This window comes from Theobroma cacao, chromosome 10, assembly GCF_053813885.1.
Source record: "Theobroma cacao isolate CCN51 chromosome 10, ASM5381388v1, whole genome shotgun sequence".
Taxonomy (NCBI): Eukaryota; Viridiplantae; Streptophyta; class Magnoliopsida; order Malvales; family Malvaceae; genus Theobroma; species Theobroma cacao.
In genome coordinates, this window is record NC_142648.1 from 2,864,574 (window position 1) to 2,936,044 (window position 71,471).

At 34.6% G+C, this 71,471-nt stretch overlaps 5 protein-coding genes and 1 pseudogene across 6 annotated transcripts; all 6 read left to right on the top strand.

Moving 5' to 3' along the window:
- Nucleotides 1–8,843: 8,843 nt before the first annotated feature.
- On the top strand, nt 8,844–16,874 carry LOC148760268 (uncharacterized). The gene is made up of 6 exons (XM_088802512.1): nt 8,844–8,989; nt 9,202–9,845; nt 9,933–10,813; nt 14,132–14,441; nt 15,079–15,675; nt 15,803–16,874. The coding sequence occupies exons 2-6, from the start codon at nt 9,249–9,251 to the stop codon at nt 16,685–16,687; spliced, it is 3,270 nt and encodes a 1,089-aa protein (XP_088658638.1). The 5' UTR covers nt 8,844–8,989; nt 9,202–9,248; the 3' UTR covers nt 16,688–16,874.
- A 9,079-nt stretch (nt 16,875–25,953) lies between these two features.
- On the top strand, nt 25,954–31,287 carry LOC18586202 (uncharacterized). Its single transcript, XM_088802513.1, has 7 exons — nt 25,954–26,099; nt 26,313–26,956; nt 27,044–27,093; nt 28,533–28,583; nt 28,687–28,996; nt 29,514–30,110; nt 30,237–31,287. Exons 2-7 carry the CDS (start codon nt 26,360–26,362, stop codon nt 31,119–31,121), a joined length of 2,490 nt encoding a protein of 829 aa, XP_088658639.1. The 5' UTR covers nt 25,954–26,099; nt 26,313–26,359; the 3' UTR covers nt 31,122–31,287.
- Nucleotides 31,288–32,125: 838 nt separating this feature from the next.
- Nucleotides 32,126–49,914, top strand: LOC18586206 (ankyrin repeat-containing protein BDA1-like). Its single transcript, XM_088802514.1, has 5 exons — nt 32,126–32,425; nt 45,895–46,215; nt 46,303–47,076; nt 48,579–48,672; nt 49,613–49,914. The coding sequence occupies exons 1-5, from the start codon at nt 32,126–32,128 to the stop codon at nt 49,912–49,914; spliced, it is 1,791 nt and encodes a 596-aa protein (XP_088658640.1).
- Nucleotides 35,692–37,166, top strand: LOC18586204 (uncharacterized). Its single transcript, XM_007009442.3, has 2 exons — nt 35,692–36,534; nt 36,660–37,166. The coding sequence occupies exons 1-2, from the start codon at nt 35,896–35,898 to the stop codon at nt 37,092–37,094; spliced, it is 1,074 nt and encodes a 357-aa protein (XP_007009504.3). The 5' UTR covers nt 35,692–35,895; the 3' UTR covers nt 37,095–37,166.
- A 2,917-nt stretch (nt 49,915–52,831) lies between the features above and the next one.
- On the top strand, nt 52,832–54,548 carry LOC18586207 (ankyrin repeat-containing protein BDA1-like; annotated as a pseudogene). Its single transcript, XR_016023139.1, has 2 exons — nt 52,832–53,437; nt 53,557–54,548. The product of XR_016023139.1 is annotated as an ankyrin repeat-containing protein BDA1-like (transcript).
- Nucleotides 54,549–58,612: 4,064 nt separating this feature from the next.
- On the top strand, nt 58,613–60,529 carry LOC18586208 (ankyrin repeat-containing protein BDA1-like). The gene is made up of 2 exons (XM_018128774.2): nt 58,613–59,203; nt 59,822–60,529. The coding sequence occupies exons 1-2, from the start codon at nt 58,613–58,615 to the stop codon at nt 60,527–60,529; spliced, it is 1,299 nt and encodes a 432-aa protein (XP_017984263.2).
- Nucleotides 60,530–71,471: the final 10,942 nt, after the last annotated feature.

Genomic DNA, 71,471 nt, shown 5'->3' on the forward strand with positions numbered 1-71,471 from the left:
TAAGCTTTCTGTCAAGCATAATGGCTTACAACCACTGCTCTGCATTTACAAAGAAAGACTAACAGCAGAGCGTGAATAAAAGGATAAATCTGGGTTCCCCACACAAAAATATTTATTTGACCGTATTGAAAAGGACTTTTAGATTGCAACTTGGAATAAACATTTATCTATACAGAAATAAAATATTAATTTATTCTTATAGTAGGAACAAGTAGATTGACTCACAAACATCGACAATGACAGTTTAAAAATATAATCAATAAAGAATTTTGGTTAAAACCCAGTATACTGACCATGTCTGCGCGCGGAAAGTTTCTTTGACAAAGACAACTCCACCAATCAGGCAAGCAATATGGTCCGCACAACCAGCTTTGGTCTCACAAAAGCAGATAGCACTTGCGCTTTTGACCAAATTAGGCAATTTCTTACTTGGAAAATTTCCTTGGAACCTCAAAGAGCACCTCATGTGTAGTTTGTTTACTAATTAAGTGTATCAAACCCTTGAAACACATTGTCTGCCTCATCATTCTCCCAATTTCCTTTTGTTTATAGCTCTTGTTATCCTTGTCAGAATTCTCAAGATGGATGAGCGTTATGAGAGGCTGCGAGGGGCTGCTCAAGCAGGAAATATCGATGCATTATATGCATTAATTCGAGAAGATGCATATCTTTTGGATGGCATTGATCAGATACCATTCTTTGATACCCCACTGCACATAGCTGCAGCTGCCAGGCACACTGATTTTAGCATGGAGATAATGAACTTGAAGCCATCACTAGCTTTAAAGCTGAACAATGATGGCTTTAGCCCTATTCACCTTGCCTTGCAAAATGGGCAAAAAGAGACGGTCCTTGATCTCCTGGGAATGGATAAAGATCTCGCTCTAAATTAAAAAAAAAAAAATATTAAAAGGACTAAAATAAAAACATTTTTCTAAATTTCAATGGAAGTTAAATGTGGACATTCAATAAAATTGAGAGAGTATCTTATATTAATACATCTGTTATGAATATTTTTATAAATATCCATTTATGTTATCTATATCTAAATCTAATGTAAATTAGATTGGATTAAGATTTAATCCATCTAATCCTTAAGTATTATCTTCATATTATAAATTCAATCTAGATAAGTAGTTATTAGCTTATAAATAGACTCTTTCACTTTATTTGTAAATATAGATTTGAAAAAGATCTTTTTACTCCCTCTGACTACTTTCTTTCCTTCTGAATACTTTCTTTTATATTTATCTTTTAGTTGTTCTTTTAGATTTATTTAATAATACATTATCAGTACAATTCTTTGATCTCTCAAGTTTTAGAATTATTATGTTTTCATTATCTTCAAGTTTCAAAAGGATTTCAATGATTGGGTTTTGATTTCTAATTTCAGAAAATCAAATAAGTGATTTGATATCTTTTTAGTATTTTCATTCTCTTAAAATCAACCTTAATATGAACTTTATTATCATGTTGTATATATTATATTATGTCTCTTGATTGGAAAGGGAATTTGCTATTATATAACTATTAATGAAAAATTATAATATCCATTTCTTGAAGTGAATGTGAGAAATGAGCTGTCAAGAAAAAAATTATAAATTTGTCAATTTCCTGAAGTGAATGCGACATCATTTAATATTATGATCATGGTCATGAATCTATCTATTTCCTAAAGTGAATGTCACATCATTTAATAATTATGATTATGGATATGGAAGAGGTCGTTATAATAATTTACACTATCACTATTTTAATTCTAATTATAATTTTGCCACCAGTAGTGGATAATAATTTTACCATCAGAATCTAAGAATAATTTTACCACCAGAAGTGGATGGATAATTTTACTATCAGAATCTAAAGATAATTTTGCTACCAGAAGTGGATGGATAATTTACCACAAGTAGTGGATGAATGTCATCATCTACTAAAAAATGGATAATCCATCATAAGTGGATAACCTATCATATGTTGATCACCCACCAAAAGTGGATGTATACTTGTAACCTACCACAAATAGATGAAAACTTTCAATGCACCAAAAGTAAATAGATACCTTAAACCACTAACCCACTAGAAGTGGATAACTAATCAAAAAGTGGATGAATACCTGTAACCCACTAAAAGTGGATAAATAATGAAAAGAATAAAAGAAATATAGAAAACGTATTCTTATTGATGTGGCATGAAAGATCATTGGTCATATACTTGTTGTACGTCTTAAATTTTATCAAGCATCACTGAAAATTAAAACATCTTGTGATAATTTTAATCATGGCCAAGTTGTACAGTACATCAAGATATTTGTCCATTTTGAAGGAGGAATTGATTACATGATTGGTAACAAAAATATGTATTATTGATTTTCTTGTCCTGACAAAGGAATTGATCATTCGATTGGTAATAAAAATATCTGAGAATGAACTTAATAGTAATTGGTACATTTAGTATAACTATATTATGAAGATGCTTTAATATGTTTAAATGATATGTTCTTATTATGTGTTTTAATTCTATATTTAATATTCTTTTATGTTAATTTGTAAGTTTCTTATTGTATATATTTATGGATATTCATATTGTTAGATCTAAGATCTATAATGTATATATATATGTCTAGCAGGCATTGCTATAACACACATTATATTTAAAGATAAAAAATATTTTTTCTACTTGACAATGAAAAAAAAAGTCAATGTCAATTCAATATCTGGTAGTCTAAGATTAATTGAAGGCTTCAGAAGAGCTAATATTTTACTAGCTTGAGGAATAGAGTAATAGAGGATGTGTTATTTTCTATTAAGTCTCAAAGAAGTTTATTAAGTTTTAAAAATATTTGTTTAAATAGATATCATATTGAGACACCAAATGAAAGAGACACTTCATACCTCCATGTTACATCCATTATCTCAAGTAGAAAGTATGTGTTAAAAAAAATTACTCGCTCTGTTCTTAGAATTAAACTATCAAATATTAGAATAATTGAACCCATAGTAAAATTTGATATCAAATAGATATAAAATATTAGAAGTGTTGCTGGAAAATTTGAGTCAAGACCATATCAATTCCAAAAATTTAGAGGGATTGACGGCTCTAGATATCGTATTAGAACGCCAAAGGAATGAAAGGCAAGTGGATAATAGAGAGATTATGGATATGTTAATGAAAGCTAGAGGTTTGCGTGGTTCCTTGCTTCCCAAAAATCCCAACTCTTCAATCAGCATCAATTCATTCAGATCAAAGATATCATATTTTCAAAAATTTACAACAATGGTAGCTTGTGGAAAGAAGGGTATATCAAATGAGATGCGTAACACATTTCTAGCAGTGATTGTGCTAATTATAACAGCCACTTACGATGCGTCATTAAATCCTCCTAAGAAGGGTGACAATCTTTTATCCCAGAATTACCAAATCTCTAGTTTTTCCAGATTTTCGCAAGAAGCCAATCTTCCTATGGGTGGCCATAATCCTTCGCAAGACCTCACAGATTTAACAGATGTATCTTCTGCTAGAATTCGACCTCATGCTCAAACATGAAAATAATAAATAATTAAAATAGTAATGCAGTAAAAAAAATAAAATAATATTTAATCAGCGAAACAGTTGAATCCTACAATATCAATATTTGTGTTTTTTCATGTAACTTTTAAATGAATAATGAACACTCATAAGTTTAAGAGTTACATACCTTACTCTGGATATTGTAATCAAGAGCCAATTAAATCCAAATCTTTGCTTCTTCACGTTTAGGATTTGTCAAATCTTTAGCCACCCAAGTGTTTGGTCTCTAACAATAATCCAGACAGTGACTGAATAAGACCTTCTCAAAGGTAGGATTTTTACTTGTGCTAACAAATATTGTTTCTAAAACAAAAAGATCAAAAATTCTTGCTAACTCTTATTTTTGTCAGGCAAAGAAAACTATTTTCTTTCCTTATTTTATGAAACAGCTGAGAAGTGGTTTTTGAGGCTTCAGGTTTTTAGTTTGCTAATATAACATATTTATATAGCCAAACTAATACGTAATCCTAAATACAACAGTTGTATTTTAATTTAATTAAGTCTCTGAAAACTTAATTAATTTTTCACTTTATTTTGGTTTCTTTTAATTAAGTCTAACTTAATTAATTATTTTTATTTAATCTCAATCATGTCACTTAATGTGTGCGATCCATTAGGCTTCTAACATGTTGGCAATAAATATAAGTCATAATCAAATATCAATTTGATAATTAATTTATATTTATAGATCATGAGCGGCATCTAGCAATACATCATGACTACCAAAATGTTAGAGAGTCAATTAAAGAATTTGACAAAGCCCTTTAGTGATAAGCCTCTCAGTGCAATACGGTCTTTTCATCAAATATCTCGGATATGTCATTAAGCATGACTCAGTGTCTACTTCTAACATTCCATATTAGTTCTCATAATTCATGACTAACCTTATGAATTTAGAAAACTAACTTTTCTCAAATTCATCATGCTTTGGCTAAAGACTTTATACAAGTTAATCAAGAATTGAGAACAAGTGAGATACATCCCCTCATATCATTTAGGGTGATGAATTATCTCTTGACCACTCATTCACCTTCGCATGTTTCATGGCATACCCAAAAACACCATGTTTAGGCATCTAGTTGCTTCCAAACCCGTATGAGTAAAATCAAAGTATGTCCTTCTCCATACAAGATGACTTGGTGTCTCAAGTCCAAGGACTAGTTGCACAACTATCACATGAGAATATTTTTCATAGACACTTGAGTGAAATACCAAATGAAGTTCTCATAGCAGGTCATATTCAGTGAACTTATTCTTTAACAAGCACCTACATGTTATCCTCAAGTATCCCATATACTTCAATCTATGAAATCGATTACTTACTTCCCAAGTAAGGAGGCTTAACATGTACCAGTCTTTGAGCATTGTCAATGCCTTGTCTTGACAACACAATGACCAGGAACAATTTTAGGAATATGGCTTTGATGCATAGTGATCTCATAATTGTAACAAGTTTACAATTCCCTTACAAGGCCTTTATATTCCATAGGTTTCATCCAATTAGTTCTTAATAACTCCTTATTATTGCACTAACATGAAGGAAAACCTCTATCACATATAATTATGCAATTAAATATGCATTAAATTGACAATATATATTTCTTGACCAATCCAATTGGCTCAAGGGCATATACCAACATCTTCCATGTTTTGGTTATACAACACTTTATCCTTTTTGGTGGCACTGGGGTTAACAGCATATCTCTTCCCAAGTCACACAATTTGTTTGTTTCTTCTCATAACACTTTCCGTTTTTGGCTCCTATTACATGTTTTTAGTAGCTACAGTCTCATGGAAACTGCAATATCTTATTTCTCTTAAATCTTTACACTTATCGTATCATGCTCTCTCCATCATTAACTACAGCTTGTCAACATTAATAGTTATCCTGGTGGCTTACAGGATTTTCGGTTATGTTTTCTGTAGATTCGTACCTAGAAGAAAGATTTTTTGCCTCGCAGAACTTCTTTCCTTTCTATCTATTGCTTCTTGTATCATTACTCCAACTGTGCTAAATGTCAAATCCATAGTAAAGTTTAATTTCTATTAGTGTAAGCCCTGCAAGCCAATCAATTTTGTACTTGTAAAACATTTCATTAATTAGTTATATTTCATATTAAATACATTATGGATATTTTATATAATATATGAGGTATTTCTTTATCCATGAGTTTATTTATAATGAGTTATGAGAGACTTATGTAGATAAAGTCCTTCTAACATAATGGCCTTGCAAGAAATTACTTATGCATCAAAGCCTTGTTCCTAAATATGTTTCTAGGCATTTTATTGTCAAGCATAAGGACATTGACAATGCTCAACACATGTTAAGCTTTCTTACTTTGGAAGTAAGCAATTAATCTCATAGGTTGAAGCATGTGAGATACTTGGAGATAGTATGTGAGTGCTTGTTAAGAAACAAGTTCACTGAACATGACCCGCTATGAGAGTTCCATTTGGTGTTTCACTCAAGTGTCTATAAAAATACTCTCATGTGTCAGTAGTGCAAATAATCTTTAGACTTGTGATACTAGGTCATCTTGTATGTGAATTGTCATGCTTTGATTTTACCTCTATGGGTTTGGAGGTGACCAAATGTTTAAACAAGGTGCTTTTGGGTACGACATGAAGCATGCGAAGATGAATGAGTAATCCATAGAGGATTCATCACCCCAAGTGAATTGAAGGGGATATATCTCATTTGCTCCTGACTTATATTGATTAAAAATCCTTGACCTGGACAATATTAATAAGTCAATATAGAAGTTGCAAGGCTAATATGGATAAGTTAGAAAGTAGACACCGAACCAGGCTTTTTATCTATCTGCTATATATGATGAAAAGATTGAATTACACTGAGATATTATACACTGAAAGGTTAGTCAAATCATATTGACTCTCTTGACATTTGAGTGGTCATTATGTATTACTAGATGCCACTCATGATCTATAAATATAAATATAAATTCTTAATTGAATTAATTTATTTTTATTGACAAAATGTTGGGAACCTAATGGATCACACACATAAAGTGAATTGTTGAAATTAATTTGAGTTCAATTGGATGTGATCTAATTGATTTTACAGAGGCTTAATCCAATTAAGTATTGGGTTAAATCAAATATGATTTGATGAAATATCAAATAAAGGCCCAATTAGCCCAAGACATTTTATAATCCTTATTAGATATAAAGTAGGTCAATTCACTCTAGAAAAAAATCCCTTAGCCGCCTCTTGAATACAAAAAAAGAGTTCTGTTTTATTTTCTAATGTGTTGAGACAAGATCACAGCCAAAAGAAGAGAAATACAAGGGAGCTCAAAGTTGAGAGTTTGCTAGCACAAACTTCGACTTGGGGATTTACACACTCTTAGTGAAGAGATTTCGGTAAATTACTGTGTGGATCACCATTAGAGGCAGGATAATTGTGCTGCTATGATTTGATAAGTCCTAGTTGGTGTACAAAAGTTAAAAATAAAAAAAAAAGCCAAAAGGGACTCCACCAAAAAAAGTAGACTTTCAGATATGTCAAATCTCTCTTGTGGTTTTTCTAGATTAGTTTCAATTAAAGTGATCAATGGCTTAGGGGATTAAAATTTTAATAATATTCCGTTGCGTATGAGTCTTCTTAGCATGATTTAAATCCCCAACAATTTCTTCTTGTGATTATCATCTAATAGTTATGTGGTTCAGCTGTTTGGTTCCTTCGTCTCCTTCGGGCCACTTGAGGGGGAGTCTTTCTTTTGTATCTAGCTTAGCAATGATTTCTTGTTTTGGTTAGCTCAATTTACGTTTGTGAAGTTCTATTGCTTGGCTCTGAAAGAATTATTTGGATTGAAGCTGGTTCTCTTGATGGAGTTTGGATGAGGTTTTATGCTCACTCCATGTGTTGATAGTCAACTGATGGTTCACCCATGTATTTTCTGGGTGGAGGCATTATTTGTCTCAACTATGTTATTTTTTCTTATTGTAGGTGGGTCCTTATATTCATGTATTTGGCTTGTGAGCCTTTCTCTGTCTCTTATCAGATGGTCATATCTTAATCTACGTGCATTTGCCATCAGCTATGAATGGTCGACGCCATCTTGAATCTCTTCACATTGTTGAAAACCATGCCAACTCAAGCCCCAACCTTACACAGCTCCCAAAACCTTTTGAAGCCACAAATTCATGGGTTACTCCTTCCCAAGCTGGCAAGAAAGAAAAAAGCACCCCAAAACTCACAAAGAGAACCAGGATAACAAGCCAAAAAAATAAATATAAAATGACTGTTTAAAAGTATAATCAATAAAGAACTTTAGTCCAAAAAAATTTATAATGGGTGGTAAATTTAATTAAAAAAATGAAATAAATATGTTATCTTCATGAGTTAATTTTTACATATTATTAATCTTTTTATTAAATGCTATTTGGGTTTTAATTTTCATTTAATCATTTCTCTCGTAAAAAACTTCACCTGCTTGAGTTAAACAATCCAACATAAGTCTTGATCCAGTTGAAACAGAGAGAGTGTTGGCTGAAATGGCTAAAACCGCGTATCATTACCGTTTTTGCTAGACAGTTTCTTTGAGAAAGACAACTCCATCAATCAGGCAAGCGATATGTTACGTACGAGCAGAGTTGATTAGGGACCAGAGTTGAGTGACAAAAGTTGTGATTGCCATTGAATTTGAGGAGGAGGTTAGCTGTCATTGAATTTGGCAAGAGTAGATTGATGAGTCTTGCGTGTTTGACCAAATTAGGCAATTTTTCTTACTTGGTAATTTCCTATTAAGAAGCCTGACCACTCCCTGTTTATTACTTCTCCTACATTTTCATTATTATTAGATTATTTATTATCTCTTCCTATTCAAACAATAATTGAGAGCTTGAGTATTTATTTTATTGATCAGTACATGATTTCTTATCGAAAAAATAAAATTTAAATATCTTTTTCTTGCTCCAATTAAAAAAAAAGTAATTAATTGACTAATCAATCTCGTGTGCACCCTCTCTTTACTCTTTTAATCAATTGCTGTAAGTGACCTTACAATTACATATTAATTTATCATTATTCTAATCCTTCACATCTCACTATGTCTACTTGACGGAGCCAACTTTTTTTTTTTTTTGAGGTGAAACCATTCCGGATTTCCACCATCCTCTCTTAACTACTCCTTTAGTTGCTGATTCGAAATAGTGAATTGGAATCCATATTCTTTAAATTAAAAGAAAATTATTTGATAAAAGAAATAAAAAATAAATTATGACGTGATAATACGTAATCTTTTATAAGACTCTAGAAAGTAAATGATAGTGGAAATTTTGATTTTCCAAGTACTCATCAACTTCCTATTACTCCGTTTTTTCTAATTGAGTACACTAAGGAGTTCACACATCTCGCTCGGTGCTTTACTTCATCATTGCAGGCAACGCCTCTAAGGTACATCAACTTTAGTTCTTCTTACCCACACAAGTGCTCTTTAGCCATGAAAGGCATTTTTTTTATGATTAGTTGCTTGACTTAATTCTTCCAGAATTATGAGTAGATTGCTCTTGTTGGCTAATTATATGTCGATTCTGTTTCCTGTCTACATGATCCTCTTTTTCTTTATTCTTTTAACTGCTCTAATATTTTCTTGCAAATTTCATCAGTTTTCAGTAGCCTGGATATTGCTGCATAATTTATTATCCCCAGCATAATGGATTGGAGGATGAGTGAGGCTGCTCAAACAGGAAACATCAACGTATTGTATGAATTAATCCAGGAAGATCCATATGTTTTGGAGCGTATTGATCAGGTGCCTTTTCTTGATACACCTTTACATATAGCAGCCTGTGCTGGGCATGTTGATTTTGTGATGGAAATGATGAACTTAAAGCCATCATTTGCAAGAAAGCTAAACCAAGCTGGGTTTAGTCCCATGCACTTAGCTTTGCAAGATGAAAAAATCCAAGCAGTGCTTCGACTCCTAAAGTTTGATAAAGGCCTTGTTCGTGTCAAAGGGAGGGAGGGCATGACTCCTCTGCATCATGTAGTTGGAACTGGAAACCTTGATCTATCGATCAGGTTTCTTGAGGTTTGCCCCGAGGCTATTGAAGATGTGACTGTTCGAGATGAGACTGCTTTCCATCTCACAGTCAAAAACGACATGTTCGAAGCTTTTGAAGTCTTGATAGGATGGCTCCGAAGGAGCCGCCATGAAGCTGCCCAACGATGGGAAAACAAGCTACTGAGTTGGGCGGACATTCAAGGCAATACTATTCTGCACATTGCAGCCATCAGAGATAGTCCTCAGGTATGCTACCTATCTCAATGACTCCATTTATATGATGCCAGAGATCTAGTTTTATGAATATTAATTTGTTACTTTACCAATTATCAGGTTGTAGAAGTGTTGCTGGAAAATTTGAGTCAAGACCATATCAATTCCAAAAATTTGGAGGGATTGACGGCTCTAGATATCCTATTAGAACACCAAAGGAATGAAAGGCAAGTGGAGAATAGAGAGATAATGGATATTTTAAGCAAAGCCGGAGGTTTGCGTGGTTCCTCGCTTCCCAATAATCCCGACTCTTCAATCAACGTCAATTCATTCAGATCAAAGATGTCATATTTTCAAAAATTTGCAACAATCGCAGCTCGTGGAAAGAAGGGTATCTCATATGAGATGCGTAACGCATTTCTAGTAGTGACTGTGCTAATTATAACAGCCACTTACGAGGCCTCATTAAATCCTCCTAAGAAGGGTGACGACGTTTCATTTAAGAATTACCAAGTCTCTAGTTCTTACTCATTTTATCAGGGAGCAAATCCTCCTACGGGTGGCGGTAATTTTGTGCTGGACTTAACAGATTTAGTAGATGCATCTTCCATGTTTTGGTTATACAACACTTTAACTTTTTGGGTGGCACTGGGGTTAACAGCTTATCTCCTCCCAAGTCGTACAGTCTGTTTGTTTCTTCTCATAACCCTTTCCCTTTTCGGCTCCTGTTACATGCTTTTAGTAGCTGTTGTCTCATGGAAACTACAATTTCTTATTCCTGTTACACCTTCACCCTTCTCGTATCATGCTCTCTCCGTTGTGAACTACTGCTTGTCAACGTTAATAGCTGTCCTGGTGGCGTTTCGGATCGCCCGTTATGTTTTCTACAGATTTGTACCCAGAAGAAAGATTTTCTGCCTCGTACAATTTGTTTCCTTTCTGCTTATAGTTATATGTATTCTTACTCCAGCTGTGTTAAATGTCGAAACCATATTCTTTCTGTGAAGTTAAGGGGGATTGTGGTTTTCTGTAAGGCAAATTCTTTCCTGGAACGTCCCCGTAAGCCGTGTACTAATTATTGGACTTTTATTGCAGCTTGGATTCTTGATGTATCTTCTTATTTTTTTCTAATGAAAGTTTGCATTGTCTGAGAAAATAAAAATATAGTTGACAAAAACTTCACCAACACAAAGTCTTGGTCCAGTTGATAGCGAGAAAGTGTATTTTCGCATCCTGTCTTCTTCCTTCGAAACGTTATGACGAAAATACCTCCATGTCCTAATTCAGCATGACAGCTGAGGCGGAAAACCAAAACAAAAGCATCTTTTTTTCTCTTCACCCCGACCTCCACTCATCCAAAACACTCCGGCTGATATGGTATCTGGGCCAAGCACCTCCACTCACTTCCCACTCTCTCCCTTGTAGTTACAAACTAAGCACCCTTTCACCATTGACCATACACACTCCAGCCACTCAGCCCATCCACCATTCTTTCAAAGACCTCGCCCCAACTTTCAAAGTGGAGTACCACAAGCTAAAAGCGTGTTTGACCAAATTATTTTCATTTTCATCAAGAAGTTCAACACCAATACCAAAAATTTTGCTTTTGTTTTTAAGTTGATTCTCGATCCGAAATCAATTGAAATCATATTAACACTTTTTTTTGTACAGTTGTAGAAGTTTTATGTCAAATTTGCATAAAATAACTGTATCATATTATAGATTAGATATCACCAAACCATTATGTCCATCTCCAATGCCCCTATAGCACCCATTAGTGGTAACAGTTTTTTGTAACGCTTAGGCATTCACAACAATATTAAATAACATTATAGATAAAGGGCATCTTTGTCATAGTCTTCTTCTTATTATATGCTTTTTTTAAGTCCAGTATAAAAAGATACCCCTCATACTATCCTTCCTCATAAGATTAATAATCTCATTAATGAAAGCAAATTGATTGCATCCAATCACCTCCACCGCTGCAAGTCTCAGACGGTTTGCTAAGATTCTAGCAAGAATTTTATACAAACTTTCCACTTGATTAATTGGTTTATAAGTGCTTGACCCCATAAGACACTCATGCTTTGGAAAGAGAATTAGAAAAGATGAGTTTATGTAACTATTAAAAGAACACAAATTATAGAACACAGATTGTTCTATTGATTTTAGAAGAAGTGCAGATTAAAATCATCTTATCATGATACCTTTTTTTTTGTTTGCTTAGTCAACAAAGTTTTTTTATTAATACCAACATGTTTTACAAGCTTTGATATCCCAATTAAGAGGGAATATCGTTACAAGAACCGTCCCAAACATTCATTGATAGTTTGACCAAAATCATCGGTAAGCAACAACATAAAAAATACCCCATTCATCACCAAGTATAAAACAACTCAGTTCTTGGCTAACGAATCTGCCAAGAAATTTGCTTCCTCAATTTCCAAACCCAGACTCATGGCTAAGCTCTATAAATCTGAAACATTAATGATAATTGTAACTCGGACCAGACTCAATATATCAAGTGACACACAATGCATTCCTGGTACTAGTAGGTTTGGAAATAACAGTAATCTACCGAGCCATTTGTAATACGCCAGATGGTGTTCGACAAGCTGAAGCAGGTTCTAGTGAGGTTCCAAGTGGAGTAGGCAGCAATCATGGGTCCAGATAGTTTTCTTTTATTTTATATTCCAAACACTGCAACATTTCTCACCACGCTTTTCCTTACGGTTCTGTTTTAATAATTAATTTTTTTGACGAAGTGGTTCTCTTACCGTTGTTGCCATTAGTCATTTACTATGTCATGTCCACGCTAGTCATAACCCCAACTGCAAAGTTTACTTGTTTCATTTGGCTTACTTTGGTGCTTGCTATTGCTTTGGGGTGTTGGTTATTGGGAGCTTATTTATATCGGTTGCTGAAAATAAAGAAGGTTAATAGGAGCTCAAGAGAACTCAAAGTCTCAGTGTTATTTTGAAAGGGATGGAAACATACACATCCTTTAGCATTAGCCTTTGCATAGATAGACGTTTTCAACATAAAATGTCGAGATGAATTTGAAAATTTTGATTGATTTTTTGTGATTTTTGTCGCCATCCATGGCATCCTTCTGCTAATTATTTTCATTTTCATCAAGAAATAAAAACGTTAACTTCAAATGCTTATTCACAATTAAATTCACGTCTTACTTAGGATTGAACTAATAAGTTGATTCAAGTTTTTTTTTATTTAATTTTTCGTTGAATGGTTTGATCTAATCTAACTCAATAAGTTCAGAAAGTTTTATAAGATATTTTTTAAACACAAACATAAGATCATCTATTAATTACATCAATTGATATTAAAAACACATCACTTACTATTATTAATGTATAATTATTTAATAATAACTTTATAAGTATGTAAAATTTATCAAATATTAATATAAAGTTTATATCTAAATAATAGATTTTTTCATGATTTTTCCTTATAATTAGAATATTTAATATTATAGAAAAATTCTCATTAACGACCCACTAAGTCTAAGCCTACTCAAATGCATAAAGACAAGCATGTTTGTGATAAAAATTTTCACTTTTCTACTCTGTCCTTTGTTCAATTGATCCTTGAAGATGAGAGACACTGAGAGGGAAGAATGTAAGAAGAAGAAAATCTATCTTAATCCTTATCAATTGATTTTTCACCATACTTTTATTGTTAGGTAAATTTGGATGAGTTGAGTTCGGATGCTTAAATATGATATAGCCACAAGTGGTATCCAGCTTTCAATAAATATTTTAAAACCAGAATAAAATATTTCAAGAGATATTTTAAATATGATATGCTTAAATATTGTATGGGTTCCCCATACAAAAATATTTATTTGACCGTATTGAAAAGGACTTTTAGATTGCAACTTGAAATAAACATTTATCTATACAGAAATAAAATATTAATTTATTCTTATGGTAGGAACAAGAAGATTGACTCACAAACATCGACAATGACAGTTTAAAAATATAATCAATAAAGAATTTTGGTTAAAACCCAGTATACTGACCATGTCTGCGCGCGGAAAGTTTCTTTGACAAAGACAACTCCACCAATCAGGCAAGCAATATGGTACGCACAAGCAGATTTGGTCCACAAAAGCAGATAGCACTTGCGCTTTTGACCAAATTAGGCAATTTCTTACTTGAAAAATTTACTTGGAACCTCCAAGAGCACCTCATGTGTAGTTTGTTTACTAATTAAGTGTATCAAACCCTTGAAACACATTGTCTGCCTCATCATTCTCCCAATTTCCTTTTGTTTATAGCTCTTGTTATCCTTGTCAGAATTCTCAAGATGGATGAGCTTTATGAGAGGCTGCGAAGGGCTTCCCAAGCAGGAAATATCGATGCATTATATGCATTAATTCGAGAAGATGCATATCTTTTGGAAGGCATTGATCAGATACCATTCTTTGATACCCCACTGCACATAGCTGCAGCTGCCGGGCACACTGATTTTACCATGGAGATAATGAACTTGAAGTTATCATTAGCTCTAAAGCTGAACAATGATGGCTTTAGCCCTATTCACCTTGTCTTGCAAAATGGGCAAGAAGAGACAGTCCTTGATCTCCTGGGAATGGATAAAGATCTCGTTCTAAATTTAAAAAAAATATTAAAAGGACTAAAATAAAAACATTTTTCTAAATTTCAACGGAAGTTAAATGTGGACATTCAATAAAATTTCAAGCCTTTAAGCTTTCTGTCAAGCATAATGGCTTAAAACCACTGCCCTGCATTTACAAAGAAACTCTATCTCAATCCTTATCAATTGATTTTTCTACCATACTTTTATTGTTAAGTAAATTTGGATGAGTTGAGTTCCGATGCTTGAATATGATATAGCCACAAGTGCTATCCAGCTTTCAATAGATATTTTAAAACCAGAATAAAGTAGGAGAAAGCAAGAGTTATCGCTTCAGTGAATACTACTTTATATCCACGACTACTTTTTCTGTTTGGTAACCATTCTTGATTGGCCTTAATTGACTGACACAACAGTGTCCTGCGAACCCTCTCTTTACTCTTTTAATCAATTGCTGTCAGTGGCCTTACGATTTACCGACCAATTTATCATTATTCTAAGCCTTATCACCTTACTATGTTTACTGGACGGAGGGGAACTGCTGAACTTTTTATTTTTATGAAGTGAAACCAATCCGAATGTCTCCAATGCTCTCTTAGTTATATGTGTCTTAATATCCTCTTCTATTTTCAGCACGTCTTTGTAATTTGGCTCTCCTCATATGGATGAAAGTTTGAAGAGAGCTGCACGAGAAGGAAATATTGTTGAATTATATGCATCAATCCAAAGAGATGGAAATGTTTTGAGGCAGATTGATGAGATGGAGTTCGTTGACACTCCATTACACATGGCCGCAGCTGAAGGGTGCTTTGATTTTGCTATGGAGGTAATGATCTTAAAACCGTCGTTCGCTAGGAAGCTAAACCAAGAAGGCTTAAGCCCCATTCACCTTGCAGTGGAAAAGGGGCATAAAGAGCTGGCGCTACATCTCATGCAAAATGATAAAAATCTTGTCCGTGTCAAAGGAAGGCTGGGTGAGACTCCTTTGCACTACGCAGTAACTGGAGCAGAAAACCTCGATCTCTTGGCCAGATTTCTAGAGGCTTGCCCTGAATGCATCCGAGATATGGCAACTACAAACCAGACTGCTTTGCACATTGCAACGAGAAACGATAACTTAGAAGCTCTTGAACTCCTATGTCGGATGCTTAGGAAGAGTGACTATTGTGAGGATGTGGTGAACCAGAAAGACAGGAATGGCGACACTGCCTTGCACATAGCTGCGCGCAATAATCAACCCAAGGTCCGATCTTTTCCCCTCTTAATTATTTTTACTTTTACCAAAAAAAGAATGGATTCTTTAATTTGGGATTGTATTTCACGGTCAATTGATTGTGGCTTTTGTTTGTCTCAAACTCTCTATCAAACAGATGCTCAAACTGCTATTAAAATGCAAGGCTGATAAGCTTGCGACCAATCAGGCTGGTAGGACGGCACTGGCAATTGCCTGCGAACTTAATAACAGAGAGAGCATTAAGATTCTGCGTGGTTGGCGAAGTGCAAAAGTTTTAAGCTATCAATATAAGATTCGGAAACAAATGTTTAAGACTGTGACAAAGGCATCAGAAGTAATTTTTCAAGGTATGGATAGTATATCAAGCGAGGATCGCAATGCCTTACTAGTAGTTTTAGGTTTGCTTCTAACAGCTACCTACCAAGCTAGTATTAGCCCGCCGGGTAGTGTTAGGCAAGGTGATGGCTCCTCAAACTCCGATTCCACTGTGGGCGAATCAGTCATGGATGAAGTTAATTTTCTTCTTTTCTATATTCCAGCCTGTACTGTCTTCCTAGTAGCGTTTTTCCTAACATTGGGCCTCCTTAGACCTTACCCCCATCGTTTCAAGACTGCTCTTCAAGTACTACTTGCATTTCTTGCTATATCTTTCAACGAAGCAATAACTTTCATAGCACCAACTGATTTCGCGACGGATGTTATCAATTTGTTTTCAGTGTTGGTTTTTGTTTTAATGATGGTCATGTGTGTTGCTTATCGGGTATCAAAAGTTAGCGTTTTATTTCTAGGATGCTGGTTAGTGCCTGATCTGTATGGCCCATTGCAGATAGGAGCCTATTTAATTATAGGGTGTTGGTTATTTTTTAGTCTATATGATCCATTTTGGATAGGATCCATTGGAATTGTAGTATGCATTTTAGTACTATATGAGTTTATTCACAGCTGGATTGTAATTGGCATAGTTTCAGTACCCATGGTATTGCTTGCTTTGTTTCTATTGTGGTTAGAAGTAGTGCAATGAGAACGTTGGCTGACATGGCACCCCTCAAGGCATACGGACACCTAATGCTGAATGAGGATCTAAACGATGGCTGCTCCGGCATCTAGATATTTTTTATTTCCGGTTTTGTATCTTTTTTGTTGTATCATAATGTACCACCCATAAATTCAATTCCTCCTGTATAAAATCATCTCCACTTTTTAGTGTATCTTTTTACTGTACTTTATTTCGCTTATAATATGTGCTGATATGTTATTAATACTGTTTTTGTTTTAAATTAAACTTTAGGCTTTCACTCATCATAAAAATTTCAAAAAAAATATGATGATATTAGCATTTATTGTAAATTATTTTATGTATAGTATTTTCGTTATAAAATTATGATTTCATTGAGAATGGGATAACTCTCCCAAGCAAAAACAAAAATGGGGGGTTTCAAGCCTTTAAGCTTTCTGTCAAGCATAATGGCTTACAACCACTGCTCTGCATTTACAAAGAAAGACTAACAGCAGAGCGTGAATAAAAGGATAAATCTGGGTTCCCCACACAAAAATATTTATTTGACCGTATTGAAAAGGACTTTTAGATTGCAACTTGGAATAAACATTTATCTATACAGAAATAAAATATTAATTTATTCTTATAGTAGGAACAAGTAGATTGACTCACAAACATCGACAATGACAGTTTAAAAATATAATCAATAAAGAATTTTGGTTAAAACCCAGTATACTGACCATGTCTGCGCGCGGAAAGTTTCTTTGACAAAGACAACTCCACCAATCAGGCAAGCAATATGGTCCGCACAACCAGCTTTGGTCTCACAAAAGCAGATAGCACTTGCGCTTTTGACCAAATTAGGCAATTTCTTACTTGGAAAATTTCCTTGGAACCTCAAAGAGCACCTCATGTGTAGTTTGTTTACTAATTAAGTGTATCAAACCCTTGAAACACATTGTCTGCCTCATCATTCTCCCAATTTCCTTTTGTTTATAGCTCTTGTTATCCTTGTCAGAATTCTCAAGATGGATGAGCGTTATGAGAGGCTGCGAGGGGCTGCTCAAGCAGGAAATATCGATGCATTATATGCATTAATTCGAGAAGATGCATATCTTTTGGATGGCATTGATCAGATACCATTCTTTGATACCCCACTGCACATAGCTGCAGCTGCCAGGCACACTGATTTTAGCATGGAGATAATGAACTTGAAGCCATCACTAGCTTTAAAGCTGAACAATGATGGCTTTAGCCCTATTCACCTTGCCTTGCAAAATGGGCAAAAAGAGACGGTCCTTGATCTCCTGGGAATGGATAAAGATCTCGCTCTAAATTAAAAAAAAAAAAATATTAAAAGGAATAAAATAAAAACATTTTTCTAAATTTCAATGGAAGTTAAATGTGGACATTCAATAAAATTGAGAGAGTATCTTATATTAATACATCTGTTATGAATATTTTTATAAATATCCATTTATGTTATCTATATCTAAATCTAATGTAAATTAGATTGGATTAAGATTTAATCCATCTAATCCTTAAGTATTATCTTCATATTATAAATTCAATCTAGATAAGTAGTTATTAGCTTATAAATAGACTCTTTCACTTTATTTGTAAATATAGATTTGAAAAAGATCTTTTTACTCCCTCTGACTACTTTCTTTCCTTCTGAATACTTTCTTTTATATTTATCTTTTAGTTGTTCTTTTAGATTTATTTAATAATACATTATCAGTACAATTCTTTGATCTCTCAAGTTTTAGAATTATTATGTTTTCATTATCTTCAAGTTTCAAAAGGATTTCAATGATTGGGTTTTGATTTCTAATTTCAGAAAATCAAATAAGTGATTTGATATCTTTTTAGTATTTTCATTCTCTTAAAATCAACCTTAATATGAACTTTATTATCATGTTGTATATATTATATTATGTCTCTTGATTGGAAAGGGAATTTGCTATTATATAACTATTAATGAAAAATTATAATATCCATTTCTTGAAGTGAATGTGAGAAATGAGCTGTTAATAAAAAAATTATAAATTTGTCAATTCCCTGAAGTGAATGCGACATCATTTAATATTATGATCATGGTCATGAATCTATCTATTTCCTAAAGTGAATGTCACATCATTTAATAATTATGATTATGGATATGGAAGAGGTCGTTATAATAATTTACACTATCACTATTTTAATTCTAATTATAATTTTGCCACCAGTAGTGGATAATAATTTTACCATCAGAATCTAAGAATAATTTTACCACAAGAAGTGGATGGATAATTTTACTATCAGAATCTAAAGATAATTTTGCTACCAGAAGTGGATAGATAATTTACCACAAGTAGTGGATGAATGTCATCATCTACTAAAAAATGGATAATCCATCATAGGTGGATAACCTATCATATGTTGATCACCCACCAAAAGTGGATGTATACTTGTAACCTACCACAAATAGATGAAAACTTTCAATGCACCAAAAGTAAATAGATACCTTAAACCACTAACCCACTAGAAGTGGATAACTAATCAAAAAGTGGATGAATACCTGTAACCCACTAAAAGTGGATAAATAATGAAAAGAATAAAAGAAATATAGAAAACGTATTCTTATTGATGTGGCATGAAAGATCATTGGTCATATACTTGTTGTACGTCTTAAATTTTATCAAGCATCACTGAAAATTAAAACATCTTGTGATAATTTTAATCATGGCCAAGTTGTACAGTACATCAAGATATTTGTCCATTTTGAAGGAGGAATTGATTACATGATTGGTAACAAAAATATGTATTATTGATTTTCTTGTCCTGACAAAGGAATTGATCATTCGATTGGTAATAAAAATATCTGAGAATGAACTTAATAGTAATTGGTACATTTAGTATAACTATATTATGAAGATGCTTTAATATGTTTAAATGATATGTTCTTATTATGTGTTTTAATTCTATATTTAATATTCTTTTATGTTAATTTGTAAGTTTCTTATTGTATATATTTATGGATATTCATATTGTTAGATCTAAGATCTATAATGTATATATATATGTCTAGCAGGCATTGCTATAACACACATTATATTTAAAGATAAAAAATATTTTTTCTACTTGACAATGAAAAAAAAAGTCAATGTCAATTCAATATCTGGTAGTCTAAGATTAATTGAAGGCTTCAGAAGAGCTAATATTTTACTAGCTTGAGGAATAGAGTAATAGAGGATGTGTTATTTTCTATTAAGTCTCAAAGAAGTTTATTAAGTTTTAAAAATATTTGTTTAAATAGATATCATATTGAGACACCAAATGAAAGAGACACTTCATACCTCCATGTTACATCCATTATCTCAAGTAGAAAGTATGTGTTAAAAAAAATTACTCGCTCTGTTCTTAGAATTAAACTATCAAATATTAGAATAATTGAACCCATAGTAAAATTTGATATCAAATAGATATAAAATATTAGAAGTGTTGCTGGAAAATTTGAGTCAAGACCATATCAATTCCAAAAATTTAGAGGGATTGACGGCTCTAGATATCGTATTAGAACGCCAAAGGAATGAAAGGCAAGTGGATAATAGAGAGATTATGGATATGTTAATGAAAGCTAGAGGTTTGCGTGGTTCCTTGCTTCCCAAAAATCCCAACTCTTCAATCAGCATCAATTCATTCAGATCAAAGATATCATATTTTCAAAAATTTACAACAATGGTAGCTTGTGGAAAGAAGGGTATATCAAATGAGATGCGTAACACATTTCTAGCAGTGATTGTGCTAATTATAACAGCCACTTACGATGCGTCATTAAATCCTCCTAAGAAGGGTGACAATCTTTTATCCCAGAATTACCAAATCTCTAGTTTTTCCAGATTTTCGCAAGAAGCCAATCTTCCTATGGGTGGCCATAATCCTTCGCAAGACCTCACAGATTTAACAGATGTATCTTCTGCTAGAATTCGACCTCATGCTCAAACATGAAAATAATAAATAATTAAAATAGTAATGCAGTAAAAAAAATAAAATAATATTTAATCAGCGAAACAGTTGAATCCTACAATATCAATATTTGTGTTTTTTCATGTAACTTTTAAATGAATAATGAACACTCATAAGTTTAAGAGTTACATACCTTACTCTGGATATTGTAATCAAGAGCCAATTAAATCCAAATCTTTGCTTCTTCACGTTTAGGATTTGTCAAATCTTTAGCCACCCAAGTGTTTGGTCTCTAACAATAATCCAGACAGTGACTGAATAAGACCTTCTCAAAGGTAGGATTTTTACTTGTGCTAACAAATATTGTTTCTAAAACAAAAAGATCAAAAATTCTTGCTAACTCTTATTTTTGTCAGGCAAAGAAAACTATTTTCTTTCCTTATTTTATGAAACAGCTGAGAAGTGGTTTTTGAGGCTTCAGGTTTTTAGTTTGCTAATATAACATATTTATATAGCCAAACTAATACGTAATCCTAAATACAACAGTTGTATTTTAATTTAATTAAGTCTCTGAAAACTTAATTAATTTTTCACTTTATTTTGGTTTCTTTTAATTAAGTCTAACTTAATTAATTATTTTTATTTAATCTCAATCATGTCACTTAATGTGTGCGATCCATTAGGCTTCTAACATGTTGGCAATAAATATAAGTCATAATCAAATATCAATTTGATAATTAATTTATATTTATAGATCATGAGCGGCATCTAGCAATACATCATGACTACCAAAATGTTAGAGAGTCAATTAAAGAATTTGACAAAGCCCTTTAGTGATAAGCCTCTCAGTGCAATACGGTCTTTTCATCAAATATCTCGGATATGTCATTAAGCATGGCTCAGTGTCTACTTCTAACATTCCATATTAGTTCCCATAATTCATGACTAACCTTATGAATTTAGAAAACTAACTTTTCTCAAATTCATCATGCTTTGGCTAAAGACTTTATACAAGTTAATCAATAATTGAGAACAAGTGAGATACATCCCCTCATATCATTTAGGGTGATGAATTATCTCTTGACCACTCATTCACCTTCGCATGTTTCATGGCATACCCAAAAACACCATGTTTAGGCATCTAGTTGCTTCCAAACCCGTATGAGTAAAATCAAAGTATGTCCTTCTCCATACAAGATGACTTGGTGTCTCAAGTCCAAGGACTAGTTGCACAACTATCACATGAGAATATTTTTCATAGACACTTGAGTGAAATACCAAATGAAGTTCTCATAGCAGGTCATATTCAGTGAACTTATTCTTTAACAAGCACCTACATGTTATCCTCAAGTATCCCATATACTTCAATCTATGAAATCGATTACTTACTTCCCAAGTAAGGAGGCTTAACATGTACCAGTCTTTGAGCATTGTCAATGCCTTGTCTTGACAACACAATGACCAGGAACAATTTTAGGAATATGGCTTTGATGCATAGTGATCTCATAATTGTAACAAGTTTACAATTCCCTTACAAGGCCTTTATATTCCATAGGTTTCATCCAATTAGTTCTTAATAACTCCTTATTATTGCACTAACATGAAGGAAAACCTCTATCACATATAATTATGCAATTAAATATGCATTAAATTGACAATATATATTTCTTGACCAATCCAATTGGCTCAAGGGCATATACCAACATCTTCCATGTTTTGGTTATACAACACTTTATCCTTTTTGGTGGCACTGGGGTTAACAGCATATCTCTTCCCAAGTCACACAATTTGTTTGTTTCTTCTCATAACACTTTCCGTTTTTGGCTCCTATTACATGTTTTTAGTAGCTACAGTCTCATGGAAACTGCAATATCTTATTTCTCTTAAATCTTTACACTTATCGTATCATGCTCTCTCCATCATTAACTACAGCTTGTCAACATTAATAGTTATCCTGGTGGCTTACAGGATTTTCGGTTATGTTTTCTGTAGATTCGTACCTAGAAGAAAGATTTTTTGCCTCGCAGAACTTCTTTCCTTTCTATCTATTGCTTCTTGTATCATTACTCCAACTGTGCTAAATGTCAAATCCATAGTAAAGTTTAATTTCTATTAGTGTAAGCCCTGCAAGCCAATCAATTTTGTACTTGTAAAACATTTCATTAATTAGTTATATTTCATATTAAATACATTATGGATATTTTATATAATATATGAGGTATTTCTTTATCCATGAGTTTATTTATAATGAGTTATGAGAGACTTATGTAGATAAAGTCCTTCTAACATAATGGCCTTGCAAGAAATTACTTATGCATCAAAGCCTTGTTCCTAAATATGTTTCTAGGCATTTTATTGTCAAGCATAAGGACATTGACAATGCTCAACACATGTTAAGCTTTCTTACTTTGGAAGTAAGCAATTAATCTCATAGGTTGAAGCATGTGAGATACTTGGAGATAGTATGTGAGTGCTTGTTAAGAAACAAGTTCACTGAACATGACCCGCTATGAGAGTTCCATTTGGTGTTTCACTCAAGTGTCTATAAAAATACTCTCATGTGTCGGTAGTGCAAATAATTTTTAGACTTGTGATACTAGGTCATCTTGTATGTGAATTGTCATGCTTTGATTTTACCTCTATGGGTTTGGAGGTGACCAAATGTTTAAACAAGGTGCTTTTGGGTACGACATGAAGCATGCGAAGATGAATGAGTAATCCATAGAGGATTCATCACCCCAAGTGAATTGAAGGGGATATATCTCATTTGCTCCTGACTTATATTGATTAAAAATCCTTGACCTGGACAATATTAATAAGTCAATATAGAAGTTGCAAGGCTAATATGGGTAAGTTAGAAAGTAGACACCGAACCAGGCTTTTTATCTATCTGCTATATATGATGAAAAGATTGAATTACACTGAGATATTATACACTGAAAGGTTAGTCAAATCATATTGACTCTCTTGACATTTGAGTGGTCATTATGTATTACTAGATGCCACTCATGATCTATAAATATAAATATAAATTCTTAATTGAATTAATTTATTTTTATTGACAAAATGTTGGGAACCTAATGGATCACACACATAAAGTGAATTGTTGAAATTAATTTGAGTTCAATTGGATGTGATCTAATTGATTTTACAGAGGCTTAATCCAATTAAGTATTGGGTTAAATCAAATATGATTTGATGAAATATCAAATAAAGGCCCAATTAGCCCAAGACATTTTATAATCCTTATTAGATATAAAGTAGGTCAATTCACTCTAGAAAAAAATCCCTTAGCCGCCTCTTGAATACAAAAAAAGAGTTCTGTTTTATTTTCTAATGTGTTGAGACAAGATCACAGCCAAAAGAAGAGAAACACAAGGGAGCTCAAAGTTGAGAGTTTGCTAGCACAAACTTCGACTTGGGGATTTACACACTCTTAGTGAAGAGATTTCGGTAAATTACTGTGTGGATCACCATTAGAGGCAGGATAATTGTGCTGCTATGATTTGATAAGTCCTAGTTGGTGTACAAAAGTTAAAAATAAAAAAAAAAGCCAAAAGGGACTCCACCAAAAAAAGTAGACTTTCAGATATGTCAAATCTCTCTTGTGGTTTTTCTAGATTAGTTTCAATTAAAGTGATCAATGGCTTAGGGGATTAAAATTTTAATAATATTCCGTTGCGTATGAGTCTTCTTAGCATGATTTAAATCCCCAACAATTTCTTCTTGTGATTATCATCTAATAGTTATGTGGTTCAGCTGTTTGGTTCCTTCGTCTCCTTCGGGCCACTTGAGGGGGAGTCTTTCTTTTGTATCTAGCTTAGCAATGATTTCTTGTTTTGGTTAGCTCAATTTACGTTTGTGAAGTTCTATTGCTTGGCTCTGAAAGAATTATTTGGATTGAAGCTGGTTCTCTTGATGGAGTTTGGATGAGGTTTTATGCTCACTCCATGTGTTGATAGTCAACTGATGGTTCACCCATGTATTTTCTGGGTGGAGGCATTATTTGTCTCAACTATGTTATTTTTTCTTATTGTAGGTGGGTCCTTATATTCATGTACTTGGCTTGTGAGCCTTTCTCTGTCTCTTATCAGATGGTCATATCTTAATCTACGTGCATTTGCCATCAGCTATGAATGGTCGACGCCATCTTGAATCTCTTCACATTGTTGAAAACCATGCCAACTCAAGCCCCAACCTTACACAGCTCCCAAAACCTTTTGAAGCCACAAATTCATGGGTTACTCCTTCCCAAGCTGGCAAGAAAGAAAAAAGCACCCCAAAACTCACAAAGAGAACCAGGATAACAAGCCAAAAAAATAAATATAAAATGACAGTTTAAAAGTATAATCAATAAAGAACTTTAGTCCAAAAAAATTTATAATGGGTGGTAAATTTAATTAAAAAAATGAAATAAATATGTTATCTTCATGAGTTAATTTTTACATATTATTAATCTTTTTATTAAATGCTATTTGGGTTTTAATTTTCATTTAATCATTTCTCTCGTAAAAAACTTCACCTGCTTGAGTTAAACAATCCAACATAAGTCTTGATCCAGTTGAAACAGAGAGAGTGTTGGCTGAAATGGCTAAAACCGCGTATCATTACCGTTTTTGCTAGACAGTTTCTTTGAGAAAGACAACTCCATCAATCAGGCAAGCGATATGTTACGTACGAGCAGAGTTGATTAGGGACCAGAGTTGAGTGACAAAAGTTGTGATTGCCATTGAATTTGAGGAGGAGGTTAGCTGTCATTGAATTTGGCAAGAGTAGATTGATGAGTCTTGCGTGTTTGACCAAATTAGGCAATTTTTCTTACTTGGTAATTTCCTATTAAGAAGCCTGACCACTCCCTGTTTATTACTTCTCCTACATTTTCATTATTATTAGATTATTTATTATCTCTTCCTATTCAAACAATAATTGAGAGCTTGAGTATTTATTTTATTGATCAGTACATGATTTCTTATCGAAAAAATAAAATTTAAATATCTTTTTCTTGCTCCAATTAAAAAAAAAGTAATTAATTGACTAATCAATCTCGTGTGCACCCTCTCTTTACTCTTTTAATCAATTGCTGTAAGTGACCTTACAATTACATATTAATTTATCATTATTCTAATCCTTCACATCTCACTATGTCTACTTGACGGAGCCAACTTTTTTTTTTTTTTGAGGTGAAACCATTCCGGATTTCCACCATCCTCTCTTAACTACTTCTTTAGTTGCTGATTCGAAATAGTGAATTGGAATCCATATTCTTTAAATTAAAAGAAAATTATTTGATAAAAGAAATAAAAAATAAATTATGACGTGATAATACGTAATCTTTTATAAGACTCTAGAAAGTAAATGATAGTGGAAATTTTGATTTTCCAAGTACTCATCAACTTCCTATTACTCCGTTTTTTCTAATTGAGTACACTAAGGAGTTCACACATCTCGCTCGGTGCTTTACTTCATCATTGCAGGCAACGCCTCTAAGGTACATCAACTTTAGTTCTTCTTACCCACACAAGTGCTCTTTAGCCATCAAAGGCATTTTTTTTTATGATTAGTTGCTTGACTTAATTCTTCCAGAATTATGAGTAGATTGCTCTTGTTGGCTAATTATATGTCGATTCTGTTTCCTTTCTACATGATCCTCTTTTTCTTTATTCTTTTAACTGCTCTAATATTTTCTTGCAAATTTCATCAGTTTTCAGTAGCCTGGATATTGCTGCATAATTTATTATCCCCAGCATAATGGATTGGAGGATGAGTGAGGCTGCTCAAACAGGAAACATCAACGTATTGTATGAATTAATCCAGGAAGATCCATATGTTTTGGAGCGTATTGATCAGGTGCCTTTTCTTGATACACCTTTACATATAGCAGCCTGTGCTGGGCATGTTGATTTTGTGATGGAAATGATGAACTTAAAGCCATCATTTGCAAGAAAGCTAAACCAAGCTGGGTTTAGTCCCATGCACTTAGCTTTGCAAGATGAAAAAATCCAAGCAGTGCTTCGACTCCTAAAGTTTGATAAAGGCCTTGTTCGTGTCAAAGGGAGGGAGGGCATGACTCCTCTGCATCATGTAGTTGGAACTGGAAACCTTGATCTATCGATCAGGTTTCTTGAGGTTTGCCCCGAGGCTATTGAAGCTGTGACTGTTCGAGATGAGACTGCTTTCCATCTCACAGTCAAAAACGACATGTTCGAAGCTTTTGAAGTCTTGATAGGATGGCTCCGAAGGAGCCGCCATGAAGCTGCCCAACGATGGGAAAACAAGCTACTGAGTTGGGCGGACATTCAAGGCAATACTATTTTGCACATTGCAGCCATCAGAAATAGTCCTCAGGTATGCTACCTATCTCAATGACTCCATTTATATGATGCCAGAGATCTAGTTTTATGAATATTAATTTGTTACTTTACCAATTATCAGGTTGTAGAAGTGTTGCTGGAAAATTTGAGTCAAGACCATATCAATTCCTGGTACTAGTAGGTTTGGAAATAACAGCAATCTACCGAGCCATTTGTAATACGCCAGATGGTGTTCGACAAGCTGAAGCAGGTTCTAGTGAGGTTCCAAGTGGAGTAGGCAGCAATCATGGGTCCAGATAGTTTTCTTTTATTTTATATTCCAAACACTGCAACATTTCTCACCACGCTTTTCCTTACGGTTCTGTTTTAATAATTAATTTTTTTGACGAAGTGGTTCTCTTACCGTTGTTGCCATTAGTATTAGCCTTAGCCTTTGCATAGATAGACGTTTTCAACATAAAATGTCGAGATGAATTTGAAAATTTTGATTGAATTTTTTGTGATTTATAGAGAAATGTTCATCTTCATACCCCCTGTCGCCATCCATGGCATCTTTCTGCTAATTATTTTTATTTTCATCAAGAAATAAAAACGTTAACTTCAAATGCTTATTCACAATTAAATTCACGTCTTATTTAGGATTGAACTAATAAGTTGACCCAAGTTTTTTTTTATTTATTTTTTCGTTGAATGGTTCGATCTAATCTAACTCAATAAGTTCAGAAAGTTTTATAAAATATTTTTTAAACACAAACATAAGATCATCTATTAATTACATCAATTGATATTAAAAACACATCACTTACTATTATTAATGTATAATTATTTAATAATAACTTTATAAGTATGTAAAATTTATCAAATATTAATATAAAGTTTATATCTAAATAATAGATTTTTTCATGATTTTTCCTTATAATTAGAATATTTAATATTATAGAAAAATTCTCATTAACGACCCACTAAGTCTAAGCCTACTCAAATGCATAAAGACAAGCATGTTTGTGATAAAAATTTTCGCTTTTCTACTCTGTCCTTTGTTCAATTGATCCTTGAAGATGAGAGACACTGAGAGGGAAGAATGTAAGAAGAAGAAAATCTATCTTAATCCTTATCAATTGATTTTTCACCATACTTTTATTGTTAAGTAAATTTGGATGAGTTGAGTTCGGATGCTTAAATATGATATAGCCACAAGTGGTATCCAGCTTTCAATAAATATTTTAAAACCAGAATAAAATATTTCAAGAGATATTTTAAATATGATATGCTTAAATATTGTATGGGTTCCCCATACAAAAATATTTATTTGACCGTATTGAAAAGGACTTTTAGATTGCAACTTGAAATAAACATTTATCTATATAGAAATAAAATATTAATTTATTCTTATGGTAGGAACAAGAAGATTGACTCACAAAGATCGACAATGACAGTTTAAAAATATAATCAATAAAGAATTTTGGTTAAAACCCAGTATACTGACCGTTTCTGCGCGCGGAAAGTTTCTTTCACAAAGACAACTCCACCAATCAGGCAAGCAATATGGTACGCACAAGCAGATTTGGTCTGACAAAAGCAGATAGCACTTGCGCTTTTGACCAAATTAGGCAATTTCTTACTTGGAAAATTTCCTTGGAACCTCCAAGAGCACCTCATGTGTAGTTTGTTTACTAATTAAGTGTATCAAACCCTTGAAACACATTGTCTGCCTCATCATTCTCCCAATTTCCTTTTGTTTATAGCTCTTGTTATCCTTGTCAGAATTCTCAAGATGGATGAGCTTTATGAGAGGCTGCGAAGGGCTTCCCAAGCAGGAAATATCGATGCATTATATGCATTAATTCGAGAAGATGCATATCTTTTGGATGGCATTGATCAGATACCATTCTTTGATACCCCACTGCACATAGCTGCAGCTGCCGGGCACACTGATTTTACCATGGAGATAATGAACTTGAAGTTATCATTAGCTCTAAAGCTGAACAATGATGGCTTTAGCCCTATTCACCTTGTCTTGCAAAATGGGCAAGAAGAGACAGTCCTTGATCTCCTGGGAATGGATAAAGATCTCGTTCTAAATTTTAAAAAAAATATTAAAAGGACTAAAATAAAAACATTTTTCTAAATTTCAATGGAAGTTAAATGTGGACATTCAATAAAATTTCAAGCCTTTAAGCTTTCTGTCAAGCATAATGGCTTAAAACCACTGCCCTGCATTTACAAAGAAACTCTATCTTAATCCTTATCAATTGATTTTTCTACCATACTTTTATTGTTAAGTAAATTTGGATGAGTTGAGTTCCGATGCTTGAATATGATATAGCCACAAGTGCTATCCAGCTTTCAATAGATATTTTAAAACCAGAATAAAGTAGGAGAAAGCAAGAGTTATCGCTTCAGTGAATATTACTATGTTTGTTGACCAATTTATCATTATTCTAAGCCTTATCACCTTACTATGTTTACTGGATGGAGGGGATCTGCTGAACTTTTTATTTTTATTGAGTGAAACCAATCCGAATGTCTCCAATGCTCTCTTAGTTATATGTGTCTTAATATCTTCTTCTATTTTCAGCACGTCTTTGTAATTTGGCTCTCCTCATATGGATGAAAGTTTGAAGAGAGCTGCACGAGAAGGAAATATTGTTGAATTATATGCATCAATCCAAAGAGATGGAAATGTTTTGAGGCAGATTGATGAGATGGAGTTCGTTGACACTCCATTACACATAGCGGCAGCTGAAGGGTGCTTTGATTTTGCCATGGAGGTAATGATCTTAAAGCCGGCATTCGCTAGAAAGCTAAACCAAGGAGGCTTAAGCCCCATTCACCTTGCAGTGGAAAAGGGGCACAAAGAGCTGGCGCTACATCTCATGCAAAATGATAAAAATCTTGTCCGTGTCAAAGGAAGGCTGGGTGAGACTCCTTTGCACTATGCAGTAACTGGAGCAGAAAACCTTGACCTCTTGGCCAGATTTCTAGAGGCTTGCCCTGAATGCATCCGAGATATGGCAACTACAAACCAGACTGCTTTGCACATTGCAACGAGAAACGATAACGTAGAAGCACTTGAACTTATATGTCGGATGCTTAGGAAGAGTGACTATTGTGAGGATGTGGTGAACCAGAAAGACAGGAATGGCGACACTGCCTTGCACATCGCTGCGCGCAATAATCAACCCAAGGTCCGATCTCTTCCCCTCTTAATTATTTTTACTTTTACCAAAAAAGAATAGATTCTTTAATTTGGGATTGTATTTCACGGTCAATTGATTGTGGCTTTTGTTTGTCTCAAACTCTCTATCAAACAGATGCTCAAACTGCTATTAAAATGCAAGGCTGATAAGCTTGCGACCAATCAGGCTGGTAGGACGGCACTGGCTATTGCCTGCGAACTTAATAACAGAGAGAGCATTAAGATTCTGCGTGGTTGGCGAAGTGCAAAAGTTTTAAGCTATCAATATAAGATTCGGAAACAAATGTTTAAGACTGTGACAAAGGCATCAGAAGTAATTTTTCAAGGTATGGATAGTATATTAAGCGAGGATCGCAATGCCTTGCTAGTAGTTTTAGGTTTGCTTCTAACAGCTACCTACCAAACTAGTATTAGCCCGCCGGGTAGTGTTAGGCAAGGTGATGGCTCCTCAAACTCCGATTTCACTGTAGGCCAATCAGTCATGGATGAAGTTAATTTCCTTCTTTTCTATATTCCAGCCTGTACTGTCTTCATAGTAGCGTTTTTCCTAACATTGGGCCTCCTTAGACCTTTCCCCCATGGTTTCAAGACTGCTCTTCAAGTACTACTTGCATTTCTTGCTATATCTTTCAACGAAGCAATAAGTTTCATAGCACCAACTGATAAAGCGACGGATGTTATCAATTTGTTTTCAGTGTTGGTTTTTGTTTTAATGATGGTCATGTGTGTTGCTTATCGGGTATCAAAAGTTAGCGTTTTATTTCTAGGATGCTGGTTAGTGCCTGATCTGTATGGCCCATTGCAGATAGGAGCCTATTTAATTATAGGGTGTTGGTTATTTTTTAGTCTATATGATCCATTTTGGATAGGATCCATTGGAATTGTAGGATGCATTTTAGTACTATATGAGTTTAATGACAGCTGGATGGTAATTGCCATAGTTTCAGTACCCATGGTATTACTTGCTTTGTTTCTATTGTGGTTAGAAGTAGTGCAATGAGAACGTTGGCTGACATTTCACCCCTCAAGGCATACGGACACCTAATGTTGAATGAGGATCTAAACGATGGCGGCTCCGGCATCTAGATATTTTTTATTTCCGGTTTTGTATCTTTTTTGTTGTATCATAATTTACCACCCATAAATTCAATTCATCTTGTCTAAAATCATCTCCACTTTTTAGTTTATCTTTTTATTGTACTTTATTTCGCTTATAATTTGTGCTGATATGTTATTAAAACTCTTTTTGTTTTAAATTGAACTTTAGGCTTTCACTCATCATAAAAATTTCAAAAAATTTCTGATGATATTAGCATTTATTGTAAATTATTTTATGTATAGTATTTTCGTTTTAAAATTATGATTTCATTGAGAATGGAATAACTCTCCCAAGCAAAAACAAAAACGGGGGGTTTCAAGCCTTTAAGCTTTCTGTCAAGCATAATGGCTTACAACCACTGCTCTGCATTTACAAAGAAAGACTAACAGCAGAGCGTGAATAAAAGGATAAATCTGGGTTCCCCATACAAAAATATTTATTTGACCGTATTGAAAAGGACTTTTAGATTGCAGCTTGGAATAAACATTTATCTATACAGAAATAAAATATTAATTTATTCTTATAGTAAGAACAAGAAGATTGACTCACAAACATCGAAAATGACAGTTTAAAAATATAATCAATAAAGAATTTTGGTTAAAACCCAGTATACTGACCATTTCTGCGCGCGGAAAGTTTCTTTGACAAAGACAACTCCACCAATCAGGCAAGCAATATGGTACGCACAAGCAGATTTGGTCTCACAAAAGCAGATAGCACTTGTGCTTTTGACCAAATTAGGCAATTTCTTACTTGGAAAATTTCCTTGGAACCTCAAAGAGCACCTCATGTGTAGTTTGTTTACTAATTAAGTGTATCAAACCCTTGAAACACATTGTCTGCCTCATCATTCTCCCAATTTCCTTTTGTTTATAGCTCTTGTTATCCTTGTCAGAATTCTCAAGATGGATGAGCGTTATGAGAGGCTGCGAAGGGCTTCCCAAGCAGGAAATATCGATGCATTATATGCATTAATTCGAGAAGATGCATATCTTTTGGAAGGCATTGATCAGATACCATTCTTTGATACCCCACTGCACATAGCTGCAGCTGCCGGGCACACTGATTTTATCATGGAGATAATGAACTTGAAGTTATCATTAGCTCTAAAGCTGAACAATGATGGCTTTAGCCCTATTCACCTTGTCTTGCAAAATGGGCAAGAAGAGACGGTCCTTGATCTCCTGGGAATGAAAAAAGATCTCGTTCTAAATTTAAAAAAAATATTAAAAGGATTAAAATAAAAACATTTTTCTAAATTTCAATGGAAGTTAAATGTGGACATTCAATAAAATTTCAAGCCTTTAAGCTTTCTGTCAAGCATAATGGCTTAAAACCACTGCCCTGCATTTACAAAGAAAGACTAACAGCCGACCTTGAAAAAAAGGACAAACCTGGTTCCCTAAACAGAAATAAAAAAATTTTTTTATCTAAATTTATCGAAAGAGTCTTTAAATTAAATTCAATACAATTTTACTTAAAAGATTAAAGAATATCATGAGTATTAAAATTATATTATTATTGTTTAAGATTTGAGTTTTGTTCAATGTAAAGTCAATTCTCATTTTGATATCACTTTTACTATGGAAAGTTGATATGTTGTTAGTATGCTGATAGTTATCATCGGGCAAAAATTGCACATGTGTAATTGTCTACGTAATCAAGTTTTTTGTTGATTTTTTTTAATTTTCTCATTCTTGAATTGTAATTTAACTAAAATGATTTAATTTTAACTAAATTAGTATATCTTGATTTATATATCTTGCTGAAAACAGTTCCTTCAATGCTGTTGTTTTCGCATTATAGCAACAATAAACCGAAACTCATCTAGCGATGCTCATTCCGTTTTTTTTTTTCTTTTTCAATTTAGTGTATTGATTGAGTCTAGTTTCTTCTTCTTTTATGTCAATATTCTCGCTTTGCACTATTGCATGTATTGTGCACATTTCTTACATCTTTGTCACTGTCAAGTGTTAAGAGCCACCACAAGAGGGAGTCTCTTTATTACTTAAGAGGGTGAGTCCATGTGCCGGAAAGTAGTACAAAACTCAGCAATAGATGCCCCATTTCTTGGGAAAGACGGGAAAAGACTACCCTCCGCCGCCACTCATACACATCCACCCATGTTGAAAAGACAATTGAAGCTTAAAATTTGGTAATAATTAACGTAAGGGACCATAACATTTGGATCCATTTCTTCAATAATGCACCGTTTCTAGCTTCAGATCTACCATGCACAGCCTTCTATAGTCTTTGTAAAGTGCACATTGTACCTTAATTGACAAGATGCATTTTCCTATCATTAGCTGCACCATACCATAAGAACCTCCTTTGAATCTATCGAGGGCTTCCTTCACACTACAAGGGATTTGAAATAAGGACATAAAAGAAATGTGTAAACTTGCCATAATAGATCTTATCAACGTGACTCTCTCACTAATCAACAGCAACTTGACTTCCAACTAACCAATCTAGATTCAAATCTATCAATGATAAGCTTCCAAACCTTCACAACTTTGTCATTTGCACCTAAAGGTAGCCTCAAATAGGAGTTAGGGAGGTTATCCACCTTGCATTGGATTTTTGAAGCCCATAAGTCCAATAACCTTTATTCAAAACTAATACCAAAAATTTTTTTTTTAAGTTGATTCTCGATCCGATATCACTTAAAATCATATTAATATATTTTTTAATATTTGTAAAATTTTAAGTCAAATTTATATAAAATAACTATATCATATTATAGATTAGATATTACCAAACCATTATATCCATCTGCAATGCCCTAAAGCACCCATTAGTGATAACTTTTTTTTGTAACTTTTAGGCATTCACAACAATATTAAATAACATTATCGACAAAGGCCATCTTGGTCAGAGTCCTTTTCTTCTTATTATATGTTTTTTTTAGTTCCAGTATAAATTTTTTTTTAAAGTTAAAGAGGAATTTCATTAAACAAGGAGGGAAGAAGATACTTTCCCTCTTCCCAAAAACAAAAGTCATCCTTATCTACAACACACCGAATATTGTTCCAGTATAAAAAAATACCCCTCATACTATCCTTTCTCATAAGATTAATAATCTCATTAGCTATAAGTGAAAAATTTGTAATTTATCTCTCATTAATGAAAGCAAATTGATTGCATCCAATCACCACCGCTGCTGCAAGTCTCAAACGGTTTGCTAAGATTCTAGCAAGAATTTTATACACACTTTCCATTTGATTAATTGGTTTATAATTGCTTGACCCCATAAGACACTCATGCTCTGGAAAGAGAATTATAAAAGACGAGTTTATGTAACTATTAAAAGAACACAAATTATGGAATTCATGCTAAAATTTCATCACTTCCCCTTTTAGATTGTTCTATTGATTTTAGAAGAAGTACAGATTAAAATCATCCGATCTTCATACTTTTTTTTTTGTTTGCTTAGTCAACAAAGATTTTTATTAATACCAACATGTTTCACAAGCTTTGTTATCCCAATTAAGAGGGAATATTGTTACAAGAACCGTCCTAAACATTCATTGATAGTTTGACCAAAATCATCGGTAAGCAACAAGATAAAAAATATTCCATTTATCACCAAGTATAAAATAACTCAGTTCTTGGCTAACGAACCTGCCAAGAAATTTGCTTCCTCAATTTCCAATCCCAGACTCATGGCTAAGCTTTATAAATCTAAAACATTAATGATAATTGTAACTCGGATCAGACTCAATATATCAAGTGACACACAATGCATTCCTGGTACTAGTAGGGCTGGAAATAACAGCAATCTACCGAGCCATTTGTAATACGCCATATGCTGTTCGACAAGCTGAAGCAGGTTCCAGTGAAGTTCCAAGTGGAGTAGGCAGATCAATCATGGATCCAAATAGTTTTCTTTTATTTTATATTCCACACACTACAACATTTCTCACCACACTTTTTCTTACGGTTCTGTTTTAATAATTGGTCTTTTCGACGAAATGGTTCTCTTACCGTTGCTACCATTAGCCATTAGCTATGTCATGTCCACACTAGTCATAACCCCAACTGCAAAGTTTACTTATTATTTCATTTGGCTTACTTTGGTGCTTGCTGTTGCGTTTGGGTGTTCGTTATTGGGAGCTTATCTATATTGGTTGCTGAAAATAAAGAAGGTTAATATGAGCTCAGGAGAACTCACCGTGTCAGTGTTATTTTGAAAGGGATGGAAACATACAAATCCTTTAGCATTAGCCTTTGCATAGATAGACGTTTTCAGCATAAAATGTCGAGATGAATTTGAAAATTGTGAGTGAATTTTTTGTGATTTCTAGAGAAATGTTCATCTTCATACCCCCAGCCACGAGTGCTATCCAGCTTTCAATAGATATTTTAAAACCAGAATAAAGTAGGAGAAAGCAAGAGTTATCGCTTCAGTGAATACTACTTTATCTCCACGACTACTTTTTCTCTTTGGTCACCATTCCTGATTGACTTTAATTGACTGACACAACAGTGTCCTGCGCACCCTCTCTTTACTCTTTTAATCAAATGCTGTCAGCGGCCTTACGATATGCCGACCAATTTATCATTATTCTAAGCCTTATCACCTTAGATGTTTACTGGATGGAGGGGAACTGCTCAAGTTTTTATTTTTATTAAGTGAAACCAATCCGAATGTCTTCAATGCTCTCTTAGTTATATGTGTCTTAATATCTTCTTCTATTTTCTGCACATCTTTGTAATTTGGCTCCCTCATATGGATGAAAGTTTGAGGAGAGCTGCACGAGAAGGAAATATTGTTGAATTATATGCATCAATCCAAAGAGATGGAAATGTTTTGAGGCAGATTGATGAGATGGAGTTCGTTGACACTCCATTACACATAGCCGCAGCTGAAGGGTGCTTTGATTTTGCTATGGAGGTAATGATCTTAAAGCCGTCGTTCGCTAGGAAGCTAAACCAAGAAGGCTTAAGCCCCATTCACCTTGCAGTGGAAAAGGGGCATAAAGAGCTGGCGCTACATCTCATGCAAAATGATAAAAATCTTGTCCGTGTCAAAGGAAGGCTGGGTGAGACTCCTTTGCACTATGCAGTAACTGGAGCAGAAAACCTCGATCTCTTGGCCAGATTTCTAGAGGCTTGCCCTGAATGCATCCGAGATATGGCAACTACAAACCAGACTGCTTTGCACATTGCAACGAGAAACGATAACTTAGAAGCTCTTGAACTCCTATGTCGGATGCTTAGGAAGAGTGACTATTGTGAGGATGTGGTGAACCAGAAAGACAGGAATGGCGACACTGCCTTGCACGTAGCTACGCGCAATAATCAACCCAAGGTCCGATCTTTTCCCCTCTTAATTATTTTTACTTTTACCAAAAAAAGAATGGATTCTTTAATTTGGGATTGTATTTCACGGTCAATTGATTGTGGCTTTTGTTTGTCTCAAACTCTATCAAACAGATGCTCAAACTGCTATTAAAATGCAAGGCTGATAAGCTCGCGACCAATCAGGCTGGTAGGACGGCACTGGCTATTGCCTGCGAACTTAATAACAGAGAGAGCATTAAGATTCTGCGTGGTTGGCGAAGTGCAAAAGTTTTAAGCTATCAATATAAGATTCGGAAACAAATGGTCAAGAAAGTGACAAAGGCATCGGAAGTAATTTTTCAAGGTTTGGATAGTATATCAAGCGAGGATCGCAATGCTTTATTAGTAATTTTAGGTTTGCTTCTAACAGCTACCTACCAAGCTAGTATTAGCCCGCCTGGTAGTGTTTGGCAAGGTGATGGCTCCTCAAACTCCGATTCCACTGTAGGCAAATCAGTCATGGATCAAGTTAATTTTCTTCTTTTCTATATTCCAGCCTGTACTGTCTTCATAGTAGCGTTTTCCTAACATTGGGCCTCCTTAGACCTTTCCCCCATGGTTTCAAGACTGCTCTTCAAGTACTACTTGCATTTCTTGCTATATCTTTCAACGAAGCAATAAGTTTCATAGCACCAACTGATTTAGCGATTCTAGTTATCAGTTTGTTTTCAGTGTTGCTTTTTGTTTTAATGATGGTCATGTGTGTTGCTTATCGGGTATCAAAAGTTAGCGTTTTATTTCTAGGATGCTGGTTAGTGCCTGTATTGTATGGCCCATTTCAGATAGGATCTTATTTAATTATAGGGTGTTGGTCATTTCTTAGTCTATATGATCCATTCTGGATAGGATCCACTGGAATTGTAGGATGCATTTTAGTACTAAATCGGTTTGAGTACGGCTGGATGGCAGTTGTTATAGTGTCAGTACCCATGGTATTACTTGCTTGGTTTCTATTTTGGTTAGAAGTAGTGCAATGAGAACGTTGGCTGACATCGCACCCCTTAAGGTATACGGGCACCTAATGTGAATGACGATCTAAACGATGGCTGCCCCGGCATCTAGATATTTTCTATTCCCGGTTTTGTAACTTATTTGTTGTATCATAATGTACCATCCATAAATTCAATTCCTCCTGTCTAAAATCATCTCCAATTTTTAGTTTATCTTTTTATTGTACTTTATTTCGCTTATAATTTGGGCTGATATGTTATTAGTACTCTTTTTGTTTTAAATTAAACTTTAGGCTTTCACTTATCATAAAAATTTCAAAAAAAAGTATAATGATATTAGCATTTATTGTAAATTATTTTATGTATAGTTTTTTTGTTTTAAAATTATGATTTCATTGAGAATGGGATAACTCTCCATAGCTAAAACAAAAATGGGGGGTTTCAAGGGGGGGTTTCAAGCCTTTAAGCTTTCTGTCAATCATAATGGCTTAAAGCCACTGCCCTGTATTTACAAAGAAAGACTAACAGCCGAGCCTGAAAAAAAGGACAAACCTGGTTCCCTATACAGAAATAAAAAAATTTCTTTATTTAGATTCGTCGAAAGAGTATTTAAATTAAATTTAATATAATTTTTTTTTCAAAAAATTATAAAATATCATTAGTATTAGAATTGTATTATTATTGTTCAGGATTTGAGTCTTGTTCAATATAGAGCCAATCCTCATTTTGATATCACTTTTAGTATGGTGTCAATCTCTATCAATTTATTAATAGAAAGGTGATATTGAAAATTGATATGTTGTTAGTATCGCTGGTAGTTACCATCAGCCAAAAATTACATGTGTAATTGTCTATGTAATCAAGTTTTTTGTTATTTTTTTTTTAATTTTTTCATTCTTGAATTGTAATTTAACTAAAATGATTTAATTCTAATTAGATTAGTGTATCTTGATTTATATATCTTGCTGAAAACAGTTCCTTCAATGCTGTTGTTTTCGCATTATAGCAACAATAAACCGAAACTAATCTAGCGATGCTCATTTCCATTTTTTTTTTTCAATTTAGTGTATTGATTGAGTCTAGTTTCTTCTTCTCTTGTGTCTATATTCTCGCTTTGCACTATTGCATGTATTGTGCACATTTCTTACATCTTTGTCACTGTCAAGAGCCGTCACAAGAGGGAGTCTCTTTATTACTACTTATACATTATTAGTATTGTTATTATTATTATTATTACTATTATTTTTAAAACGGTGAGTCCATGTGCCAGAAAGTAGTACAAAACTTAGCAATAGATGCCTCTTTTCTTGGGAAAGACTAGAAAAGACAACTGAAGCTTAACATCCACCCATCCACATACACATCCACCCATGTTGAAAAGACAACTGAAGCTTAATATTTGGTAATAATTAACGCAAGGGACCACAACATTTGGATCCATTTCTTCAATAGTGCACTGTTTCTAGCTTCAGATCTACCATGCACAGCCTTGTATAATCTTTGTAAAGTGCACATTGTACCTTAATTGACAAGATGCATTTTCCTATCATTAGCTGCACCGTACCATAAGAACCTCCTTTGATTCTATCGAGGGCTTCCTTCACACTGTAGACACTTAAATAAAATTTTTTTAACTAAATTAAATAAAATAAATAAAAAAAAATGTACGCCCAGCCATCCCTTCTCAATCCCATCCCCCACCCACTACGTAGGACGGGGGGTTCTGGCCACCAACTCCAGGGGATGCCAGAACCCCATCATCGGGTTGTCCAAATTTTTGGACAACCCGGCTCCTTAAAGACCCTGCAACCTGCAAAAAGAAAGGGAGAGGACCAAAAAAAGAGATCTACCAGCAGTTAGCCACAAAAAAGAAAAACAAAAGAGAAAAACAAAACAAAAAAAAAACAAAAAAGAAGAGGGGGGGAGATCTGAGAAAAGAGAGGAAGAGAGGCCGACGAAAGAGAGGGATCGACCGACAGAAGGCGAAGAGATCCGTCGGGAGAGAGAGAAGAGAGAGAGAGGCTGACGAAAGAGAGGGATCGGCCGACAGAAGACGAAGAGATCTGCCGAGAGAGAGAGAAGAGAGAGAGAAGCCGACGGGAAGAGAGGGGAAGACGTCGGCGCCGGCGAAGAGAAGAAAAAAACTTTTTAGAGAGAAGGGAGAGGGTGCGGTTAGAGAGAGAAAAAGAAATGAGAAAATGAATAAAAAAGGCTAAAAAAAGGGTTTTTATACCCAGAGAAAGGAGGACAAAACGGCGTCGTTTTGAGTGGCTTTGCAAGCACCAAACGGTGCGTTTTGGGTCCTACCTCGTGGGCTTTCAGAAGCAGGCCGGGGGTGTTGGACTTGGGCTCTTGCGGGCCACCGAATTGGGCCAATCGCAGCCCAACAAGGTATAACCCTTTTCTTTTGCTTGGGTTTGTTTTAGTTAGTGTTGGGTCTAGCCCATTTTAATTAAAATATATTTATTTATTTATTTATTATTTTTATTTTTTTTAAAAAAAATATTTATATAATATGAATACTTATATTTAATATTAAAAAAAAAAAAAATAATGATAGTAAATAATGGTAAAAATGCATGGCTTAGAAGAACATATATATAAAATAAGTAAATAAATAAAAAAATTCATAATAAATAAAAAATAAAAATAAAAATAAAATAAAAAATAAAAAATATATATATAAATAACAACAATAACAAATGAATAAAAAATATTTATATTATAAATATACTTAGAGGCTTGCAAATAATAAAAAAGATAAATAAAATAAAATAAAATAATAATAATAATAATAATAATCCGGAATATTAATATATTAAACAAATAATATAAATGGAACAATTATTTGAGTATTACCACCTAAAAGGGGCAAAGAGTTATCTCTTTCGGGTGGGTCACTTAAGTGTGGAGTTCGAAACGGATTTTCACCGAAGCGTCGGGATAAATCCGAATTCTATACTCCTATACCCATTGATCCGAGTAATTGTTGTTTAAAATAATATATATATATATATAAATAGTATATAATAATAAAAAAATAATAATAATAAACATAACTAAATAAATTACCTTAAATTATTAAGCATACCAGTCAACTAATCAAAAAATACGATCATATAGATTCTGTCATTCTATACTGTCATTGCACGCCACTCTTATTCTGTAAATGACGCGGGAATCCCGATGATGGGATTTTCCCGAGGAGCTTGTAGAGACGAGTTCTTTCGGGGATATCTCTAGGTGAGGAGAATTTCGAGACTTCACCAAAGCGTTGGGATAGTCTTCGAGTAATTTTCCAATAAAAGATTACCGACTCCATCATTTAAAATAAACAAGTCAAGACATCATTCTACGCTTGCATCATATGCATACGTAAAATCAAGCGAAAAACTCAGTCTGAAAATTCAATAAAAATATAATTAATAAAATAGGGATTAAACTAAGAAAAGGCTATATTAAGATAACTTAAGATTAAATGGTACCGTTCGTAGAACGGGCGTCACGAAAGTGCTAACCCTTCTCCGTGCGTAACCGCACTCCCGAACCCATCTCTAAAAAACGTGGACCAGTTCTCGTTCTTTCGACGAATCTAAAATTAATTTAGGACTTCGTCGATTAAGAATCGGGTTAATAGGTGACCAATCACACCTTAGATAAAAAAGATTGGTGACGACTCCCACAAGATTTTAATTTTCGTCCGCGTCCGGCGGACGAGTTCCCGGACCCGTACGTCACGACACACACTACAAGGGATTTGAAATAAGGACATGAAAGAAATGTGTAAACTTGCCATAATAGATCTTTTCAGCGTGACTCTCTCACTAATCAACAACAACTTGACTTCCAAGTAACCAATCTAGATTCAAATCTATCAACGATGAGCGTCCAAATCTTCACAACTTTGTCATTTGCACTTAAAGGTAACCTCAAATAGGAGTTAGGGAGGTTATCCACCTTGCATTGGATTTTTGAAGCCCATAAGTCCAATAACCTTTATTCAACACCAATACCAAAAATTTTACTTTTGTTTTTAAGTTTATTCTCAGTCCGAAATCATTTGAAATCATATTAACACTTTTTTTTACAGTTGGTAAAAGTTTTAGGTCAAATTTGCATAAAATAACTGTATCATATTATAGATTGGATATCATCAAATCATTATGTCCATCTCCAATGCCCCTAAAGTACCCATTAGTGGTAACTTTTTTTTGTAACGCTTAGGTTCACAACAATATTAAATAACATTATAGATAAAAGGCATATTTGTCAGAGTCCTCTTATTATATGCTTTTTTAAAGTCCAGTATAAAAAAATACCCCTCATACTATCCTTACTCATATGATTAATAATCTCATTAGCTATAAGTGAAAATTTTCTAATTTATCTCCCATTAATGAAAGCAAATTGATTGCATCCCATTACCTCCACCGCTGCAAGTCTCAAACGGTTTGCTAAGATTCTAGCCAGAATTTTATACAAACTTTCCACTTGATTAATTGGTTTATAAGTGCTTGACCCCATAAGACACTCATGCTTTGGAAAGAGAATTATAAAAGATGAGTTTATGTAACTATTAAAAGAACACAAATTATGGAATTCATGCTAAAATTTCATCACTTCCCTCTTTAGATTGTTCTATTGATTTTGGAAGAAGGGCATATTAAAATCATCTTATCTTGATATTTTTTTTTGTTTGCTTAGTCAACAAAGTTTTTTATTAATACCAACATGTTTTACAAGCTTTGATATCCCAATTAAGAGGGAATATCGTTACAAGAACCGTTCCAAACATTCATTGATAGTTTGACCAAAATCATCGGTAAGCAACATAAAAAATATCCCATTTATCACCAAGTATAAAATAACTCAGTTCTTGGCTAACGAATCTGCCAAGAAATTTGCTTCCTCAATTTCCAATCCCAGACTCATGGCTAAGCTCTATAAATCTGAAACATTAATAATGATTGTAACTCGGACCAGACTCAATATATCAAGTGACACACGATGCATTCCTGGTACTAGTAGGGTTGGAAATAACAGCAATCTACCGAGCCATTTGTAATAGGCCAGGTGGTGTTCGACAAGCTGAAGCAGGTTCCAGTGAGGTTTCAAGTGGAGCAGGCAAATCAATCATGGATCCAAATAGTTTTCTTTTGTTTTATATTCCAAACACTACATAGCATTTCTCACCACGCTTTTCCTTACGATTCCATTTTAATAATTGATCTTTTCTGCGAAGTGGTTCTCTTACCGTTGCTGCCATTAGTCATTTGCTATGTCATGTCCACGCTAGTCATAACCCCAACTGCAAAGTTTACTTATTTCAGTTGGCTTACTTTGGTGCTTGCTGTTGCGTTTTAGTGTTGGTTATTGAGAGCTTATCTATATCGGTTGGTAAAAATAAATACGGTTAATAGGAGCTCAGGAGAACTCACCGTCTCAGTGTTATTTTGAAAGGGATGGAAACATACACATCTTTTAGCATTAGCCTTTGCATAGATAGACGTTTTCAACATAAAATGTCCAGATGAATTGATTTCTAGAGAAATATTCATCTTCATACCCCCTGTTGCCATCCATGGCATCCTTTTGCTAATTATTTTCATTTTCATCAAGAAATAAAAACGTTAACTTCAAATACTTGTTCACAATTAGATTAACGTCTTGCTTAGGATTGAACTAATAGGTTGGCTCAAGTTTTTTTTTTTTGATTGAATGGTTCGATCTAATCTAATTCAATAAGTTCAAAAAATTTTGAAAGGTATTTTTTAAACACAAACACAAAATCATTTGTTAATTATGTAAGTTGATATTAAAAACACATCACTTACTATTATTATCGTATAATTTTTTAATAATAGCTTTATAAGTATGTAAAATTAATCAAATATTAATATAAAATTTATATCTAAGTAATAAATTTTACATGATTTTTCCTTATAATTAAAATATTTAATATTATAGAAAAATTCTCATTAACGACCCACTAAGCCTAAGCCAACTGAAATATATAAAGAGACAAGCATGTTCGTGATAAAAATTCACTTTTCTACTCTGTCCTCTGTTCAATTGATCCTTGAAGATGGGAGACACTGAGAGGGAAGAATGTAGAAGAAGAAATTTTTTCTTTGTCCTTATCCATTGATTTTTCTACCAAACTTTTATTGTTAAGTAAATTTGGATAAGTTGAGTTCCGACGCTTGAATATGATACAGCCACAAGTGCCATCCAGCTTTCAATAGATATTTTAAAACCACAATAAAGTAGAGGCAGCGAGAGTTATTGTTTCAGTGAAGACTACGTTATCTCCACGAACTACCATTTCTGTTCGACTTTAATTGACTGACACAACAGTGTCCTTGCACCCTCTCTATACTCTTTTAACCAATTGCTGTCAGTGGCCTAACGATTACCTAACAATTTTTCATTATTCTAAGCCTTATCACCTAACTATGTTCACTGGATGGAGGGGGGGAACTGCTCTGCCTTTTTTTTTTAAGTGAAACCAATCCGAATGCCTTCAATGCTCTCTTCGTTATATGTGTCTTAATATCTTCTTCTATTTTCAGCACGTCTTTGTAATTTGGCTCTCCTGATATGGATGAAAGTTTGAAGATAGCTGCACAAGAAGGAAATATTGTTGAATTATATGCATCAATCCAAAGAGATGGAAATGTTTTGAGGCAGATTGATAAGATGGAGTTCGTTGACACTCCATTACACATATAGCTGCAGCTGAAGGGCGCTTTGATTTTGCCATGGAGGCAATGATCTTAAAGCCGTCATTCGCTAGGAAGCTAAACCAAGAAGGCTTAAGCCCGATTCACCTTGCAGTGGAAAAGGGGCATAAAGGCAAAATTTTAAGTTGTTAATCAAGTCTGACTCAATCTGATTCACTTCAATCTGATCCACGAACAACCTTCATTAGAATTTGAGATTTTCTCTTTAATGTCTAGACTTCAAATTTTAAGACGTAAAAGACAAGATTACCACATGAGAAAAAGACATTTCTTCTTCTGCCAAAAGTGGAACTTATTTATATATATATGTCACCGACCACTAGACAAAGAGTAGAGAAAATAACAACATAATTCCTACTAAAAATAAGGCATATCTGGAAAGGACCAATAGCAAAAAGCAGAGAACATATAAGCATCACACAACATCACAAATATCAGACCATGAATCATTTGACCACCAAGCTGCAAACATAGAGTCTGTGTCCACTCCATATTTAGCTAGAGCATCGACAAAGGAATTCGCCTCACACAAATGATGGACAATGGCTACGTCACCGATGGACTGCATAAGACAGTCAATCTCATTGAAAATATGTCATTTATCCCACGGTCTCTATTACTAGCTTCCTAGTACCCGCAAGTGAGGATGATGGAAATAAACGAAGGGCATATTTGAGAACCTAGAATTCAATATGTCTTCTCTTGTAATTTAAAACTATTAGTGTCTATATATTGCTTGAGAACCATAAATTCATATAAAATTGCAGGATGGGTACACCAACATTGACTGACCTTGTTGCCTTTTGGGCACCATTTAATTTTTCATGGTACAAATGTAAAGGGTGTCAAAAATGTTATCTTTCAATTACTCTTACCGTACGCTGAGAAAGGTGAAGAAGACACTGTTATCACTGATTAGCAATTTGATTGGACATTATAGAACAGGTTGTAATGAAAAAGTTATTTTTCATTGAGTACAATGTGGGGTCTACACATCTCGCTCAGCGCTATGCTTCATCATTGCAGGCAACGCCCCGAAGGGTACGTCAAGGTGCTCTTTAACCATGACTAATTGAAGGGACAATTTTTTTTATGATTAGTTGCTTCACTTGCTTCTTCCAGAATTACGAGTAGATTGCTCTTGTTTGCTAATTATATATCGGTTCTGTTTCCTTTCTATATTATCCTCTATTTCCTTATGCTTTAAAGTGCACTAATTTTGTCTTGCAAATTGCATTAGTTTTCAGTAGCCTGGATATTGCTGCATAATTTATTATCCCCAGCATAATGGATTGGAGGATGAGTGAGGCTGCTCAAACAGGAAACATCAAAAGGATGAGTGAGGCTGCTCAAACAGGAAACATCAACAGGATGAGTGAGGCTGCTCAAACAGGAAACATCAACGTATTGTATGAATTAATCCAGGAAGATCCATATGTTTTGGAGCGTATTGATCAGGTGCCTTTTCTTGATACACCTTTACATATAGCAGCCTGTGCTGGGCATGTTGATTTTGTGATGGAAATGATGAACTTAAAGCCATCATTTGCAAGAAAGCTAAACCAAGCTGGGTTTAGTCCCATGCACTTAGCTTTGAAAGATGAAAAAATCCAAGCAGTGCTTCGACTCCTAAAGTTTGATAAAGGCCTTGTTCGTGTCAAAGGGAGGGAGGGCATGACTCCTCTGCATCATGTAGTTGGAACTGGAAACCTTGATCTATCGATCAGGTTTCTTGAGGTTTGCCCCGAGGCTATTGAAGATGTGACTGTTCGAGATGAGACTGCTTTCCATCTCACAGTCAAAAACGACATGTTCGAAGCTTTTGAAGTCTTGATAGGATGGCTCCGAAGGAGCCGCCATGAAGCTGCCCAACAATGGGAAAACGAGCTACTGAGTTGGGCGGACATTGAAGGCAACACTATTCTGCACATTGCAGCCATCAGAAATAGTCCTCAGGTATGCTACCTATCTCAATGACCCCATTTATATGATGCCAGAGATCTAGTTTTATGAATATTAATTTGTTACTTTACCAATTATCAGGTTGTAGAAGTGTTGCTGGAAAATTTGAGTCAAGACCATATCAATTCCAAAAATTTGGAGGGATTGACGGCTCTAGATATCCTATTAGAACACCAAAGGAATGAAAGGCAAGTGGATAATAGAGAGATAATGGATATGTTAAGCACAGCCGGAGGTTTGCGTGGTTCCTCGCTTCCCAATAATCCCCACTCTTCAATCAACGTCAATTCATTCAGATCAAAGATGTCATATTTTCAAAAATTTACAACAATCGCAGCTCGTGGAAAGAAGGGTATCCCATATGAGATGCGTAACGCATTTCTAGTAGTGACTGTGCTAATTATAACAGCCACTTACGATGCCTTATTAAATCCTCCTGAGAAGAGTGACGACGTTTCATTCCAGAATTACCAAGTCTCTGGTTCTTACTCATTTTCGCAGCAAGCAAATCCTCCTATGGGTGGCGATAATCCTGCGCAGGACATCACAGATTTAATAGATGCATCTTCCATGTTTTGGTTATACAACACTTTAACCTTTTGGGTGGCACTCGGGTTAACAGCTTATCTCCTCCCAAGTCGTACAATCTGTTTGCTTCTTCTCATAACACTCTCCCTTTTCGGCTCCTGTTACATGCTTTTAGTAGCTGTCGTCTCATGGAAACAACAATTTCTTGTTTCTCTTACACCTTCGCACTTACTGTATCATGCTCTCTCCGTTGTGAACTACTGCTTGTCAACGTTAATAGCTGTCCTGGTGGCGTTTCGGATCGCCCGTTATGTTATCTACAGATTTGTACCCAGAAAAAAGATTTTCTGCCTCGTACAATTTGTTTCCTTCCTGTTTATAGTTATATGTATTCTTACTCCAACTGTGTTCAATGTCCAAACCATGTCCTTTCTGTGGAGTTAGGGGGATTGTGGTTTTCTGCAAGGCAAATTCTTTCCTCGAACGTCCCCGCTAAGCCATGTACTAATTATGGGACTTTTATTGCACCTTGGATTCTTGATGTATCTTCTTATTTTTTTTCTAATGAATTTTTGCATTTTCTGAGAAAATAAAAAGGGTTATTTTCCTAAATGGGCTCTATGCATAAGGTATTTATGGGAATAGATTTTTTTATAATTTTAATTATTTTTAGGTAAGAAATAAAATGTGAATAAAATTGTCCTTAATGAATTCGATTCATTTGTTAGGGTTTATGCGTCAATTCAAAATTTATTAATGGATCAAATATGTTAATATGATCCACAACTCCTCAATTCTTATGGACAAAGCGTACATCTCTTCAAAAGTAATTCTATCAAAAACATTTTTTGTCAGTTTAACTTTCGAGTATTTTCGCAGTGATAGGAGCATTTTGGAGTGGTTATTATTTGTATAAAGGGTTTTCACATATTGAGCAATGAGAGAAAGTTGACATTACGTAGAGAAAGGTATAATATTATTTTATTTTATTTTAAACCATGTGAAAAAATGGTTATTTTTCATGTTTAGGGTTTAGATTTTCGAGCATAAACCCATACGTATTACTTGTTCATATTGATATTCTTGTTATTTGAAATTGTTAAATATAAACATGAAGGTAGTATTGTTTGTGTTATTGGGGTGGAAAGATGATCGGGTTTGCGTGACTAGTTGATATGTATGTGTTATGACCCTTTGATAGGAATTGGGTTAAGGGTTTAGATATTGCGTGACTGAGGGCTTGCTTACGTGGTTGGCACCTTATGCATGACTAAATTATGGCATGGGGTCACTTAGGATTTGCGTGATTGCATTAGGTTTTAACATTACGTGACTGGTTGATATGTGACTGTGTGACATATTGATAGGTCATTGCATGACAGCAGCCTGACTGGATTTTGGCATAGGGTTAGGGTGACTAATTGTTATTAGCATTGCGTGACTTGTTTATAGATCATTGCGTGACTTGTTTATAGATCATTGCATGATTTAATGTTAGTAATTGCGTGACTAATTGATAATTCATAACTGCATGAAATTTATGTGTATGGCATTGCATAATCGACATTGGGTTCATTCTGTATTATTTTGGGCGAACAGTAGTGCTTTAATATGTATATGTTGATTTACTTAATAATCCATGCTCGACGCTTGCAATAATTATTCTGTATCAGGGTTGTCTAAAACCAGTTAATATTATTATGAGGGTTATTTTTTGAGTGAGCTTCTGAGGAGGGCTATTTGTCAGAAATTTCTCTTATTTTTTTGATAATCTACAATGATGGTATTAACATGACTAAAATGGGAATGTTATATGTTTTATGTTGTAGATGGCCAGCACAAGAACAGAGCAGGATAATGTGGAGTCTTTGCTTTGTGTGCCGAGGCATCGGTGGGGGTTCAATGCTGGCATTAACATCCACTGTAGGTGGTCATAACTGCACATGATATGTGAAATGCTATGTAAAGTAAACGAGTTGGAAAACTTGAAGAGAACATGCTTCGGGCATATGATAGACGTCGAATCAGAAAAGAGTTTATTATACGTCAGTCTTGTGCACAACCTAATGTTGCACAGAATCAACAAACCTGATGCCATCGAGGGTGAGTTATGGTTTGTAATAGGGAAAACGAAGACCCAATTTTTGAAGAGGGAGTTCTGTTTGGTGACAAGACTGAAGTTTAGTGCCCTACCGACCCTTATAGTTAATCCCTACGAGGCCCTCCTTGGAGGAATTCACCTACGATATTAAGGACCGAAAACGAGGTGAAGATACAACACGTTTTAGAAACGTTCAAGGGAGAGCAATTTCAACAGGAAAGAGACTCGACCAAGATGGCCCTCATCTTGATCGCGACCAATTTTTCATTCGGTGAAGACTACAGACGATCAGTGGTTACATGGTTGTTGTTGTTGGTCGAGAACATCAACGAGTGGAATGCGTTCTCATGGGGCACATACATTTAAATTCTGACTGTTGATTACTTGAAAAGGGGTTTAGAACTTCCTGAGGTGAGCATACCAGAGAATAAACGCTACCACCTTTATGAATTTAAATGGACGTTTTAGGTAGTCTGCCATACCCTAATGTTTATAATTTCTTTTCACATAAGAATTTATGAGGTGAGTGAAAAATGTTTCACAATTGATGTGCAGTTTTAGGTGTTGAAAGCAATTCTTAAAATCAGAAGCTTGTTTGGAAAGCAGCGCCAATCCGGACAGCTTTGGCCAAGAATGCTGAAATGGCATTGTGACGAGAGGCTTACAAGCTTCCATGCCAATATTGCAAGTTTGGAGAGAGAGGGTAAGGCCAGTAAAGAAACTATTTTTTTATTTTATTAAATTTTATTTTTATTATCATAGGGTTTAGGGCCACACCTAATGGCAATGTATGTTTTGGTGCAATTGTGCGCAGTGAGGATGTTGGAGCCAATTGTGAAAGAGATGTTAACTGTACGGTAAGACGAGCTGTTAAGCGAAAATGCATCACGGACAAGGACATCCATTCGCAGTTCGCTGCCGCTGTGGTTACAAGTGCTATTGAAGCGCCTGATTCTCCTGCTGCTGCTCTGCATGCTGCTTCTCTTACTGCTCCTCTTACTGTTACTATTGTGACTCCTCACGCTGCTCCTCCTCCTGTTTCTGTTGCTGCACCTCATCCGTAGGTGTAAAACCCGTCACTGCGTCCACAAATGACTACGAGCATTAAACGAGAACTGCAATAGATGAAGACATAATGGAAGAAGGACCTATAATCATTGTAGATGGATTTACAGATGCAGATGCATACAATGCGGTTAGAGATCTAGCAGGTAATGCAGTTAGAGATCCAGTGAGCGATGCAAATGCAGATGCAGATATAGTCACTGCATCAGCATATCTAGCAGTCACTGTAAGGGTTGGAGGATCAGATTGTTGGTCGGTTGATTGACCGTTATGAGGTATGAGCTTTTATGTTTTTCATCGCGTGAGTTATAATATGTACAATATATGCACTGTTCTAATGTGTTTGATTTTTTTAACTGTTTAGGGTCGATTGATGGGTGAGGAGGATGGTGCGCGTGACAGAGAAGGTAGCAGTATTAAGGTTGATCTTGATGATGCAGGTGGCATAAATCAGTCAATTGCATCTGCTCGAAACTCACCTCCCGCTGGCCTGATCGACCATTATTCTGCTCTTATCCCATCTCCACTAGAGGCAGCCCAACATTCTCAACGCACACCTTCTTATGAGGCTCCACCTTCATTTGAGGTCGAAGAGGCACCTCATCTTGCTAGTAGTCGAACTACAACTTCCCCGCATCCTGCTTCTATCCCAACTCCACCAAAGGTCCCTCTGCATGGTGAGATCACACATTCTCTTGAGGCTCTACCTCGATCTCAGGCCGAAGATGCACATGTGAGCTTAGCCAGCAAATATCTACGAAGCCCATATGTTAACCCGCTATTAGTTCAAAGCAAAATGAAAGATGATTTGAAGGACAAATATGACTCCTTCATGAAAAACAAGCAAGCCAAGTAAAATGATAACATTACATGATATTAAGGTTAATGGTTCTAGGGTATTTATTCCATAGACCTTTTGACGTGAGGGTTAACATTATAAATATGCAGGGTTAACATTTTGGGCATTGAAGGACAGGAAGGCCTTGATTTTTTCCAGCAATTGGAGATGCCAACTGAGTTGCTGGACAGTCAACACATTGACACATGCATCAGTGTGTTGTGAAAGCGGGCGCGCGAGCACCATCGACAACTCTACAAGCAGAAAATATGCATTGTTGACACCACCTTCTATGTACGTATATTATATGTTAATGAGTTATAATTAATCAAATGTATGGGGTATGTATTAGTTAATTGCATCTAACTATTATGCGTAACATAATTGACACCTTATTTTGCTGAGGCTAACCTAAGAAATGAATCTTCCCCCTACCGAGAAGACATTCAAGGCGAGTCAGGCGGTAATGCCAGACCATGTGCTTGAATATGCGAGGGGTGGGACTCCACCGTGGGGTTTGCCATGGCATAAAGTTGACTTAATTCTCGTATCGTGCTATTTCGATGGCCATTGGGTGGTAGTGCACATCAACTTGCTGAGTTGGAGTATGACATTAGTGGACTCATCGTATAGTCGGACAGAAGTAATGATGTTCGATTTGCATGATAAACAGATGAGTCCACCAACAACATTGTTTTCCATTATATGCCACCAGGCCGGGTACTTTGCCAACTCGCATTGTTAAAAGCGACTTTTGATGCGAATAAGGTATAAGTTAAATGCAAAGACCCCGATACAGAAAAATTCGCATAGTTGCAGGGATTGAGATATTGTCTCGTTGCAGTGGTTGATCGGTTTGGAGGATTATACATCGAAGGCAAACGCCATAAACGACCTTCGAAAAAAGTTTGCCTTTGAGATTTTTGTAAATAGCAACAGTGGTGAAATTTTTTAATTTGTTTATTCTTTTCCAATATATTAAAAACATTATTTTGTATCATGTCCATATTATTCTTTGTTGTATCATTTATATATTTTTTCATTTTATATCATTAAACAAAAAAGAAAAAGGGCAATAAGAACAGTTCGGTATTCATTGATTGATAAGCATACGAGTCCAATAAGAACAATATTGTTTCTTTCTTATTCCTATCTTAAATTCTGTTAGTATTTTGTGCAATTTACATGCCAGCGTTTATAAGTTTGCATATGCCAGCCCCCTTTACTTTTTATAGCCTATATGACATGTTGAATTACATTGCGTGACATAGGGTTGTAACTAGTTGATAATGAATTGCGTGAATGGTGGAGATGGAATCACGTCAGCAGTTAATATTGATTCGCGCGAGTATTTGATATGAAATCATGTGACTACTCAAATTTGAATAACGTGAGTAGTTAATATGGAATCGCGTGACTAGTTATTATGGAATCGCATTACAAGTTGATATTGAGTCACGTGAGTAGTATCTATGGAGTAGTATTATCAGTTATTATGGAATGATCTCAGTATTTATTATAAAATCGCGTGAGTAACAAATATGACGTCGTATGACTGCTTATTATGGAATCGCGTTACTAATTTATATTGAGTCGTGTGAGTAATATCTATGGAGTGACATTATCATTTATTATGAAATTACGTAACTAATTGATATGAAATCACTAACTAGTTGATGTGGAAATACGTGACTCACTTGGGAACAAGAAGATTGACTCACTAACATTGACAATGGACAGTTTAAAAATATAATCAATAAAGAATTTTAGTCAAAACCGAGATCACTAACATTTCTGCGCAGAAAGTTTCTTTGACAAAGACAACTCCGCCAATCAGGCAAGCAATAAGGTACGTACAAGCAGATTTGGCCTCACAAAAGCAGAGTAGCACTTCCGCGTTTGACCAAATTAGGCAATTTTTCTTACTTGGAAAATTTCCTTGGAACCTCAAAGAGCACCTCTTATAGAGTTTGTTTACTAATTAAGTATATCAAACCCTTGAAACACATAGTCTGCCTGATCATTCTCCCAATTTCCTTTTGTTTAGAGCTCTTGTTATCCTTGTCAGTATTCTCAAGATGGATGAGTGTTATGAGAGGCTGCGGGGGGCTGCTCAAGCAGGAAATATCGATGCATTATATGCATTAATTCGAGAAGATGCATATCTTTTGGATGGCATTGATCAGATGCCATTCTTTGATACCCCACTGCACATAGCTGCAGCTGCGGGGCACACTGATTTTGCCATGGAGATAATGAACTTGAAGCCATCACTAGCTTTAAAGCTGAACCATGATGGCTTTAGCCCTATTCACCTTGCCTTGCAAAATGGGCAAAAAGAGACGGTCCTTGATCTCCTGGGAATGGATAAAGATCTCGTTCGTGTCAAAGGAAAGGAGGGTAAAACTCCTTTGCACTACGTAGTTGGAGAAGCGGACCTCAGTCTTGTATTCACATTTCTCTTGTGTTGTCCTGAATGCATCAGAGATGTGACAAATCAAAATGAGACTGCTTTGCACATTGCAGCTCAAAAGAACCTACTGGAAGCTCTTCAAGTCCTTGTAGGTTTGCTTCGGAGGACGCATCACAAAGATGGAAAATTATGGGTCAAAGAAGTCCTGAATTGGAAGGACAAGGAAGGCGATACTGTGCTACACATTGCGGTATCCAATAATTAACTGCAGGCACGATCCCATCCGTGCTCTTTTTTAAACTAATTATTGAAACAGACATCTAATTTGTTTTTATGCGTTTATTAGTTAGTTAATTGTTTCCTCTATGTATATTTTAATCATTTTTACAGATGGTAGAACTTTTACTAGATTGTGGGATCGAGAAGAACGCCATGAATTGGAGCGGGTTGACAGCAATGGATATCTTACAGGGCCAAAGCCAAGTCGACAACAAAAGGACTTTGGAAGTTCTACGCTATTTTGGGTGCTCGAATGCTTCCTCAATCCACACTAATTCCACCTTTGTTAAGTTCTTAAGATCAAAGATCTCGTTTTCTGAAAGATCGAATATAGTTATAAGCCGGATGAGGAAAAACATATCAAATGGCACTCGCAACGCATTACTGGTAGTGCTTGGTCTAATTTTAACTACCACCTACCAATCTGCTGTTAATCCGCCTTATGATCTTTTTCAACCAGTTATTCGCCAGGAAATGATCCCTCAAGATGCAGGGGGACAATGGGTTTCTCCAAACGATGGTATTATGGCCGCTCTTGATCCGCTTGCTCTGTCTTTCTCTATCTTCAATGCAATTGATTTCTTGGTAACACCTTTAGTGACACTTTTGATCCTCCCTTGGGTTCCTTATGGTCAGCTGCTTCACGTCCTATTGCTGCTAGTATTTATCCTCTTCGTGGCGTCAATGGGTTTGTCGCTTGCATCGACGACTTCGGTTATTGGGATTGGTGTGTTTTGTTCTTTCGTAGTTATCACAATAATCCTAGGGATATTCATTGTCATGAACAAAGTTAGAAGCGGGAAGGTTGACACAGACTGCATCAAGGAAGTTGGTGACAGGATACGTCTGCACGGGCACGAGGACGACGACATTAAAAAGAAGTAAACTGTTTTTTTGGAGGCTTCTCTGTGCACTAAATTTCCCCATTGATTTGTGGTAGAGACTGTTGAGTTAGCTTTGGCGGGTTCATCTTTAGGGGTACTCTGGATGGCTTTTGGCTATCTAAACATTTCACCTTGCTTTGTTGGCTTTTTAGCTATTGATAGTTTGTATTATTAATCTTTGATCATGAATAAATTTACTTTCAACTTTCAAAAGAAATATACTCCCTCCCTTGTATGTTCATCTTTCCTTTTTTACATTAAATTGTATATTCACTTTTTTTAAAAAAACATAATACTTAAAAAAATCCTAAACTATTTAGTTAAATTCAAATAAACTTTTTTTATTCATTCAGTCAAGTTTCAACACTTTTATTTTAGATCAACTAGACTTTTATAACTAAATTAATAATAGTTAGTCAAACACCACTTGTCAATTTCTATTAAGTGATATTTGTTTGGCATATTAGCATGTCATAGTAAATGGTCTTTTCAAAAAAAAAATGTCATACTAAATGGTGATATGATATAATTATATGACCACGTAGATTTTCACCCTCCACCTCAATGCCCCATAAGTATAAAAATAACAAATGACTTTTTGATTAAAGATAGTTAGTCAACCATTAGTTGTAAGGGTTTATTTGGTTCAAATTAAATAAAAATATAAAAACTTGATTGAACGTAATAGAATAATAAAAATTTATTTATATATTTTTAAATAATTTAGAAATTTTTTAAAGCATTATACCTTTTATAAACACTTATAACTCTTATTTTTCACATTAATTTTAAAATATTTTATTTTAGTTTTTCACATTAAAATTGTAATTTGTCAATGTTCTAAATTGAAAAAACAATATTAAAAGGACTAAAATAAAAACATTTTTCTAAATTTCAATGCAAGTTAAATGTGGACATTCAATAAAATTGAGGGACTATCTTATATTAATACATCGAAGTATTTAGAGAATATTGTGGCACAGATTTTTGCTTAGGCTGCCAAGAATTTGTGCACGAGAAAACTAGTTCTTTTTTTGTTAGGGTAAGCACAATAGGTCCCATGTTCAGTGATGCTACCAAAATCTTATTCAGTAGCTGGTTTATTTTGGAAATTGTACAGGTTCTTTCACCCTCACCTATCGTTTATGTCATGAGAGTTTTTTGCATTTAAGCTATAGACTTGAAATGCTAACTTGGTGATGAGGTTAAAAAAATCACTTTTCAAAAAAATATATCAAAATATTTAAACTCCTTTACATTACGCAACTAAACATGGAAACCTTCCACTTTTTGACTCAATTTTTGATCGTTTGCCCTGAATGTATGGAAGATATAACGACTCGAAACGATACTGCTCTTCACATTGCAATACAAAGCAAGAGATTAGACGCTTTTGAAGTCCTAGCAAAGACTGCACGGTGGCCTTTCAGGACCTTTCGTGACAATAGCAAAGTTTTGGGAATAGAAGTCCTAAACAAGAAGAACAATGATGACAACACAACACTGCACTTGGCCACATTGAATAATCAACCACAGGCATGCATGATCTCACATATTCTTTTTCTTTTCTTGGATTATATCATACACTTTCTTTGTCTCAATTCATTTATTTTAATTTGTTTCACATTTTATTTAAAAAAATGTTTTTTTTATTTTTTTTGAATAGATGATGAAACTCTTATTAGAATGTAAAGTTGATAAAAAACTCCATAAATTGGAGTGGCTTAACGGCTATGGATATCTTACAAGATCAAAGGCAAGTTGACAATAAAGAGTGTAAAGAGATTCTATGCCGTGCTAGAGGCTTAAAGGCTTCCTCAATTCCTCAAGCTCCACCCTTAGAAGCTAAACTAAGATCAAAGCTGACATTTCATGAAAAAGTATTTGGTGAAGCCTTTAGTGAAATTTTTGAAATCTTAGTTGAGCAGAGCAATGCTTTGGTAGTGGGATTAGTTTTGATTCTAACAGCTACTTACCAAGCTACTCTTAGTCCACCTGGTGGTTTTGGGCAGGGTGGTGGTGGTTGACCTAATGGTTCAATCGGCGCCAATGCTGCCTGTCAGCTGGGGAAATCAATGATAGAGGACCCAACTTCCAATCTTGGAAAATCAATTATGAGTTCAACTTCTTTTCTTCTTTTCGTCATTCCGAATACTATCGCTTTTCTTATGACGACAGTCCTAACACTTGGCCTCCTCTCAATTATTGCTAGTGTATCACCACTCTCCTTCAAGTACCCTTGTTTTTTTTCTATTTTTGCCTTCTAAGTTCAACATATTACATTTCACCAACCCCTCTATATATGTACTTTCATTTTTTTCTCCTTTAACATTTTTCTCTTTGTGCAATGTGTCATGTGCCTACGAGAAAACACTTCAGATAATGGTTTCATAAGCAAGAATGAAAGGGGTGAGATATTAGGCCAAGTAATTGGTTTTTCATTTTTTTTTCTTTGAACAAGAGCATCATACACCGATCATTGAACTAAAATGTTGGTGTGCTAAGTAATTGGTTGAAGGTTAAAAATCTGTGGTATATATTTTATACCATATTTTGAAATGGATTAGACAATAAAAATTAATTTAGGCTTTTCTTGGTTTCCCTCTTTTACACTTGGTAGCCTTTATTATTGACTTATCTTGCTGAAAAAAAATGTTAAGAATGCATTAGCTAATGTCTATTTTTGTATTTGTTAATTGTATACTAAAGAAGAAATGGTTTGGGCTTCAATTCCCTTTCTCTAGTTCTATAATAACTTCCTTTTTTGTTAATTTCTCTAATTGATTTTTCTTCTTCTGATAATTTTTTCACGATTGGAAGAATTTTTAGCATTCATGTTTTTACCTTGTTTCAAATGCACAAGAAATTCAAGATAAACCATTTTGGCCTAACAATTTTGTAGTTGCCTACCATTGTGTTCTTAATTAAGTTTGCCACTTATTTTTTAGTTGAAGACTGAGCTAGCCAACTTTTTTTGAGAAGGCCAAAGACAAAAGACAAGGGTTAAAAATTTTAAAAATTAATATGCTAAATTTAACTAACAACATAAAGATTGATAATAGAAAATAATTTTATATAACATGAAAGTAAAAAAAATATTTACAATAATCTTTCGGAAAGTTGTGCTTGATTATGTTTTCTGTATTCAAATATCAATTATTGATTATATACTGAAAAATATGAATTTCTTTAAGATTGAGTTTTAGACATTTTAAATCACATTGTAGTTGTTCATGAATTGAGGCTTAGTGGTTTAAATATAGGAGAATCATTTGGACAATTTGTATATTTTCTTTAGAAGAATCTGTCAATTGTTTTTAACTTATTCATACTTTAATCAAACCTGAAAAAAAAATTTAATGCAGTCGACATCTAATATTCTTATTTTATTTCTATTTAAACTTATAATACTAAACATAAAATTATAATATGTAAAATATAAATACTTACATATGATATACAAGATTAATAATTTTCTCTTGTATAATCACGATTATTTAAAGACTATATATTTAAGATAATTTTTTTAACTAAATATAAAACGTAAAGCACATAAAAAAATATACCCAAGTTAATTTTCTTTTACATAATTAGGATCAATAAAAAATATACATTGATAAAAATTTAAGTAACAATGCAACACTACAACTTATTTTTGAGAACTACCTAATAATTTATTAATTTTTAAAGATTAAAATCATAGAAAATAAAATCAACATAAAACAAAGTTGAACATTTGGGGAAGAAAATCTATAGAAAGTTAAAGTATATGAGCAAATAGAATAAAAAAGGAAAAAAAACAAATATAAATATAAACTGAAAGAAAAAACAAAAAAAAAACTTTAAAGTTTAGTGAGATATGTGAGATCATTTTGTTATTCTTCATTTGTATTAATTATCAAATAAAAATTTTATATAATATGAAAAAAAATTTGAAAATTTTGGACACCTAGGGAGGCCCTGCCCCTGATGTTAGTGGCATCTGCATGTAAAGCCAATAAGTTAGAGACATGAATGTATAGCATTTTGGTATATACAATTTGTTCGGTCGGAATCGATATGAATAGAGAAGATCAATCTTCCAATTGATTCGTCCGAGAAGTATACGAGGAGAATTATTCCCATCACTGACAAGATTCCAATAGAATCAATTTATTAAAAGATAGATGTTTTTAGTAGGAAGCCGTCTCTCCTTGTATCCTTCGTCAGAGTCGTTTCATTTGCTCTTAACTGCTACAAATATGCGAAAACCTTTTATTATTTTCATTTTTATTTATCTCACAATGAAGAGGTTGAAGAGCGCTGCTCGGGCTGGAAATATTGATGAATTGTATACATTAATTCGGACGGATGCATATATTTTAGAGCGTGTTGATCAGATGCCTTTTGCTGACACTCCTTTACACATAGCTTCAGCTGCAGGGCACATTGATTTTGCAATGGAGATTATGAATTTAAAGCCATCATTTGCAAGAAAGCTGAATCAAGATGGCTTTAGCCCCATTCACTTGGCTTTGCAACAAGGGCAGACAGAGATGGTGCTTCGTCTATTGGCAATTGATAAAGACCTTGTCCGTGTTAAAGGGAGGGAAGGAAAAACTCCTTTGCATTACGTAGCTAGCGAAGGAAACCTCAGTCTTTTGGCTCAATTTCTACTACGTTGTCCTAAATGTATTCAAGATGTGACAATCCGAAATGAAACTGCTTTGCACATTGCGGCGGAAAACAATAACTTAAAAGCTCTTCGAGTCTTACTGCTGTCACTTAAGAGGACTAACCTTTACGGTAAATCGTCAGAAAAAAAGCTCTTGAATTTCAGGGATAAGGATGGCAACACTGTGTTGCACATAGCTGCATCCACGAATCAACCCCAGGTATAATCTTAAATACCCTAATTTCTTTCGTTGTATCTTGAGTAGAGGTCAGATCATGTACTAATAATATAGCAATTCTACCTATTGAGTGCCCTGCATTAATTTCATTTTGTACACTGTATTGATCATATAAATAACATCTATGGCATAAGCCTCTCGGCTTAAAAGCAATACATCAGAGACAAACACAACCTGCCATCATCAACGTGCATCACAAGAGTAAACCCCAAATTACATCATGCATATAATCCCCGAAAGTCCCCCCAACAATAAATAGAATCCAACACAGTATACCATACAGCCCCTGTCACAGGCCTTCCAAATAACCACCAGCCAAAAAAAAAAAAAAAAAAACCGAACAAAAGACAGTCCCAATGCATATTATCATAAATAGTCCAATGCTCCATACACATAGTAGGTAATCCAACATTGGCAGATCCTAATGCACATGTCAACAAAATAAGCTTCCAGACCTCAACCCGCACACAGATGAATTTGTATGATATATACAAACATTTATAAGTTGTTAATTGTTATACTACAAATATAGCTTAGTTCATAAAGCTATAGTGTTTTATATGTCAATTTAATTTGGTTTTATAAATATTTATTATGCAGATGGTCAAACTATTGATAGAATGTAAGGTTAGTATAAACAAGACCAATTCAAGGGGTTTGACAGCTCTGGATATCTTAGAAAGCATGAGCAATGTTGACAACAGAGACAGTTCAGAGATTCTTCGCGATTTTGGAGGCTTGAATGCTTCCGCGACTCGTAGACGTCCATCCTTACACGTGATGTTAGGATCAAAGATCACACTTCTTGAAAACGCATTTGGTGAAGTGTTTCATGATATTATCACTATGTCAGCTGATAGGAGCAATGCATTGCTAGTAGTATTAGTACTGATTTTAACAGCAACTTACCAGGCCGCTCTCGCTCCCCCTGCTCGTTTTTCTGGGGCTGATACCGGCTCTGACTCTGCAAATAACACTTCCACCGATTCCACTGTGGGGAAATCAGTGATGGGATCAACTGCTTTTCTTCTCTTCTACATCCCAAACACCATAGCTTTTATCATCGCAATGATCCTAATACTTGGCCTTCTTGCAATTGTTGCCAGTGGCATCACTACTCTTCTTCTAGTGCCGCTACTTTTATTATATTTTTGCCTTCTGATTTCTACATATGATATGTCTCCAGCATCTGGCCGTATTGTTCTTTGGTTTTGTTTCCTTATTAGTTTACCGGTAGCGCTGAGAGTCATAGACCAAATAAAAAGACTTGGGAAACATTTGACTCAGAAGGAGATACCACCACCTTAATAGTTGAGATATACATGCCAGGAAAGTATTTGGTTGAAGGATTAGAAATCCAAGCATCAATGCGATGGATTAAATGGATCACCAGCGAGAATTCACTCTCCTTGTTTGTCTCGTTCGTTTTGGGGACCTTGTATTTGAGGATTTTATTTTAATAATTAAGAACTGTTTGACTTCATCCTTGATGGCTCCTACTATTTCCTTGTATACGTTATTCTCTATTGATTTTCAATCATTTTGGATAGTAATATGATTGTTTTCCAGACTTCAAAAATAAAATTCATATATGCAATCATACTTAATTTTATGGATTGGTTATTTAATTTTAAAAAATAATGATTTGGTCACTAACATTTATAAGTGTTACTGTTTTGATCACTCAACTGTTTAAAAATAACGAACTCCACATGGTATTGCATGTCAATTATCTTGCCATGTGGATATGTCCACATTGCAATTAAAAATATTTTTAAAAATTTTAAATTATCTTTTAATTCCTTTGTTTCATTTTTCTTTTTGTCACAAGGACATGTCCATGTGACAAAAATAATTGACATGGATGGTGTCCACATGGTAATTTCAGTTTGTTGTTTCTAGTGACCCTTCTTTTTCATGGCTAATGCTATGGGGTTGCTTCTTTGTGAAGTTGAGTGATGCTTAGCTTTGTGATTCTGCTGCTGCTTAGATGATCTTTGTGCTAAGCATGGTTTGCATTACTGTATATCCTTTACATAAATATCAATTATCACCCTAATTATAAACTTAATGTTCATTGAAGCTCTCTTTCCCTCTCTTTCCCTCTCTTATTTGGGTGGGTACTTATATCGATGTATTTGGCTTGTGATCCTCTCTCTATCTCTTGTTAGATGGTGAAACTTTCATGTTGGATGTTTACTTCCTTATATACTGATCTTTTCGTGTTGGCGAAACTTAAACCTAATTTTTCTCAATCAAACCCATCTCTGTTTTTCCCTTTCTTGCTCACAGCACTTTGTGGTGTGCTTGGAAGGAGTATCTGAGGATATAGCGTCTAGGTGCAGAACAAAGTAAATCAGTAAGAAGAAATTAAACCAGCAATAGCTTTCAACACCTTTTGGATTTCATTGCTTTTTCTTTTATTTGGTGTTTTCATTTCTTTTTTTCTTATATTTTTATTCACCATTTTAAAAAATAATTTTATATTTTTTTACTTTAATCAATATTTATAAAAGAAACAGAAACTTAAATCTTTTTTCTACATCTATGTCTATCTGGGCATGGTTTCTTGATGATGGCGAGAGTGATTTTGTGGTGCATGACTTTGTTGGAGAATAGGATGTTTACCTCTCTATGTGTTCATATTGCTTTTAAGAATTTTGTTTATGTTTTAGCACACATCTATGTAGAATTTTTTTGTCTTTTTTTCTACTTCCTGGAAAGCTAGATTTTATTGAGGACTTTGTTGTTGCCTTTTTTTTTTTTTTTTATCTTTTGGGAAGCAGGGGTGATTTTTTTGGTGCAAAAAATGGGTGTTTATTCTATCATGTTGGTGCTGGTGGTTTTGGTTGTGCAGGTTTCCAATGTTGGAAATAACTTTTTCGTTCTTTCCTTCTTAATGAAATGAAACTGATAATTTAAAAAAAAAAATTGTAAGTATTTAACTTTATCTTTTTGTACAAAAAGGTGATTTTGTAAATTTATATTACATTCTCCTAATAATTACATTCCTTGCAATCATCACTTTACCATACTATACCAAACATTGCAAAGTTATCTTCTTAGTGATCACATATCCAGCAATCATATTCTCAACAAAATACCAAACACCACCTGGCATTCAAGTCTTTCCTATTGTGCTTACTTGAAACCTTTACATAAAATATACTAAAACTCCACTTGCTAATTCCATTTTTTAAGTAATGATAAAAATTTAAGTGCAAATAAATATTATATTCTTCAAGATCTTCCCCTTGATTAACACAAATATCAAGAATGTTTTAAATATGTGAATCCTCGTGTATCTCCAGGGAGATAAAATGTTTCTGTTATAAACAAATTCATTAAATTTTCGTTTGATTTATATTTTTATTATTTGTATAGAAAGTAAAAAATAAAAAAATAATAGAAAATAAAAATAAAAGTATCAATGAAACAAAAAACTATTTAAATCAGTAAGTCTTTTATTAATTTTTCATATTTAATTCTTTTTATTTTCATGAATGGCAAAAGTTGTGATTGTCATAGCAATGTCCGAGTAAAGTTAAAGAAATTGTCATTGAATTTGAGGAGGGAGGGAAGAAGTTAGATGTCTACCGACCGTCCAAGTAATGGTTGAGGTAGACTGATGAGTCTTGCGCGTTTCACCAAATTAGGCAATTTTTCTTACTTGGTAATTTCCTTGGACCTTCCAAAGGTGTAGGGGATTTCCTTTCCTATCAAGATCCCTAACCACTCCCTCTTATTACTTCTGCATTTCCATTATTACTGGATTATTTACAATTACATGTCAATTTATCATTATTCTAACCTTCTCATCAATATGTCGACCTGATGGAGTCAACTATTTTTTTTTTCTGAAGTGAAACCATTCTGGATTTCCACCATCCTCTCTTAACTACTCTTTTAGTTGTTGGTTGGAAGTAGTGAATTGAAATCCAGGATTCTTTAAATTAAAAAAATTATTTAAAAAAGAAAGACAAAATAAATTAGTGTAAAATACTCTTATCTCTCTAAGTTTTAATTGAAATTACACCGAAGTTCATTAAGTTTCAAAATTGACACTTCGTCCTAAAAAAATATATTTTTCACTTGACATATAAGTTCAACCGTTAGTCAACCGTTAGCGTTTCTATTAACTTGATGACGTGATAAGGGTAAAAAGATAATTTTACCCTTGATTAATTTTTAAAATTACTATTGTATAATTTTATTAATTTTTAATTAATTAAAAAAAAAAGAAAGCCCCCCATTTGGGGAACATTGGCGCTCCCCTCCTTTGGGAGCACCAATCTGTACTCTCCTCCCTCCCTTTCTTGGCTATTTTTTTATTTTCTTAAAAAATATAGTAATAATTTTTCAATTAATAAAAAAAGAAAAGGTATTTTAGTTTTTTCATAATCTCTGTTAACGATATTTGCACTCTTAGGGCAGAATGTCCATTTTGTAAACTAATGGAATTCTGTATAATTTTGATCAAAATGTAAAGAGGTAAGTGTATTTTACCCAATAAATTATGACATAATGCATAATCTTTTATTGAACATTATAGTATAAATGGAAATGAAAATTTTGATTTTCCAAATAATCATCAACTTCTTATTATTCCTTCCCTTCTCATTGAGTACACCAAGGAGGTCACACATCTCACTCAGTGCTTTACTTCATCATTGCAGGCAACTATTCTAAGGGTACATCAACTTTAGTTCTTAGCCACATAAGTGCTCTTTAACCATGCAAGGCATATTTCTTTTTTTTTTTTTTATGATTAGTTGCTTGACTTGCTTCTTCCAGAATTATGAGTAGATTGTTCTTGTTTGCTAATTATGTATTGATTTTGTTTCCTTTCTATATGATTATGTTGAAGCTAATGCTTGCATGTATCCAAATGGACACATAGCCAAGTGGAAATTCACTGGAAAACATAGACATCAGTATGTGTCTTTGACAATATTGAAGAGCACTACTTGAGACTTTGCATGTTTATCTATCAATCATGTTTAACACTTGTAATCTGTTCTTTAACAAGTGTTTACTATGTGTTTCCTTATGCCTTGTATATATTGTTAATGATGAATGAAAATCATTGTAGTATTCTCTCTTTATTCGTCCCTATTTTCTTTGCCTATAATAGAGGTTGCGTTATGTAGTTATATCTCGACTTCTCCTAAAGCACATTATGGTATTAGAGCCCCATTTGAGTTCTTAAGGGACCAAATCTTTGAATATCACTACAAAATCCTCCAAACAACAACCTACCTTTTGACCATGACAAATAACAGTACCTTCTTTCATCAGATACCTCTATTAAGGGAGTTTGAGGTCTTGAAGATGAAGGAAGATGAAGCTTTAAATGATTGCATAGAAAAGCTAATGCGAATAACAAATCAAGTGAGGTTGTTGGGTGAGAATATTCCATGACAAAGTGCTGTGACGAAGGTATTTGAAAATGCCTTGACTGCAAAATTCAAAGGCAAAGTCAATAATGAGATAGTACCAGGAAAAGGACCTGATGAAGTTTTGTTTCTTTTTGAAAAGTAAAGAATTTCATTAACAGAGGTAACAAGGTTACCCTCCAAAGTTGTACATTTGACCAAGCAAATTGTCTCTTGATTACTCAAAAAACTCGATCAAGGAGTCAATCATAGGAATCCAAGGACAACATCCCTTTAACACTGAGAATCTGCACAATCGAGCCATCCTGACTCATTTACACACTGACAACCTCGACAAAAAACTAAGAAAGAATAGAAACAAAAAAGACCTCAAACTTGAGAACCATGCCCACAAGATAGACATACCAACACAGTTCATGCAAAAAAAGAGTGTCATTGTGACATGAACTCCCCTAACACATCCATCAAGGGAAAGTCCAACTAGCTTGTAGACAAAAATCTACTAAATCAAATGACTAGCAAGAAGCAAGAATCATCCTTAATGAACACAGCAACAAAGAGCATGAGCATAACAAAAAATAAGCAAAAGCTTTGTCACACCCTTTATCTAGAAACAACAACCAGCAATAGCCAAATACAAGAATTAAGCTAGCAACAACCAAAAAACCCTGTTTGAGGTAAAGCGAGGGACAACATCACCTAAACTCTTTGTAATGCAAAGATAGAATAAAACCACCAACGATAGCCTTTAAAACGTGTCACTGCCTTACCCTTCCTACACAAAAACCCTTAAGATGCTAACTTGATGAAGTACCCTAGCCTTAGTAAGGTTATCTTCCAGGTGATTAATCTCCCTAAAAATATGGTTAACCTCCCATTTCTTAACTTCTTTTTTCAACCTTTCAATATGAAGAATCCACTTCCTCATTCTCCAAGGCGACCTACTTAGATTATTAGCCCATTTCACAATGTTTTCGAGTCACTCTCGATGATCAGAGTGTGAGTTTTGGCCTATTTGAAAGTTGAAAAAACAATGAAAGCTTCCCTACTTACCCTGATTTCAGCAATGTTAGAATCTCCCACTTCGATTGCTTTCAAAAAAATGATCTTAATCTCTCCTCTATCATCCTTTAAAACTCCTCAAATCCCAACTTCTCCTGGGCACCTTTTGGTGGCCTCGTCCACATTGAATTTCATTTGACCATGTGCAGGTTTGCTCTAGCTTTCAACTTGTCTTATGGTTTTGACTTTAGCCATTTTTATTTAGATGTTAAGGCATCTATAAGTATCAATCACAACTCTTTAATCATGAGGCCATTTAGCTTTAGTCCAAGTTGCCACCTCCAATTTGCTCATCTCATAGACTTGATTACCATCTCATTATGTCCCCATAAAACCATATCATTTTGTTGCAGCCAAATATACCAAGATAAAGCATAAAAAGCCATTTTCCACACATGAACATCTCCCTGTCTACCCTTAAGGTTGCTCCACATGATGAAAAAACTACTTAGGCTATTAGAGACAGCCCTTACCAGTCCCCACTCACAATACCATTTCATCCATACACTCCATGTTATAGGGTAATGAATGAAAAGATGTTTTACTGTCTCTCGCACATTTTGACACAAGGCATAGATGGCAGCATCTTCAGTTATCAGTCATTTTCCAAAGAGTTCATACTTGATCGCCACCTCTCATGCATAAGTTGCCAATAACACATTTCGATTCTTAGGGGAGTCAGATTAGACAAAATCTCGCCCTATGGCATCTTTTCTCTGCTGTCGTTTTTCATCACTTCTTTGTATAATGATTTGACTGAGTATTGCCCTAAAGTTGAACCTTTCCACACAAGATTATCCTCAAATTGCTTGCACAGCTGATATGCCTCCACTGTATCCTTGAACTGTTGTTATTGAGCTTTCTTCCAACCAAACGGTTGCCTCCTTAGTTCAAAAAGCCACTCCTATTTGTCCTCGGTCTAGTGGCCGAACTCATCAATGTTTCCACTCTTGTTTTGAGCCAGAGCATAGATCCTAAGGTATTTTTCCTTAAGAGTCCCCTGTTCGGTCCATTAATCCATCCAAAATTTGATGTTTCTGCGATCCTCAACCACCATTTTGTAAATTGGAAGTCACTTACGAGAAAAATCATTAGCAACATATAAGGGTTTCAAAATATTTTTCCAAGTGGTAGAAAACTCCTTATTTGTGTTTGTGTTGGGCAGGAGACCAGTGGGATTCCTTCATATTTTTTCCACAACTACCTCTTTCCACAAATTGTTTTTTTCCTTCCCGTACCTCCATATCCACTTGTTAAGTAATGCCCGATTTTTTTTATTCAAGATCGATGATTTCCAAATCTCCATCTTCCTTATATCTACACACTCTATCTCGCCCACCATAATGCACTTTTCGTTTCTCCTCCACCCACCCCAAAAAAATCTTCTCTCAAATTTCTCAAGCTCATTCTTCATCTTTTTCAAAATTTGAAAAAGTGAGATGTAGAAAATGGGGAGACTTGTAAGCATTGAACGACGAAGTGTGATCCTTCCCTCAATTGACAAAACTCTTGCTTTCCACCCTGCGAGTCTTCCTCAAATTTCTTAATAATCAGCTTTCAAATCTTTGTTGAGTTAGTGTTTGCTCCTAGAGGTAGCTCCAAGTACATAGTAGGCATCTCCCCCATTCTACAATCAACACTATCAGCACCCCTCTTAACAAATTATGCATAAACTCCAATTCCCATCAAACTATTCTTATGAAAATTGATTTTTAGCTCGAAGATCAATCGGAAGCACCTTTGAATCCCTTTAACATTCATGATGTTTGCAAGCTTTGGCCTACAGAAAATCATGGTATCATCCGTAAACTGAAGATGAGAAATGAGAAGGCTATTATTGCCAATAGGGACCCTTTGACACAAATTGAGACTCTCACTTTATTCATCAATTAACTAAATGCCTTAACCACCATATTGAAGAGGAAAAAAGATAGCGGGCATCCCTGTCTAAGCTCTCTTTCCATCCTAAGAGGCTCAGTTGGCACCTCATTCACCAAAACTAAAATCCTAACTGACCCAATGCAACCCATCATCCACTTTCTCCACATTTCTCTAAACCCCATTTTTGTCATAATGAATTGCAAAAAACCCCGATCCATATTATCATAAGTTTTCTCAAAATCCGCCTTGAGTAGAAACCTCTCCCTTCTTTTTTTTAAACTATCGATGACTTTATTAGTGATCAAAGCACAATCCATAAGTTGTTTGCCTTTAACAAATGCGAACTATTTCACTCCTACCACTTCCCTGATCACTAGTCTTAGTCTATTTGCCGAGAGCTTTGCCATTATTTTGTAAAGACTCTCAACTAGACTTATTGGTCTATATTTGTTGATAGTACTAGGCTTAGACACTTTAGGAATTAGTGTGATAAACGAGTTATTAATGCCATCCTCCAACCTATTAGTCTCATAAAATTTTTTTAAACCACCATAACCTTGTCCTTAACCACCACCCACTGATTTTTAAAAAAGCAAAGATTAAAGCCATTGGGCCTAAGCATTTGTTCCCATCACAACTACTTATGTTTCCCATACCTCTTTTTCTAAAAAATTATTTTCCAATAAGGTAGATGCTTCCTTACTAAGTTGGTTGAATTGACAATTGAATTTCTTTACCGAAAACACTTTTATACTCTTGTAGAAGTCAGTGAAATACTTTGCAATGACTACCTTGATCTCTTTTGATTCACACACTCTTTTATTCCCCACTGTCAGTTGTTGTATCAGATTGCTTCTTGTCCTGGTTGAGGCCATAGTATGAAAAAATCATGTGCTTCGATCATCCTTATGACCCACTTCGTTCTAGATTTTTGCTACCATTAATTTTCCTCCACATGATTCAACTCCCATAACTTAGCTTTTTTACCAATAACAATCTGCCATGTATTGGGGTCAACCTTTTCCTTTTGCCTTTTTTGATTAATCTCTTGAAGCTTTACCTCCACTTTATTGATTTTTTCTTGAGAGTTCCCAAATACCTTTCTTTACTAGTCTTTAAGCATCGGTTTAAGTCCCATTAGTTTTCTCTATAATGAAACCCTTTCCTTATTCTCACCATCTACTGTAGCACAATACTTTTTAACAACTTTTTGGAAAATGTCATCATCCATCCAATGGTTGAAGGAATTTGAACGGTTTGGGCCTTCAATCCATAGCTCTTGGGGCTCAAAATAATTAGATTGTGATCCGAAATAGAGACTTGCAAATATTTCTGCACAAGGTCTTTTTCCACTTCCAAGAAACCTACATCTACTAAGAAACGATCAAGCCTGCTAAACGCCAGTTCATCTCTGTTGCCACACCAGGTGAATTTGCTACCAATTAATGGCGGATCCATCAATCCCACCTCATTAATGAACTCATCAAATTTCGCAGCCACTTTCCCAATGTCTCCCTTACCAATTCTCTCATTTTCATTTTCGACAACGTTAAAATCTCCCCCCAACACCCATATGACATCATAGCTCTTAATAATTTGCTTTAACTCGTCTTACACCAGACTTCTTCCCCCTTCATCATTTGAGGCATAGACATTGCCATATTTGCATCTCATATTTGAAGCCTTCATTACTCTAATCAAAATTATGAAATTTTTATGGGCCCTATGCTCATCAAGTTGGAAAAACCTACTCTGCTACATGCATAATAAACATCTTGATCTACCTTCTGATTTAATAGCCCTCTCATCACTTTGTCTTTTTGCCACAATTTTTCATAAAATCCATCATACGGATTTTGAAACTTAGTTTCTTGGATAAAAACTAAACTCAGCTTACATTTACCAATGACTCTTCTTAACGCCCTCCTATTTTCTCTTTTACCCAAATCGTTTACATTCCAAGAAAGAATAATCATATATAAACACTGACTCACCTTAATCATATACTTGTGCCTTTCGTTCGCTATTAGAACCTTACCGTTTCGTACTCAGTAATTTCTCTAAAAACTTCCTCCTTCATTGCTTGAAATTCCAATCCTAAGCTACTACTCACTTCCAAAGTAACAAAAGCCTCTTCCCACATCATTCTATTTATGAACCCACTGTTTGTTTCACTAACCCGAGTTTTAACTGCATCTTCATCCCTTTCCACTACATTTAACTCATTCATCAGGCTAACTCTTTTTGTATTTGATTCATATGTCTCATCATCCTTATAATCCCTTTTTTTGTCCCCTGACTTCTTTGCTGTTGTGGCTCTAGTGGTTCTTCCTCCTGTATAACTTTACTTACTAGCTTTCTAGCCTTTAGCTTTTTCTTCTTTTTAAGTACACCTTTCCTTGGCATGTCTTCCACTGTTTTCGTTTTTTCCTTCACCTTACCCTTTTTCCTTTTCCTTTTTGCCTTCTTTTTACCTAACTTTCCTGTTGATTTCACATAGTCAACTAAAACCATGTTATCTGAAAAACCTCAAATTTTTGAATTTTCCTTTTAGAATACTACCTTGTTTCTCCAAAAAGTGGTCTAACCCCCTAACAAATTTTTCATCATCAACCTTCTGGACTGGCATTTTTCTTCCCCTTTTTCGTACATCTAAAAATGACCCAAACATTTCTTCTTCTCCCTCTAAAGTGTATCCTTTTTTTTGTTCCTTGAAAATTGACCTACTTCTAACAAAGTCCTCATCTTTCTTATTTGTGTCTCTTTTTTTCTCGCTTGGCCCAGCTTCATCACATCAAAGTAAAATCCTAAGGCATTTACTAACCTTGAAACTCCTTAAACTTTCATCTTGAGTCTTTTGCCCATTTCTTTTAGACCCAACCCCTGATCCAAATGACCCACTAATGCAAACTTCTTTCCCCTTCCAAGATAGCCCACATTCCTCTCTTTTTTGACTACGCCTATTCCTAGTTGGAATATTATTTTCCTCACATTCCCTTCCTTTGTTATTTCTGGCTTGATTCGAAATTCCCTCCCAAATTCCTTTTTCCCTTAAAATTTGTTGACTTGCTTCCTCTTTTGCCACTCTATTTTTGTTGTGTCTTCCCAATAAGCTAGTCCCTTGTCCATTCACTCCCACTAACCAGTTTTTTTCAATTTTAATCTTCACCCTCCATTTAGCCATGTATGCCCCATCAACAATTAGAGATTTGACATATGATTCAGACCTGTACTTCCCTTTGTTGTTCTCACTGCTTTTCAAGCCGAAGAGCGACTGAACTGTTTTGGTTCATTAACCACCATTGCAATTTGCTGTTCAATGTACTCGTTTCAACATCAATGATGGTTGCTTTCGTCGTGATCAATCTGTCGTTGACAACTATCTACAGGTATGATAGCACATTTTTTAAATTATCAACCTCAACTTTGATCATCGCCTCATTCAATCTCAATCTTTTCTTTGTTGACTGATCCATTTTAACGAATCTCTTTCAACTATTGCCAAGAGATTTAAACATTTTTTTGTGCCAAAAGTACACTGGCAACTCTTCAATTTTCACCCACAAGATATACTTTCGATCATCCTTGTCCATCGGGTAAGGTTTTATTTGCTTAAAGTGAACTTCAAAGATCTTTGAATACTTATCAAGCAACATATTCATCATTTCAACATTAGCAAAAGTGAGTAACACATTTAAACTCCCCATTGGTCTGACACAAACCGTAACTCCTTCCATGAACAACATGCTCTGAACATGGCTATAGTAGAACACAGTTCTAAGCCTACCCATAGCATTGTGCCTGAGCCAACTTACTTCCTCCTCGTCGATATCCACCTCAATATTGCTCACCTTATTGCTTGGATTCCATTCAACCATGGTAATCGTATCACCCACTCTAGCTTCAACTTT

Coding starts and splice junctions, on each gene's coding strand:
- LOC18586208 (XM_018128774.2), top strand. CDS start 58,613: ATGAAGAGGTTGAAGAGCGCTGCTCGGGCTGGAAATATTGATGAATTG. Junction 59,204..59,821: donor CATCCACGAATCAACCCCAG/GTATAATCTTAA, acceptor TTTATTATGCAG/ATGGTCAAACTATTGATAGA.
- LOC148760268 (XM_088802512.1), top strand. CDS start 9,249: ATGGATTGGAGGATGAGTGAGGCTGCTCAAACAGGAAACATCAACGTA. Junction 14,442..15,078: donor TGGGAATGGATAAAGATCTC/GTTCTAAATTTA, acceptor ACGTCTTTGTAA/TTTGGCTCTCCTCATATGGA. Junction 15,676..15,802: donor CGCGCAATAATCAACCCAAG/GTCCGATCTTTT, acceptor TCTATCAAACAG/ATGCTCAAACTGCTATTAAA.
- LOC18586204 (XM_007009442.3), top strand. CDS start 35,896: ATGTGTCTTAATATCTTCTTCTATTTTCTGCACATCTTTGTAATTTGG. Junction 36,535..36,659: donor CGCGCAATAATCAACCCAAG/GTCCGATCTTTT, acceptor TCTATCAAACAG/ATGCTCAAACTGCTATTAAA.
- LOC18586202 (XM_088802513.1), top strand. CDS start 26,360: ATGGATTGGAGGATGAGTGAGGCTGCTCAAACAGGAAACATCAACGTA. Junction 26,957..27,043: donor CCATCAGAAATAGTCCTCAG/GTATGCTACCTA, acceptor ACCAATTATCAG/GTTGTAGAAGTGTTGCTGGA. Junction 30,111..30,236: donor CGCGCAATAATCAACCCAAG/GTCCGATCTCTT, acceptor TCTATCAAACAG/ATGCTCAAACTGCTATTAAA.
- LOC18586206 (XM_088802514.1), top strand. CDS start 32,126: ATGGATGAGCGTTATGAGAGGCTGCGAAGGGCTTCCCAAGCAGGAAAT. Junction 46,216..46,302: donor CCATCAGAAATAGTCCTCAG/GTATGCTACCTA, acceptor ACCAATTATCAG/GTTGTAGAAGTGTTGCTGGA. Junction 47,077..48,578: donor GTTATGTTATCTACAGATTT/GTACCCAGAAAA, acceptor TTTATGTTGTAG/ATGGCCAGCACAAGAACAGA.